The following is a 62,978-nucleotide window of genomic DNA, read 5'->3' as shown; positions in this document are numbered from 1 at the left end:
ACTGTTTCTGCTGGGTCTGGCAGCCAAAAGACATAACATTCCTGGGGGACACTGTCAGGGGAATGCTGCAGTCTTCTTCCCACACCGGGAAATGTCAAACAAATGTCGTGGGGGCCCTGTAAAAGAGCCCAAAAGTCCGTTCCAAGCGGGAGCTGCCGAATATGCGACCTAGCTCTGCATAGCCGCACCCGGAAATTCCCTATAGCACCTTTCATGACCACAGGATCTCCTCACACATTTTACATCCAGCGAAGTGCTTTGAAGTGTAGCCACTGTTGTCATGTGGGGAACGATGGGTATGCCTTAGTAACAAAATTTAATTAAAAAATCATCTTCATCCATCTTCACTGTTATAAGTAACAAGGTCAAGGAAGCCATGTTAAACTCTAGCACGTGAGTGGACTGCTAATTAAAAAATGAATACTGTATAAACCAAAATGTTTCCAGAAACTGCTGAAGGAGTCAAAATTGTTTAAACTACAAAATCGTTCCAAAATTTTGAAAAGCTACTGGTCATCATATACTGCCAACATATGGCTCCAGAATAAGATTCATCGTTCCATCCGATCAAAATTAGTAAGAAAGAAAGCTATTGTATTCTACAAAACTGTCTTTGAACTACTGTATCCTGTATTAACCAAATGTATTAATTGAAGATTACTGTATTAATTAGCTGCCTGTCAGACAGATGATTGAATAAGTAATGAGACTTAATTGAGTTACAGTTAATGAATCAATTGTTATGTTAAAAGACAGTTTTACTTGCTGTAAAAAATGTAATGCTTACTTTCTGTGTCTGTAAAGAATGTGCAAGAGGATAAATGTACTGGCAAGAGAGACCTTCAAGCTCTGATTAGCCTCAACATTTGAAACCATGAATAAGGGATTGTATAGAATCAGATAAGGGGATAGTAAGAAACAGTTTTGTTGTATTCATGTCTAAAGTAATGAGAGATGTGTGGAGTTTGTATGTTCTCCCTGTGTCTGCTTGCGTTTCCTCCAGGTGCTCCGGTTTCTTCCCACAGTCCAACGATGTGCAAAGGTTAGGTGGATTGGCTGCGCTAAATTGCTCCTTAGTGTCCAAAAATCCCACAAACAGCAATGTGATAATGAGCAGATGATCTGTTTTTAGTGATGTTAATCGAGGGATAAATATTGACCAGGACATTGGGGATAACTCACCTGCTCTTCTTCAAAATAGTGGCTGTGGGAACTTTTACACTCAACTGAGAGGGGCAGACAGGGCCTCAGTTTAACATCTTGTTTGAAAGAAGGCTGTTCTGACCGTGCAGCACTCACTCAGTGCTGAGATGAGGAATGTTGGATGTGATTTTTGCCCTCAGGTCCCTGGACTGGGATTTGATCCCACAACCTTCTGACTTAGAGGTGAGAGAACTGCCCACTGAGCCACGACTGACACTACAGACGATGGGCACGATTCTCTGGCCTCGTTGCGCTCTCGATCAAAAGTAACGAGGCCGCTGAATAGCGGGAAATGCCAAAAACGAGATCTGCGCCAGACGCCAAACAGTTTGCGATGCAACTGGCCCGTTCCCCTTGGTGAAATCAGGATCTCGCCGTAGCGAGGTGAGAAACCAATTATCACCACTTCAGCCCCATTTCCATACAATTAATGAGAGCCAGCCCATATCCACTGGCACTGATTAGTATTTCTTTTGAAAAGCTTGAACCAGGCAGAAGGACTCCTGAGGTGAGCCGAGGAGGTGTGTAGACATCTTTGCTCACAGGCAAAGAGTCCGGGGGCGCTGGGCATGCTGTCCCAGTACTTGTCGGGGGGTGGGGGACCTTCCGCAGGGGTGGGTCGCCATGGGCCGGGATGGGGGGAGGCTCTGGGGGTGGTAACCACTCGGGCACCACCATGCCAACCCCTGGATCATGTGTTCCCGGTCCGGCCGGGGGCAACCCTTGTCCCTGCCCATCTGCCCCAACGACCACCCATAACCCCCACCGGCTGCTGAGGCCTCTGGCTGTGTGGCTGAAGGCTGTTGCTGATAGGGAATTGGCAATTGTAAGCCCTTAAAGTGAGCCCTTCATAGATGCCAAGTGGATTCCCGTGGGTGGGCAGGCCTTGTCGCATGTGGGAGTCATTGCCTAGCATTGCAATCAAACTTTGATGCCTGAACACTTCGGGAGACAAGAGCCTACACGCAGCATCTGCACACCCAGGGCATGGGACAGAGCCTCAGGGACGTCCACGGCCAGAGGGTGGGTGGGTGCCACGTCAGGTGGTGGGGGGAGGGAGGGGGGAATGCCTGGAGAGATGGGCAAAGGGACCGGGGGTCAGCCCGCATTGCAGAAGAAAGTGACAGAGGCATCATAATGTCTGTGCAAAGAGGTATTTATTGTGCTGTACATTATCCCACTCCTGGTGGCGTGGTGCCCCCCCACCCCCGCGCCCAGTACCCTCGGTAATCCTCGACGTGCCTGGCCCTCCTAGCTCGAACACTATGTCTGGCTGTGACCAACGTTGACGAAGCTGCACAGGCGTGACTGACACTCATTCACGTGTCTATCTGAAACCGCGCACCAGGGAATGAACGCAGGCGGACCATTCTGGTTGAAGCCACGCTAACGTGACTGCCGGATTTGAAGCCGCGGAGATGGGCCAACGCTCACTCGAGCGTCTGGTTGAAGCTGCACAGGTTGTTGAAGCCATGCAAGTGGGCCAATGCTCACTCGAGTGTCTAGTTGAAGCCGCATAGTTCACTGAATTTTCTTTCCCTTTGTCTATTTGTTAGATTTCTTTCTCCATCGCATCAGAAAATAAATAAATAAATATTGCCGAATACAAAAAGAAAGAATGTTCCCGGTTCTGATTGAGGAGCCGTGAGCTCCATCACAGGGTTCATAGCGGAACATCAATCTCAGTTAATGCAGAAAGATGGTTGGGACCCACACCTTACGGCTGGGGGACAGGAAAGCTGGCGGATGGGTCAGAAGAAGGATAGAGAACAAAAGGGGTAATAATTCTGAGCAGCCTATATTTAGTGAATAATTAGACAAAGGAATGAGACAATCCAGTCCAGCCGGTGGCTGCAGTTTGCAGCAACACAGTTGGGCAGATAGGGTGGGGCCGCCCCAGTGGATAAAACACAATCACCAACCGCCCTTGGGCCGAGGATACTGAGCCTCATCTCCCTGTGGCCAGAACCAATAGATACTGAGAATTGAAGGAAAAGGAGAGACATTTAGTAAACCCACAGGGTAAGACTAATCCTGAAGGAACACAAATTTGCTGAGGAATAGCAATGGTGTCACTTTACCTGCCTGAAGACACAGGAAACTGAGCGATAAAATGAAACAATTCAGCTGGACAGCTGGAAATGAAATACAGGCTTGTGTCTCAAAGGAAAACTCCGTCTGTGAAAAAGCATTTTTGCAAACTTTAAACCAAGGCCTTTCAGAGCAAGTTGATAAGGACAAGTACAGCTCCTCCTGCGATTACCAAGGGGGAGGCTGCCCTAAACATTACAGTCATATATTCTCCCCTCCCTTGTTCTGGCGAGTTAGCAACAGTTATAGTTAAAAATGTAACATTTGAATTTACTGTTCCATTTGAGATGCTAATAAGAGGTTTTTTATTGTGTTTAGGTCTAAAAAAATGTTTATAATTAGTTTGGATAGGAAACGAAACTTCATCTAATGTGAAACTCTGATTTAAATAAAATTCCAACCGCTTGGATTTAAGAGATAGGTTCGAAAGTAAGTAACCCATGTTTAGGTCAGTCTGTTCCAAAACAAAGATAAGACGAGTTTGGCAGCAATCCAATTTTAACTCCCCAGTACATTTGGGTGATAAAAAATGTTGAGAGTGAGTTTTAAAAAAAATATTTTTTTATTCTCCTCTTTTCTCACATTTTCCCCCAAATTTACACCCAACAATAATCAGTAACAAATATGTCAATCCCCATATCAATAACAACGATCCCATCCTTCCACCAAACCCCAAACATCAGCCCGCATGTTCACATAAACAAATGACAAAAAGGAATCAGTAATCACCCATAGTCGCCATTAATACACACAGCCCCCCCTCCCCCTCTCCAACCCTCCCACCCACCACCCCAACTAATGTTCGATGTTATCCAGTTCTTGAAAGTGCATAATGAATAATGCTCATGAATTGTAGAACCCCTCCATCCTTCCCCTCAGTTCAAACTTAATCTTCTCAAGAGTCAAGAATTCCAACAGGTCCCCCCGCCACACCAGGGCACAGGGTGGAGAGGTTGCTCTTCAACCCATCAGGATCTGTCTTCGGGCGATCAACGAGGCGAAGGCTACAACATCTGCCTCCGCACCCATTTCCAACCCTGGCTGGTCGGACACCCGAATATGGTTGGAGTTCTGTAAACATCTTCCATGACCAAAAGGGGGAAGTGTTGGAGGGCATTTTGTGATACTGGACTATGATATAAATTATAGGTGGCCCTGCAACTACATCTGTGCTCCCGTATTACTTTTGAATAGTTCTGATGAAACAAAAGGTACTCATTGGCTTAGATGCCTGTTTAGAAGAGGCAATTTGTAGAAATAGATAGTGTATACACAAAAAAGATACAAAATGGCTGTTAGCTATTTTGTGATATAAAATGGCTGAACAAGCCACATTCCCTGTAAACTGTCTCATGAGACCCAAGCGTGGGTATGTATAGAGAGTGTCCCAACAGCCGCTGATGACAGCTTCACAGATCAAGACTTGCAATGTATCCTTGATAAGCTCAAGGTCTAAGGCTGTAGACAGGGCACATTAGTTAGTTTTGAATGACTTCTGTATGAAGTTAGGGGCGGGTAAGACAACACCCACTTTAACCATATATGTGATAATTGGGTATGCCAGGAAAATTGATTGACTGCATGTAAAAAGTGTGACGTGAATACAGTTGATTGATTGTATGTAAATGAGAAAACAACTAATTCCACCCCTTGAATCTGTATATTATCCCATGTGAGCTTTAGCTCAAGTGAGAGAAGGTGCTGTCACAGTCTGTGGAGTCTAAGACCTTCCCTCCCAGAATTCTGACATAAACTGCTTTTTTTTACTTATACTCAGGTCATCGTGTGAATATTTTCACCCCTAACATTGTAATTCTTTTATTTAATGATGTGATATTCCCAATGAGAGAGTGACCTCGAGGAATTGAGCTGAGTTCTAACTGTACCATCAAGCAACATTGCATAATATTATGTATTAAAACCCCATTCCTGTTTGTTTCAGTCTGGTCAATGAACTTAAACTATGTGACGATGGAGCAATATAGGAAATGATAGAGGCAATGATTCAATAACAGTCCTGCTGATATTGTCTCTTTAAACATTTCAAGTTCTTTTTTAAATAAATTTAGAGTTTCCAATTATTTTTTCCACCTCCCCAGCGCGCTGGCTTCATCCGTCACAGCTGGAGGTCTGAGTCAGGCCGCCATCGGCGGCGAGACCTTCCCCCCTCACCGCTCCCGCTGTCCGATCTCCCGCGTCTCACGTTCAGGGAGCGAGCAGCCAGCTTCCGTCCTCCTCCACCTCCCTCGGCACCACCAGCAGCAGCTCACAGGGATCCTGGGTGATCTGGTCCTGCAGGAACTTCCTCAGTTCCTCCTCATTCCCGATTGGAACCGGGGCCTTTAGTTTGGAGTCCAGGTTGTAGTAGGCCCCGTTGATTTGCCTGACTGCCACCCAGTGCTTGCGCTGGATGGGGAGCGACACAAAGCCCAGCGTCATGTTGGAGGGAATGTTGAGGATGAAGCCATGGACCCGGCTCAGCACCAAACTGCTGAGCGACTTGCGTTTATCCCACCAAATCGCAGCGAGACCTTGAGTTAGCAAGGCAGCCATGAGGACGTTGACATCATAGTTCCCGGTTCCTAACAAACTGCGATGTGGATTCACCAGAGAGTCGGGAGCCAGCTGGCCGCTCAGCCCGTCCAGCTGCTGCTGGGTGAAGAGCGGCTGCTGCAGGAGGTTGTTGAGGGCGTGGAGGGCGCAGAGCTCCAGGCGCTGCCGCTCGTGGTACAGTGGAGGGGGGGGCTCCGACAACCCCACACCCAGGGGGGGCTCCGACATCCCCACACCCAGAGAGAGAGGGCAGGCCGCTGGGTGAGTCACCGCCAACCCCGAGGATGCGGCATTCCCGCCCAGGCCCGGACACCGGACAGAGAGCCCTTTTTGCATCTTTTAACGACTTATTATTTTTGTTTTTCTTTCTTCAATCTAAAAACAAAAAATTTCTTCAAAAAAAAAGTTTTTTTGAATATTCCTCAAAACGTCCCCCGGGGCCGGACTTCCGACTTCTTTAAAAAAACACACTCTTGGCGGGAGCCACCCGGTGTGGAACATCTCCACTACATTGCGCCCTGGCTTCGGGCCTGCCACCTCATCCTCAGTTTGGCTCCGCCCCCGTTGCTCCAAATGCGTGCGTCCCGGGCCCGACACCTCAGCTCCGGCCGCCAGACACTCGCGTGGGGTTCCTCGCCGGTTCTGAAACCGGCCCGGCTGGATGCCCGGGACAGCCCCAAAGGCCGCCGAAAATCGGGGGGGGGGGGGAGCAAAAATCGCGGAAACCCACAAAAGCGGCGTAGACAGTGGCCACCGGCGGGAGCTCCTCGAGGACAGAGACTTGGACTCTTTCCACAGTCAGTCCCCTGGAACACTCTCACTCGGGTGTGTGTGTCTCGGTGCTTTTCCAGTCACACTGATGGTTAAAATCTTTTGATGCCGACAGATCGGGCAAACATTTCTCCTTCTAGATTCAAAGGCCGATGATACTCAGATCCCAAGGTATCGAGTGACTCTGTAAGACCGAGACGTGACAATTGAGATTTCTGTCTGCAATTCCTCCTCTTGTAATATCTGTAAAAGGAGTTTACAAAAGTCAACACTCAGTACAGGATAGAAATTCAGATCAGAGAATTCTAGTTTCTATGGAACATTCCTTCCTCTCATTCCCCAATACATCGTCTCCAATACCTATTCCCCATACCTAGTCTCCAGGGAGCGGACTCGGAGGGACGGAGTTTCGGAGCTGTGAGGACAAAAACCTTATCTCGGGGATTCGCAGCCGAGTATCCAGGGATTGAACTCGGAGGGGCAGGGTATCGGAGCAGTGACTGTAGGAAGGATGAGCTAGCTGACTACTGCACCCTGGTACAGGAGGCCATTCAAGTGGGGGGAGGAAGTGGTAGTTGTCAGGGATTCTATAATTAAGGGAACTGATGACATCCTTTGGAAGCAGGACCGAGAGTCCCACATGGTATGTTGCCTGCCTGGTGCCAGGGTGAGGGGCATCTCTAACCGGCTTGAAAGGATATTGGAGAGGGAGGGGGAGGATCCAGTTGTTGTGATCCACGTTGGGACAAACAACATCGGCAAGACTCGGAAAGAGGACCTGTTTGGGGAAAATCAGGAACGAGGAACAAAATTAAAGAACAGGTCCTCAAAGGATATAATCTCTGGATTATTACACGAGCCACGTGCAAATTTGACACAGGGATGAGAAAGTTACAGAAGTAAGCACGTGGCTAAAGGAGTGGTACGGGAAAGAGGGGTTCCATTTCACGGGGCACTGGCATCAGTATTGGGATAGGAAGAATCTGTACCCATCTGGGACCAGTGTCCTTGTGGAAAGGATAAATAGGGAGGTAAGAAGGACTTTAAACTAATAAATGGAGGGGGAGGGGAAGGCCTCAGGGGAACTCAATACAGTTCCAAAAACAAGTAGCAGGATGGTCTGGACTGGACAAATATACCGGTTATAAAGTTTACAGGAGGCACAGAGAATATGGCAGAGGGGGTGGAGTAGCCTTACTGATTGGAAATACTATCACCTCAATGGTGAGGATTGGATTTGTTAATTGTCATGTGTACCGAGATACAGTGAAAAGTATTGTTCTGTGTACAGTTCAGACTGATCATTCCATACATGAGAACAATACATAGGGCAAACATAAATACACAGGGCGCCTTCTCCTCCTCCAAAATAGCCCCGTAAACCACCACTACTACCCCTTCCCCAGTCGCCCTGTCGTCAGCACCTCCTCCAGCAATGTGGAAGCTGGCTCTACTGGGAAACTCTGTATCTCCTTTCTGGCAAACTCTTGAACCTGCATATATCTAAATATTTTCCCTTGCCCCAGCCCATACTTCGTTCCCAGCTCCTTCAATCCCGCAAAACGACCCCCAAGAAATAAATCTTTTAGTGTCCAAATTCCTTTCCAATCTCATTTCCGAAAATTTCCAATCTCACTTCCCTGGCTCAAATCTATGGTTATCCTCTCCTTTAAGGAGAAAGTCGACATAGCTTTATTACAGGAAACTCATCTGGATGATAAGGAACACTTTAAATTGAGGCGGGATTGGGTGGGGCAGGTTTTTTCTACTCCTTTTCATCAAGTAGCAGGGGTGTGGCAATCCTTATTAATAAAAATATCCCTTTTAAGGTTGAAACCTGCACCAAGGACAAAGGAGATGGATATGCGATCATTAGAGGTTCGGTGCATGGAGATGTTGCTTCAATAATGAATGTTTATGGACATTCCCCGAATTACTCCCGGAGTTCTTTGTGGATTTTGCAGAGCTAGCTTCAACTAACTCTTGTGTGTTTGGCGACTTCAACTGCCACTTAAATCGTCTGGTAGATAAGCTCCCGGTTACCAGGAACACCCCCATCCACCGACCCCCACCCCGCAAGCTAGGGCGTCGGCCTTTACTTGTGAGGAGGTGGGTTATGTGGATGTTTGGAGAACTTTGCACCAGAGGGGCGGAGATTTTACCTTCTTTCCAGCCCGAATCAATGTCATACTGGAATCAACAAAATTTTTATGTCAAGGACGATCCTACACTTGGTGTCCTCTTGCACCGTAGTGAACATCGATTGTGGACCATCCCGTTTCTCTGGAATTCTACTCGAGGGTTCACCCCCAGGTCGAGAATGTGGAGGTTTGCTGCCTCTCTGATAAGAGATACTTAATTTACTAAGCATTGTAAGAACGAGTTGGAGTTCTCTTTTGGGTTAACCCAACCCCTGGTATTTCCCCCCCTCCATTTTATGGGAGACATGTAAAGTTTATGCTCGGATGCTGAAGAACCAGCAATGTCTGGGGGTTTGTTTCACGAAGGCCGAGCAGAATTATAAGGAGATCTCTAATAAGCTATTGCTGAAGGAGCTTAATGAGACAAGAGTGGTTTTGGATTCCCTATTGATGCAGCAGGTCGAGAAAGGTTTGCGAGGCAGACGGTGTACGAGTTTGGGAATAAGCCGAGCAAATACATGACCTGTTTGACAAAGAAAAAGGCTGACATTGGAACAGTTCCATCTGTGCGGCTTGGGGGAGGGAAAAGGGTTGTGAGGACAGAGGAGATAAACAGGGATTCGGGGAATTCTATGCAGGATTATAAAGTCTGTGAAGTCTGGTGAAGGGTTGCTGGATATGGAGCATTTATTCTCTTCCCTGAAGCTTACGGAAGCCTCAGAAAGCCACTGTGAGCCTCTTAATGCTCCCCTTTCTAGGGAAGAGGTCTCAAAGGCCATGAAGGAGCTCAGCTGGGTAAAGCACCAGGAGCGGATGGCTGTGGGTGTGAGTTTTATAGGGGGCTTGAGGATTTGTTGTTGAACCCATTGATGGCGAGAAGGCTGGAGGACATCCTTCCAACAATCGTGGTGGGGGGGTTCCAACAATCGTGTGGGGGGGGGGGGCGTGGCGGGTGGTAACCAGACTGGGTTTATAAGGGTTTTCCAGTAACAATGTTGGACGGTTGCTGAATGTGATTCAGGCTTTTCAGAAATACACAGTGGATGGGCTGGTGATCTCCTTCGATGCAGAGAAAGCTTTCGCTCAAGTCGAATTATCTGGTGCATACCGTTCGAGGCTTCGGAATCGGTGAGGATTATGTCGAGTGGATTAAATTGTTAGATTATAGGTAAAGTCGCCAAGATCCCAGATGACCATAGGCTGCTTTCCCCATTGAGAGGTAGAGCTGACTGGTGGTGATTCAACCTGAGGATCAACACACCTCAGGCAAGACACAAGATTGAGACAAGGTTGAATAACCTCAGCCAGGAATTGAACCCTCGCTCTGCATCACAAACCAGCTGTCCAAACAACTGAGGTTAACCGGCCCCTGTTATATTACAGGCTGGTCAGGGGCAGGGCTCATGGATGGTTTATAATTGTCGTATTTGAGCTTCAGAGAGAGTCTCGACAAATAAATGTGTCAAGCTGAGGGAGCAAAGGATGTCAATGTCTTTAAGAGAGAGAGAGACCTGGGCCAAGCTTTCCAGAGTCTGCACCCTCCCTGGATTCACTTCCTTTCCCTTCAGTTGCTGCAAGTGACCAATTGAAGGTGGGAATGAGAAAAGAAATGGAAAGGGGGAGAAAAGAAAGTGTTTTACTCACAGATGTTGGAGACATGAAGAAGTTTTCAGTCTGTGTGATGTTCAAGCTCCATTCACACAAAGCCCGCGCTGATTGCCTGGAGGACCAGAGTCCTTCCGGTCATCCAACCCTTCCCATTGGTCAACGCCTCAGCAGAAAGGTCAGTGGTGAGCTTTCCCTCGCACATGCGCAATCTCTCATCTCCCTCAGACATGCGCAATCTCGCATCTCCCTCAGACATGCGCAATCTCGCATCTCCCTCAGACATGCGCAGTCCCGGGCCGGGGGGAGAGAAAATCACCGAGAGGCTTCTCGCTCTGGCCGGAGCCGTCAGCCGGTTGCCTGGAAACCTTGTCTCGAGGAGGGGGGACAATGAATGGGGCGGTGGAAGGTTGTTGACCAATGGGAAGAGTTGGTGAACCGGAAGGACTTCTTCCACCATCCAATCAGCTCCCCCGTTCGAACGTGGAAGCTGGACACTGAGGAAACCTGCGGCCGCGCACGGACTGAAAACTTCTTCATGTCTCCAACATCTGTGAGTAAAACACTTTTCTTCCCCTTTCCATTTATTTTCTCATTCTCACCTTCAATTGGTCACTTGCAGCAACTGTAGAGAAAGGAAGTGAATCCAGGGAGGGTGCAGACTCTGCAAAGCTTGGCCCAGGTCTCTCTCTCTCTCTCTTCAAGACATTGACATCCTTTGCTCCCTCAGCTTGACACATTTATTTGTCTGACTAAAAGGATGGTCTCTTTCCCAATGTTCACAATTAAAGGGCTGGTTTCCCCAGGAGATGGCTGACATTTGAGGGGACAGTAAATGAATACCAGAGACATGTCTCGTGCTGTTATATGGTACACATTAGATATATTACTTATGGTTCTGTAATAAAGTACAATCCAGTCATCTCTTCCCTTGGAGGGTTATTAGTCTCTGGATTTCTCTTCCCAGGGGCCAGTGGCGTGTGGGGGTCTTTGAATATATTCACGGATGAGTTGGACTGATTTTTAATAAATTGTTTTGTTTTAAATCATTTTTAATCAACGAATGCAACAGAGTAACAGAAACAAATCGTGGCAAATGGACACAGAGCGGAACAAGAGATATTGCCAACATCAATCCAAGCAACACATTGCAGAATTAATTTGGAACAGGATATTTGAGGGACCAGAGCCTCGAGATGAAATGCCAGATCAATTGAAGAACCAGTTAACAGGTTAAAGTAGTGAGTGGGGAAAGAGGGTAAGGGTATATAACAGTTCAGTTTGTAAACCCAAAAATATCACAAACGGGACGGGCTAACAGCATAATGAAATTAAAATGAATTACACAACATAGATGACATAGAACTCCTGTAGTGCTGAAGGGTATTCGCCCCTTCACATCTGCACTGAGCCTCAGAAAGAGCATTTCACACAGGCCCACTCCCCATCCAATCTTCGTAAGCCTGTCCATTGATCATGGTCAACCCACCTAACCTACACATCTTGGACACTAAGGGGCAAAATAGTGTGACCAATCCACTTTCGCTGCACTTCTTTGGATAGTGGGAGGAAACCGGAGCACCCGGAGAAAACACTCAAAGCCACAAGGTGAATACACAAACTCCACACAGACAGCCACCCAAGGCTGGAATTGAACCTGGGTCCCTGACGCTGAGGGAGCAGTACTAACCACTGTGCCCTAAGTTAAATTGAATTCACTCATGGAAAGTCCAGGAGGAGCAAGTCAGTGAATTTGGAGCCTATCTGTTTGAGATAGGAGTCCCATACTTTACCCAATGCATCAGACTCCGAATGAATTACAGACATAAAAATTGCATGGAGATGCTTTCCATAATCAGCCTATGCCAGTTTTGGATCGAGGGAGAACTGACTGGTCTGCTTCTGTATTGAGCCAGATGAATGTGGGCTCCATCCTAACCCAATCCCTTATGAACCTAAGACGAGAGGCCAATTGACGAAGCCTGATTTTTCAGGAGACCATACCCTCCCTTAGCTCCTGGTGATTGGAGCTTAACAAACTTGAGGCAAGGTTTATTTGTGTTCCAGGTAGAGTCATAGATGTTTACAGCTTGGAAACAGGCCCTTCGGCCCAGCTTGTCCATGCCGCCCAGCTTCTATCACTAAGCTAGTCCCACTTGCCAGCATTTGGCCCATTTCCCTCTATACCCACCCTGCCCATGTAACTTCTAACTGCTTGTTAAAGGACAAAATTGTACCCGCCTCTACCACTGCCTCCGGCAGCCATTCCAGATGCTCACCACCCTCTACCAGCCTCCCCGAACAGGCGCCGGAATGTGGCGACTAGGGGCTTTTCACAGTAACTTCATTTGAAGCCTACTTGTGACAATAAGCAATTTTCTTTTCATTTCATTTCTATGTAAAGAAACTTCTCCTCTGGTCTTTTTGTATCTCTCTTCTCTCACCTTAAACCTATGCCCTCTAGTTCTAGACTCCTCTACCTGAGGGAAAATATGTTGACCATATACCTTTTCTATGTTCCTCATTATTTTGAAGACTTCTATAAGGTCACACCTAAGCCTCCTACGCTCCAGGGAAAAAAAGTCCCAGCCTATCCATCTGCGGTCTTACCAATGTCTTGTCCAACTTCAATAAGACATCCCAACTCCTGTGTTCAATATTCTAACCAATAAAACTGAGCATACTGAATGCCTTCTTCACCACCCTGTCCACCTGCGACTCCACCTACAAGGAGCTGTGAACCTGTACTCCTAGATCTCTTTGTTCTGTAACTGTCCCCAACTCCCTACCATTAACTGAGTAGGTCCTGCCCTGATTTGATTAATTCCCCTAACAACTCTGGTTGACAGCAGGTTAGGCAGCATCTGCAGAGGGTACAACAGTCTGGGCAACACATTCACTTTAATGAAGGCAATCCTCGCCATGAAATCGGAAGAGCCGACCACCGGGCAAGGTCCCACCTAATAGTCACCATCAGCTGTGAAAAGTTGGCCCCATACAGCTGCCTGAAAGAGGGGCCATTGACATTCACCGGTTTTTAAATGGCATGGTGGGGGTGGGGGGGCATCTGAAGGGGAAGTTAGCAAGAGGAGGGGGCTTACACCTCAACCCCTCCCCACCGGCATGGCCTTGGACTCAGTAAAATTGATCTCGTAACCGGAGAAGGCACTAAATCTACCCACTACTCCAATAATGACCAGGACTGAAACACTGGGGATCGACATCATCAGCAGCCCGTCATCTGCACACAGAGTGATCGTGTGCTGCCTCACGCCACTCCCCAGTCCCGATATCAGAGGATCTGATCTGATATCCTCCAGCAAGGGCTCAATGGCCAATGCAAACAGCAAGGGGGACAGAGGGCAGTCCAGTCTTGTCCCTCTCTGAAGCTCAAGGTTTGATGCCCTTAAACCATTGGTGAGCACCGCCGCTGCCGGTTTGTGATGTATCAATTGAATCCACTCAATATAAACCTCACCCAACCCGAAGCGTCGCAGCGGATACACCAGATAATTCCACTCAACTCGAGCAAAAGCTTTCTCTGCATCGAAGGAGATCAGCAGCCCATCCAGTGCATATTTCTGAAAAGCCTGAATCACATTCAGCAACCTTCCAACATTGTTACTGGAAAACCTTCTCCGTATAAACCCAGTCTGGTCCTCCCGCACGATTGTCAGAAGGATGTCCTCCAGCCTTATCGCCAAAACATAAGATCGCAGTTTCAAGTCAACATTCAAAAGAGAGATTGGGCGATAAGAGGCCCACTCCTCTGGGTCCTTGCCCACCTTCAGGATCAAAGAGATATTAACCTCACCAAGAGTCGGTGGCAGCATCCCTGAGTCAAAAGAGTGACAATACATATCTATCAACGGGTCCAACAACAAATCTTCAATCCCCCGATAAAACTCACCCACAGCCATCCGGTCCCGGGCTTTACCCGGCTGCAGCTCCTTCATGGCCTTTAATACTCTTCCCTCGAAAGGGGAGCGTTAAGAGCCTCACAATGGCTTTCTGAGGCCTCCAGAAGCTTCAGGGAAGAGAAAACATGTTCCACACCCACCAACACATCACCAGACTGCTCAGACTTGTATAATCCTGCATTGAATTCCTGAAATACAAGTTTGTCTTCATGACCCTTTTCCCTCTCCGAAGCCGAACAGAGGGAATTGCTCTAAAGTCGACCTTTTCTTTGTCAAACAGGCTAAGTATTTGCTCAGCTTATTCCCCAAACTCGTACAACATCTGCCTCGCAAACGTCCAACTTTTCTGTTGGGACAATAGGGAGCCCAAAGCTGCTCCGCCGTGTTAACCCAAAGCACTCTTGCCGTGTTATCCTCCTTCAACAGTAGCCGACTCGGGCCCTCCATATGATTCTCCTCCACCTTCACCAAACAAACCTCCAGATGCCACTGGTTCTCCAACATCCTGCACCTTTTACTAGCAGTGTAAGACATGATCAGCCCCGAGCATAAACTTTACACGTCTCCCACAAAATGGAGGGGGAAATACCAGGAGTCGAGTTAACCGAAAGGAAGAACTCAAACTATTCCGTAAAGTGTGCCGTAAATGAAGTGTCTCTTATCAGGGAGGCATCAAACTTCCACGTTCTCGACCTGGGGGTGAGCCCTCGAGCAGAAACTCCAGACAAACGGGGGAAGGTCTGTGATTACGATGCTCCCTGTGGTGCAAGTGGACACCAGGTGTAGGATCGTCCTCGGCACAAACAAATTGCTGATTCGAGTATGACAATGATGTGGGGCTGGAAAGAAGGTAAAATCTCTGCTCCTCGGGTACAAAGTTCTCTCAACATCCACATAACCCACCTCCTCACAAGCCGAGGCCAACACCCTAGCTTGCAGCGTGAGTGGGGGGGGGGGGGGGTTCCTGGTAACCGGGAGCTTATCTACCAGAGAATTTAAGTGGCAATTGAAGTCACCAACCACAAAGAGTTAGTTGAAGCTAACTGTACAAAATTCACAAAAACCTTCGTAATGAACTCCGGGAGTAATCGGGGATCCATAAAGATTCATTATTGAAACAACATCTCCATTCACCAAACCTCTAATGATCACATATCTCCCTCCTTTGTCCTTGGTGCAGGTTTCAACCTTAAAAGGGATATTTTTATTCATAAGGATTGCCACACCCCTCCTATTTGAGGAAAAGGAGGTGAAAAAACCTGCCCCACCCAATCCTTCCTCAATTTAAAGTATTCCTCATCATCCAGATGGGCTTCCAGTAATAAAGCTATGTCGACTTTCTCCTTACGAAAGGAGAGGATCTTTTTCCTTCTGATAGGGTGATGGATGCCCCGGACATTCCCTGAAAAAATTTGCAGATTAACTGCTGCCATTAGTTAGGCGACAGAGAGACAGGAACAGATTTTCACACCACAATCGGGCGTGCGCCATTACCCCCTCCTCCAACTCACTTCACACCAGAGGCACCAACGTTTCCCCAAACTGCTCCTTTCACGGATAAAAGCCCCGTCTGTACCAGAGTAGGATAAAGTCAACAACACATAAACCCTCCCATAATAACAAAAATACAAAAGAATCACCAACACAATAGATCCAAGGGGACATTCCTCAATAAGACTGAGGACCCGGAGGATTAACCCCACGGCCAGACTGTCGTTACCCTCAGGATACCTTCTCCAAAATGAGAAGAAAAGAAGGGCCAACAAGGGAATTGGGAATGAATGCCCCTCCCGCATTTTAGACTCACCCGTGAAGACCTACATCCACCACCACCCACCCTTCGGCAATGGCACCACTCGGTTCTGCCATGATTAACGCTCGGATAATAGAAGACAACGGATAATAAGCACACGGCACATCTGCCATAACTGAGATAAGATAATCCGAGTCCCCGGAACACTCGAGGAGAAGAAGAAGACATTCAATTGGCGCTCACAGAATAACAACTCCCTTCAACAGGATAAAAGATAACAATTTCAGACAACAACACCAAGATAGGGAAAGAGTTTAGATTAGAGCCTGAGTTAGTCTGAGCTGCAAATCATCGCTCCAATCGTAGCCCTTCGAGGATTTAGCGAAGACCAAGGCAGTAGTCAGATTATTGAAAGACTTGACGGAGTTGTCAATATAATTTTCAGGGTCACAGGATGACGCAACATAATTTACTGTAAGGTGAGGTGGGAGCCAGGTCTCACCTCACCTTGCCCGTCTCCAGGACCCTCTGGTGATCTTTCAAGTTGTGGAAGGGAATGATTACAGGCCTGGGATGAAAACTATCCCTTGGCCTCAAAGACAGGATCCGATGCCCTTTCTAATTTCTAATTCTAATACCCAGGCTTCAGATCCAGCTTGAGAAAACGTGGCAGCCGGTCCTCGAAGAACCTAACGCGAGCCTTCCCCTCCACACCTTCTGGCAGGCCGACGACTCAGATGTTCTTTCTCTGACCTTCGGTTCTCCAAGTTCTCCAGGAGTCCACCACACCACTCGGCCAGTTTTCCAAGGATTAAATTTGTGCCTCCGCCGAGGACGCATCTTGCTCAACGTTCAGGATTCTATCCTCTGGATCATCGAGCCTCTTAATGGTGTTTTACAGCTCGACCTCATGAGCTCACAGATATTGAATCAGCACACTCTGGTCAATAACACTGAGAATGTCGCTGACATAGATCGGCCAATGATCCCACAGAATAGACGAGCAGGCTCAATGAGCCAAATGGCCAACTGCAGCTCGTATTTGTTATGATCTCTGTGCCTAGGACAGGAAGCAGTGAGCATGCGTCTGTCAATCAACCTGAATCAGCACCTTCAGGAGAATTGGGAGGGTGAATATTAGATACAGCAGTGAGAATGGAGGGAGAGTGTGTGGGATGGAGATTTGCAGCTTTTGGGGAATGAGCGAGGAAAGAATGTTCTCTAGGAACGAGAATTGTCTGTTCTGAATTTCTGTCCTTTACTGACAGTGATGTCTTTTGTAAATTGTTTTTACAGGATATTAGAAGAGGAGGAATTACAGACTGAAATCTCAAACTTCACGTCTCAATCTGACTGAGTCTCTCAATTCCTTGGAACTGAATATCACCCGACTTCGTATCTAGAAGGAGAAATGTTTGTCTTTTCTGTCAGCCTCAAAAGATTTTAACCATCAGTGTGACTGGAAAAGCACCGAGACACACACACCCGAGTGAGAGTGTTCCAGAGCACTGACTGCGGAAAGAGCTTTAACCTGTTACACAGCCTGAAAAAACATCACACCATTCACAGTCGGGAGAGACTGTACACGTGTTCTGTGTGTGGATGAGGCTTAAACTGATTGTCCAACATGGAGAGACACGAGGACACCCAAAACATAGGGAAACCGTGGAAATGTGGGGACTGTGGGAAGGGATTCAGGGTCCCATCTCAGCTGGAAGTTCATCGACGCAGCCACACTGGGGAGAGGCCGTTCACCTGCTCTGTGTGTAGGAAGGGATTCACTGAGTTATCCACCCTGCGGAAACACCAGCGAGTTCACACTGGGGAGAGGCCGTTCACCTGCTCTCAATGTGGGAAGGGATTCATTCGGTTATCCAACCTGCAGAGACACCAGCGAGTTCACACTGGGGAGAGGCCATTCACCTGCTCTCAGTGTGAGAAGGGATTCACTCACTTATCCAGCCTGCAGACACACCAGCGAGTTCACACTGGGGAGAGGCCATTCATCTGCTCTGTGTGTGAGAAGGGATTCACTCACTTATCCAGCCTGCAGACACACCAGCGAGTTCACACTGGGGAGAGGCCATTCACCTGCTCTGTGTGTGAGAAGGGATTCACTCACTTATCCAGCCTGCAGACACACCAGCGAGTTCACACTGGGGAGAGGCCGTTCACCTGCTCTCAGTGTGAGAAGGGATTCACTACTTCAACGAGCCTGCGGAAACACCAGCGAGTTCACACTGGGGAGAGGCCGTTCACCTGCTCTCAGTGTGAGAAGGGATTCACTCAGTTATCCAACCTGCAGACACACCAGAGAGTTCACAGTGGGGAGAGGCCGTTCACCTGCTCTCAGTGTGAGAAGGGATTCACTCAATCATCCGTCCTGCGGAAACACCAGCGAGTTCACACTGGGGAGAGGCCGTTCACCTGCTCTCAGTGTGAGAAGGGATTCACTACTTCATCGAGCCTGCTGACACACCAGCGAGTTCACACTGGGGAGAGGCCGTTCACCTGTTCTCAGTGTGAGAAGGGATTCACTCAATCATCCGTCCTGCGGAAACACCAGCGAGTTCACACCGGGGAGAGGCCGTTCACCTGCTCTCAGTGTGATAAGGGATTCACTCAGTCATCCCACCTGCAGAGACACCAGCGAGTTCACACCGGGGAGAAGCCATTAACCTGCTTTTAGTGCGAGAAGTGTGAGCAAGCGGGTGACTTTTGAGGCGGAGTATTGTGGCGGATAAAGGGGGCCGATCTATGATGGTGAGTGGTAGGCTGCAGGGGGCCCGGGTGGTGCTGGTGAATGTATATGCCCCGAATTGGGACGATAGAGGGTCCATGAAGCGAATGCTGAGCCGGCTCCCGGATCTGGAGGTTGGGGGGGACTTTAATCCGGTACTGGACCCGGCACTGGATCGATCCAGGTCAAGGTCGGGCAAGAGGCCAGCTGCAGCCAAGGTTCTGAGGGGGTTTATGGATCATATGGGGAATGGACCCGTGGAGGTTTGCCAGGCCAGCGGCTAGAGAGTTCTCCTTTTCCCATGTGCACAAGGCCTATTCACGGATAGACTTCTTCGTGGTGAGTAGGGAGTTGATCCCAAGAGTGGAGGGGACGGAGTACTCGGCAATAGCGATTTTGGACTATGCCCCGCACTGGGTGGAGCTGGAGTTGGGGAGGAGAGGGGCCAGCGCCCGCTGTGGCGCATGAATGTGCCACTGCTGGCAGATGAGGTCTGTGGGCGGGGCCGAGGGTGCATTCAAAGGTACACGGAGGCCAATAATAATGGGGAGGTATTGGTGAGTGTGGTCTTGGAGGCGGTGGTCAGGGGAGAGCTAATCTCAATCAGGGCTCACAGGGATAAGAGGGAGAGATTGGTGGGGGAGTTACTGAGGGTGGATAGGAGATACGCGGAATCCCCTGAAGAGGGGCTGCTGAAGGAGCACCGGAGCCTCCAAACGGAGTTTGATTTGCTGACTATGGGGAAAGCTGAAGCCCAGTGGAGGAGGGTACAGGGTGCAGCGTACGAGTATGGGGAGAAGGCCAGTCGGATGCTGGCGCATCAGCTACGTAGGAAGGAGGCGGCAAGGGAGATTGGAGGAATCAGGGACAGAGGGGGGAACACGGTGAGGAGTAGAAGGTTTGGGGGCCCCGATCGGGATGGAGGAGCTGGTTAAGGGGTTGGGGAGTATGCAGGCGGGCAAGGCCCCGGGGCAGATGCGTTCCCGGTTGAGTTCTACAGGAAGTTTGTGGAACTGCTGGGCCCGTTGCTGGTGAGAACCTTCATCGAGGCGAAGGAAGAAGGGATTCTTCCCCCGACGATGTCGCGGGCTCTGATCTCGCTTATCCTCAAGCAGGACAAGGACCCGCTGCAGTGTGGCTCGTATAGGCTGATTTCGCTCCTCAATGTGGATGCCAAGTTGCTGGCGAAGGTCCTGGCGACTAGGATTGAGGATTGTGTCCCGGGAGTGATACACGAGGACCAGACGGGGTTTGTGAAGGGCAGGCAATTGAATGCAAATGTGCGGAGGCTCCTGAATGTGATCATGGTGCCCTCGGAGGATGGGGGAGGCGGAAGTGGTGGCGGCAATGGAAGTGGAGAAGGCCTTTGATCGGGTGGAGTGGGAGTACCCGTGAGAAGTGCTGGGCAGGTTTGGGTTCGGTGAGGGGTTGATAGGGTGGGTCAAATTGTTGTACCAGGCCCCGGTGACGAGCGTATCGATAAATCGGCTGAGGTCAGAGTACTTTAGACTGTACTGTGGGACAAGACCGGGGTGCCCCCCTGTCCCCCCTGATGTTTGTCCTGGCAAATGAGCCGCTGGCCATGGTGCTGAGGGAGTCTATAAACTGGAGGGGGTTGGTCCGGGGAGGGGAGGAGCATCGGATCTCATTATATGCAGATGACCTGCTTTTGTATATCGCAGATCCAGTGGAGGGGATTGCAGAGGTCATGTAGACCCTTAGGGAGTTTGGAGACTTCTCAGGATACAAGCTCAACGTTGGGAAGAACAAGCTCTTTGTGGTGCATGCGAGGGGTCAGGAGAAGAGGTTGGAGGAGCTGCCGCTCAAGAGGGTGGAGAGGAGTTTCCAGTATTTGGGTATCCAGGTGTCCAAGAGTTGGGGGTCCTGCATAAGCTCAACTTGGTGTGGTTGGTGGTCCAGATGGAGGAGGACTTTAAGAGATGGGACGTGTTGCCACTCTCCCTGGCGGGCAGGGTGCAGTTCATTAAGATGACGGCCCTCCCTAGGTTCTTGTTCGTGTTCCAGTGCCTATTCTCATCCCTAAGGCCTTTTTCAAGCGAGTGAGCAAGAGCATTATGAGGTATGTGTGGGCAAGTAAGACACCGAGGGTTAAGAGACTGTTCTTGGAGCCCAGTCGGGAGGGGGGTGGGCTGGCACTGCCGAATCTGTGTAGTTACTACTGGGCAGCTAATGTGGCAATGATTCGGTAATGAAGGGGGAGGGGCGGAGTGGAAAAGACTAGAGGCGGCGTCATGTGTAGGTACTAGCCTGGAGGCACTGGCGATGGCACCGTTGCCGCTACCGCCGACGCGGTACACCACGAGCCCGGTGGTGGCGGCGACATTGAGGATCTGGGGGCAGTGGAGATGGTACAGGGGGGAGGTGGGGGCCTCAATCTGGTTCCCGATACGGAACAACCATAGGTTTGCACCGGGCAGGATGGATGGCAGATTCCTAAGTTGGCATCGGGCGGGAATCAAAAGGATGGGGGACCTATTCATTGATGGGACTTTTGCCAGTCTGAGGACGCTGGAAGAGAAATTTGGGTTACCCCTGGGAAATGCCTTCAGGTATGTGCAGGTTGGGGTCTGTGAGGAGGCAGGTAGGGGAATTCCCGCTGCTGCCTGCCCGGAGGTTACACGACAGGGTGATTTCGGGCGTGTGGGTCAGAGAGGGTAAGGTCTGGGCAATATACCAGGAGCTGCAGGAGGCGGAGGGAGCCTCGGTGGAGGGGCTGAAGGGCAAGTGGGAGGAGGAGCATGGCGAGGAGCTCGATGAGGGCCTGTGGGCTGACGCCCTGGGCAGGGTTAATTCCTCCTTGTCTTGCGCCAGACTCAGCCTGATCTAGTTTAAAGTGTTACGCAGGGCGCATATGATAGGGGCCGAGGATGTGTAAGTTTTTTTGGGTAGAGGACAGGTGTGTGAGGTGCTCGGGGAGCCCAGCAAACCACGCCCATATGTTCTGGGCGTGCCCGGCGCTGGCGGGGTTTTGGAGGGGCTTCATAAAGGCTATGTCCAAGGTCTTGGACACTCGGGTAAAACTGAGCTGGGGATAGCAATATTTGGGGTGTCAGACGAGCCGGGAGTACAGGAGCCGAAAGAGGCCGGAGTTCTGGCCTTTGCCTCTTTGGTAGCCCGGAGAAGGATCTTACTAATGTGGAGGGACGCGAAGCCCCCAAGCTTGGAGGCTTGAATCAATGACATGGCGGGATTTCTCAGGTTGGAAAGATAAAGTTTGCCTTGCGAGGGTCTGTGCAAGATTCTCCAGACGGTGGCAACCGTTCCTAGACTTTCTCACGGAACGTTAGGTGGAGGTCAATAGCAGCAGCAACACTGGGTGGGGGGGGGGGGTTCTTGTTTTGGTTTATGTAAGGGGCATTTGTCCCATTTTTATTCTTAATTTGTTAAATCGTTTAAGGGTTAGAGGATTAAGATGCTTTGTTTGTTAGCGTATTGCCCTGTTTATTTCTCTATTGTATATTTTCTTTCCTTTTTGTAGTGTTTTGTAAAAATTATTGAAAAACATTGAATAATCATAATTTTAAAAAATAAATAAATAACAGATTAATTTGCATTTATACAGCACATTTAATGTAATTAAATTTCCCAAGGTGTTCCACAAGGACATTGTAAATCCAGGTTTCACAAATGATTTGATAAAATTGTCCAAGCTCATGATCATAACAGAAAATACTGCTTCTCCCTGTCTCTGCCTCCACACACTCCTCCCTATTGATTGTAACACTAATTCATCCCATTTATCCTCCTCCTGCTTTTCCCCCAATTCGCCTCCCCTGAAGATGCTGACTCTCGGGTTCAGTTTCACACTCCCCAATATGTCTAAATCGTTACAGCTGAAGTTAACAAAAAATTGTGCTAAGGGGAGTCACAAAATCCAGTGACTACCCACATGTACTCTGTGTCTGGAATGGGGGCACTGCTCGCCACTCCCTCTTTTCATCCCAGTCCCAGACGTTTGTAGACTGGGCTCCGGATGGGTAATGGCGGCTTAATCTCCCATAGTCCCCAGCGCCGGGGAAACCGCTCCATCCACCGCGGGGGGCGGGGCCATAACGAGAGGAGAAGAGGCGCATGCGCGGTGGTGATTATTCCCTCGGGTCAAAGGAGCATCGATGACCACGTGACACCCGTTGCCCATTGTCTTCAGGCAGGCGGCCAGCAACCAATGGAAAGATTGGAGGACCGGAAGGACTCTAGTCCTCCAGCTATTGAGAGCGGGGGATTTGTCTGGATGACATTTGAGCTTCACAAAGACTGAAGCTCCGTCCTGTGCCCAACATCTGTGCGTATAACACTTTATTTTCTCCACTTTTCCATTTCTTTTCTCATTCTGGCCTTCAATTGGTCCCTTGCAGCAACGTTATATTCCAGAAGAGAAAATGCTGGAAAATCACAGCAGGTGTGGCAGCAACTGAAAGGAGAGAAAAGAGCTGACATTTAGAGTCCAGATGACTCTTTGTCAAAGCTAAAAGGCGTTGATATTTATACTGTAGTGTGAGGGAATGAAAGATGAGTCATAGCCGCAGAAACAAAGCAAAAAGAGTGCTAATAGCTACAGAAACCAAGGGGAAAGAGTGCTAATGATAGTCCCCAGAGAGAATAAAAGATGTGAAAGGTCAAACAGCCGAGAAACTAAAATCAGAGGGTAAGGTGTGACAGATACAGATGTGGGGAGAAGGGGGACATGGGTGGGAGAGAGGTAAAATGAGAGAAAGGGGGAAGCAAAGGGGAGAAAAGGTAAGAAAAGAGAATAAGATTGGGGGGAAAATATATATGAAGAAAGAAATAAAAGGTAAAAGACAGTTAAAATGAGATGGAATGAAAACGAAAAGGGTCGAGGTGGGTAGAGCTAATCATCTGAAGTTGTTGAATTTGATGTTCAGACCGGAAGGCATGTCTAACCGGAAGGTGAGATGCTGCTCCTCCAATATGCGTTGAGCTTCTCTGGAACATTGTAGCAGGCCAAGGACAGGGCATGGGAGCAGGGTCTTGTGTTAAAATGGCGAGCAATGGGAAGGTCAGGGTCCTGAATGCACACAGACTGAAGGTGCTCAGCAAAGCGATCACCCACTCTACGTTTGGTCTCTCCGACATAGAGGAGACGACATTGGGAGCAGTGAATGCAATCAACCAAATTGAAAGGGGTGCAAGTGAAACACTGCTTAACTTGGAATGAGTGTTTTGGGCCTGGGATGTTAAGCATGAAAGAGGTAAAGGGGCAGATGTTACACCTGTGATTGCATGAGAGGGTGCCATGGGTGATGGGAGAGGTGTTAGATATGATGGAGGAGTGGACTAGACTATCCTGAAGGGAACGGTCTCTGCGGAATGCTGACAGCGGGCGGAAGGAAAGATGTGTTTGGTGGTGGCATCACGCTGGAGTTGGCGAAAATGGTGGAGGATTATGCTTTGCATATGGAGGCTGGTGGGATGAAATGTGAGAACGAGGGGGACTCTATCCTTGTTCTGGGAGGGAGGGGGCGAGGGTAGTGGCGCGGGAGATGGACCGCATGTTGCTGAGGGCCCTGTCCACAATTGTCGGTGGGAAATCATGTTTGAGGAAGAAGGAACACATTTTCGAAGCACCTTTGGAAAGTGCCATCATCGGAACAAATGCGATGGCGAAGGACCTGCGAGAAAGGGATGGAGCCTTTACAGAATTTAGGGTGCGAAGAGCTGTAGTCCAGATAGCTGTGGGAGTCCGTGGGCTTGTAATTGACATTAGTGGATAGACTATTGCCGGAAATGGAGACAGAAAGGTCAAGGAAGGGAAGAGAAGTGTCTGAGATGGAACAGGTGAAAATGATGGAGGGGTGGAAACTGGAAGCGAAGTTGATGAATTTTTCAGATCTGGACGAGAGCTTGAAATAGCACCAAAATAGTCATCAATGTATTGGTAAAGGAGTTGTGGGAGGGGACCTGGGTCAGCCTGGAACAAGGAATGTTCCACATACCCCATAAAAAGGCAAGCGTAGCTAGGATCCATGCAGCTACTCATTGCTTCACCTTTGATTTGGAGAAAGTGGGATGAGTTGAAGGAGAAGTTGTTGAGAGATAGAACGAATTCAGCCAGGCGGAGGAGAGTAGATGGGAATTGTTAAGGCCTCTTTTCAAGAAAGAAGCGCAGAGCTCTCTACACCATCACCCCATACCAGGATGGCCTTTGGGAATGACTCTAAAGTCGGCCTTTTTCTTTGTCCAACAGGCCAAGTATTTGCTCGGCTTATTCCCAAACTCGTACAACTTCTGCCTCACAAACTCTCAACTTTTCTCGACCTGCTGAGTCGATAGGAGTCCAAAGCCACTCTTGCTGCGTTAACCTCCTTCAGTAATAGCTTACTCGGGCCCTCCATATGATTCTCCTCCACCTTCGCCAAACAAACCTCCAGACGCCGCTGGTTCTCCAGCATCCTGCACCCTTCATTAGCAGTGTGAGAAATGATCAGCCCCGAGCATAAACGTCACACGTCCTCCACAAAATGGAGGGGGAAATCCCAGGGTTTGAGTTAACCAAAAGGGAGACCTCGTATCTCGTTTTTGTGGCTGCCAAAAAATCCTGGAAGAACTAAATCCTCAGTCCCTCATGGAGCCGGGTCCCAAATGACCTTACCCGTCTCCAGGACCCTCTGGTGATCTTTCAAGTTGTGGAAGGGAATGATTACAGGCCTGGGATGAAAACTATCCCTCGGCCTCAAAGACAGGATCCGATGCCCTTTCTAATTTGAAACACCCAGGCTTCACATCTATCTTGAGAAAATGTGGCAGCCAGTCCTCGGAGAACCTAACAGGAACCTTATCCTCCACACCTTCTGGCAGGCCGACGACTTGGATGTTCTTTCTCTCACCCTCGGTTCTCCAAGTCCTCCAGGAGTCCACCACACCACTCAGCCGGTTTTCCAAGGATTGAATTCTTGCCTCTGCCGAGGAGGCATCTTGCTCAACGTTCAGGATTCTCGCCTCCGGATCATCGAGCCTCTTCATGGTGTTTTGCAGCTCGGCCTCATGAGCTCACAGATATTGAGCCAGCTCACTCAGCCTCTGGTCAATAACACGGAGAATGTCGGCAGTCATCATTTTCACCGCCTCCGAGAGAGTCCCGGAGAGCGCGGGGTCGAGGGACCTCCTGAGGGTCAGGGTGCCATGTTCAAAATGCGGCTCCACCCCCACTGAATCCGCCTGCACTCTTTTATCGATAGATTTCTTTTTTTAAATAAAATTTAGAGTACCCAATTATCTCTTTATTCCAATTAAGGGGCAATTTTGCATGGCCAATCCACCTACCCTACACATCTTTGGGTTGTGGGGGTGAAACCCACACAGACATGGGGAGAATGTGCAAACTACACACGGACAGTGACCCAGGGTCGGGATTCGGACCCGGGTTCTCAGCGCTGCAGTCCCGGTGCTAACCACTGTGCCACGTGCACCCCAATCAATAGATTTCTTGACATATTTCGGCATAATCTCACCAAAACCAATCCTGAAGTCTTCCAGGGACATGAGAACAAATATTAATTCTGGCATTAATTAGATGAATGCCGGGAAATCAGGATAAATGACGGATTATAGGCGAGTGACACCAGAACCTGCGGAAAAGCCGCTTCACGTGGTCCCCCCCAGACAGATTTCTGATTGGCGAGGGAGTCAAGGGTCATGGGAAACCGGCAGGAAAATGGAGAGAAAGCTGAGATGAGGAGGGATTTCCTCACTCGAGGATGTAACACAAGTGCAAGGCAATGGCCATCTCCTGCAAGATGAGAATAATAATCTTTATTGTCACAAGTAGGATCACATTAACACTGCCATGAAGTTACTGTGAAAAGCCCCGAGTCGCCACATTCCGGCGCCTGTTCGGGTACACAGAGGGAGAATTCAGAATGTCCAAATTACCTGACAATACGTCTTTCAGGATTTGTGGGAGGAAACCGGAGCACCCGGAGGAAACCCACGCAGACACGGAGAACATGCAGACTCCACGCAGACGGTGGCCCAAGCCTTGAATCAAAGCTAGGACCCTGGAGCTGAGAAGCAACAGTGCTAACCACTGTGCTACCCTTACATCTAACCACCACTCCTTGACATGCAATGGCATTACCATCGCTGAATCCCCCACAAACAACATCCTGGGGGTTACTATTGATCAGAATCTGAAGTGGACTAGCCATATTAGTACTGTGGTTACCAGGGCAGGTTAAAGGCTGGGAATTATTTTTCTTACTAAATATTTTTATTCTCCTTTTTCACATTTTCATCCAAATTTACACCCACCGACAAACAATCAACAGTAACAAATATAATGTCAATCCCCTGGCCAACAATTCCTCCCTCCCACCAACCCCCAAACAACCCTCAACATTTTAAATACAAACATCAAAGAAAAGGATTCAGGAATTCACCATACAACCCCATACATAGTCACCAACAACATACACAGTCCAACCCCACCCCAACACCCCCACTCCACTCTTTTGTTCAATGTCATCCAATTTTTGAAAGTGCATAATAAACACATGAATTGTACAATCCTTCCACCCTTCCCTTCAACTCAAACTTCACTTTTTCGAGTGTTAAAAACTCCAACAGATCCCCCCGCCACGCCAGGGCACAGGGTGGAGAAACTGACCTCCACCCCACCAGGATCCGCCTTTGGGCGATGAGCGAGGCGAAGGGTAAAACATCTGCCTCCGCACCTGCTTCCAACCCTGGCCGATCCGATACCCCGAATATGGCCTCCAGAGGACCCGGCTCATGCCTCACATGTACCACCTTCAAAATTACCTTGAACACCTCCCACCAATACCCCTCCAGCTTTGGACAGGATCAAAACATATGAACGTGGTTTGCGGGTCCCCCCCCCCCCAACGTTCACAAACATCCTCTACCTCCTCAAAGAGTCGGCTCATCATCACCTTTGTGAGGTGCGCCCGATACACCACGTACAGCTCTATCAGCCTCAACCTCGCGCACAAAGTTGAGGCATTTACCCTCCAGAGCACCTCACACCACAACCCCTCCTCCATGCTCTCTCCCAGCTCTTCCTCCCACTTTGCCTTAATCCCCTCCAGTGGGCCTTCTGTTCTCCTCAAATCGCCCCATAAATTGCCAACACCACCCCCTTCTCCATTCCCGGAAAGCTCTGTATCTCCTTCTTAGCGAAATAAAGGCTGGAAATCCTACAGCGAGTAACTCACAACCTGACCTCCCAGATCTTGTCCAAACATCTACAAGGCACTAGTCAGGAGTATAATGGAATACTCTCCACTTGCCTGGATGAGTGCAGCTCCAACAACACTCGAGCAGCTCGACACCATCCAGGACAAAGCAGCCAGGTTGATTGCTCCTCTGTCCACAAACATTCAAACCCTCCACCACTGACGAACAGTGGCAGCCGTGTGTACCATTTACAAGATACACTGCAGTAAGTCGCCAAGGTTCCTCAGACAGCACCTTCCAAAGCCACGACCACTACTATCTAGAAGGACAAGAGCAGCAGATACCTGGGAACCTCACCCCCTGGAGGTTCCCCTCCAAGTCACTCACCAGACCGACTTGGAAATATATCGCCGTTCCTTCACTGTCGCTGGGGCAAAATCCTGGAACTCCTCCCTACCAGCACAGTGGGTGTACCTACACCTGAGGGACTGCAGACGTTCAAGAAGGCAGCTCACCACCACCTTCTGAAGGGCAACTAGGGATGACAAAGAATACTGGCCTAACCAGCGGCCCCCAAATCCCCGTCAATGAATTGATTAATTTTTTTAAATACCCAATTTTCTTTTCCAATTCAGGAGAAAGTTAGCATGGCCAATCCACCCACCCTGCACATGGGTTGTGGGGGTGAGACCATGCAGACACTGGGAGAATGTGCAGACTCCACATGGACAGTGACCTGGGGCCGGGATCGAACCCGGGTCCTCGGCACCGAGAGGCAGCAGGGCTAACCGTTGTGCCACTGTGCTGCCCCCATCAATACATTTAAAGGAAATGTGGTGAAGCTTTGGAATTCTCTACCCCAGAGGACTGTGGAACCTCAGTCATCAAATATTTTCAGGGCAGTTTGATAGGTTTCTAGGTAGTGAAGTTATCGAGGGATATGGGGGATGGCGTGGAAAAATGGTGCTGGGCGGCACGGTACCAGAGTGGTTAGCACTGTTGCTTCGACTGTACCTCCTGTTTGTTATGGTCTCTGTGCCTAGGACAGGAAGCAGTGAGCATGGATCTGTCAATCAGCCTGAATCAGCACCTTCAGGAGAATTGGGAGGGTGAATATTAGATACAGCAGAGTGAGAATGGAGGGAGAGTGAGTGGGATGGAGATTTATAGCTTTTGGGGAATGAGAGGAAAGAATGTTTCATAGAAATTAAAATAATCTGTTCTGAATTTCTATCCTGTACTGACTGTGATGTATTTTGTAAACTCATTTTACAGGATGTTAAAAGGAGAGGATTTACAGACGGAAATCTCAAACATCATGTTTAGATCTGACAGAGTCACTCGGTTCATTGGCCATTAAATCGGGAAGGAGGAATGTTCGCCCGACCTGTTGGCTTCAAAAGATTTTAAATATCAGTGTGACTGGAAAATCACCGAGACACACACACATCCGAGTGAGAGTGTTCCAGAGCACTGACTGTGGAAAGAGCTTTAACCAGTTACACAGCCTGAAAACACATCACACCATTCACAGCGGGGAGAGACCGTACACGTGTTCTGTGTGTGGACGAGGCTTCAACTGATTGTCCGACTGGAGAGACAAGAGGAGACCCAAAACATGGGGAAACGGTGGAAATGTGGGGACTGTGGGAAGGGATTCAGGGTTCCATCTGCGCTGGAGGCTCATCGACACATTCACACTGGGGAGAGGCTCTTCACCTGCTCTGTGTGTGGGAAGGGAGTCACTCAGTTATCCCATCTGAAGTCACACCAGCGGGTTCACACCAGGGAGAGGCCGTTCACCTGCTCAGACTGTGAGAAGACATTCAGTCACTCATCCACCCTGCAGACGCACTAGCGAGCACACACTGGGGAGAGACCGTACACCTGCTCTCAGTGTGAGAAGGGATTCCCTCAGTTATCCAGCCTGAACTCACATCAGCGAGTTCACACTGGGGAGAGGCCATTCACCTGCCCTCAGTGTGGGAAGGGATTCACTCAGTCATCCAACCTCAAGTTACATCAGCGAATTCACACTGGGGAGAGACCGTTCACCTGCTCTCAGTGTGGGAAGGGATTCTGTGTTTCCTCGAACTTGCTCAGATACCAACAACTTCACAATTGATTACAGGGGTAGGATTCTGTTGTTATTGTTTCTGCTTCAATTACACCCAGAACAGCATTTTGTTCATTCTGACAGTTGGTCGATGGGGAGGGTCGGAGGGTTTCTTTCTGCTGGACTTGCCGGTCTCACGACTTTGCCTCCAATGGGCTGATGCTCTCTGAACTTTCTTGCGAATACCTGGTTTGAAGTTTCACAAGAATCAGAAGAGTGAAAGGGAGTTTTGAAGTTTAAGACTATTTGTTTCGATTTCTGTTTGGAAGCCCCAGAACCATGCCACGTTGCCATGAAGAGGGACTATGGTGGTTACATGGTTCTTTTGTTTAGTTTATTTGGGTGTTTCTCACTGTGAAAAACTGAGTATGCGGGGCTCAGGGTATGAGGGAATAAGGTGTCTGAGGTGGGCTGGGAAAATACATTAAAAGGTATGATGGGAGATAGCTATTATTTAAGGAATTATTACATATTTACAAGGGGATTGGTTAGTTCAGTTGGCTGGATGGCTGGTTTGTGATACTGAGCGACACCAACAGCTTGGGTTAAACTGCCGTACCGGCTGAGGTTATCCATGAAGGCCCCGTCTTCTCAACATTGCCCCTCGCCTGAGGTGTGGTGATCCTCGGATCAAATCACCACCAAGCAGCTCTCTCGCTCTCTCTTTCTCAGGAGAGAGAAGCCTGTGGTCCTCTGGGACTTTGGCGACTTTCACATAATGTATGACAAATATAAATTAATTTAAGGAATAAATATCCAACAGTAATAGTGATGCAATGGTGCCGAGGGGATTTTCACAGTAGTTTCTTTTGACAATAATAAAGATTATTATTATAACAGGAAACATTAAAGATTCCATTACATGAAAAGAAGGGGCTCATAAAATGGCCAAAATAGGTAATAAGCCTGAGGATTGGGAACTTGTTTTAGAATTCAGCAAAGGAGGATCAAGAAACTGATAAAAAGAAAATAGAATATGAGAACAAACTGGCGAGAAACATTAACAAAAGGACTGGAACAGCTCCTATAGGAATGTGAAAAGGAAAAGATTAGCAAAGACCAATGTGGTCCATTCCAGACAGAGACAGGAGAGTTTATGATGGGGAATAAGGAAATGGCAGAGAAACTAAACAATGTGTGTCTGTCTTCACGGAGCAAGATACAGAAATTGTTCTAAAAACACCAGAGAACCAAGGGACCAGTGAGCATGAGGAACTGAAAGAGATTAGTATTAGTGAAAAAGTAGTACTGGAGAAATTAATGTGGTTGAAAGTTAATAAATCCCCAAAAGCTGCTGCTCTACATCCCAGAGTGTTGAAAGAGGCGGCTGTAGAGATAGAGGATACATTGGTGATCATCTTTCACAATTCTGTAGATTCTGGAATGGTTCCTGCAGATTGGAAGGTGGTAAATGTAACCCCACAATTTAAGGAGAGAGAGAGAAAACAGGGAACTACAGACCCATTAACCTGACATCATTGGAGGAAAAATGCTACAATCTATTATAAAGGATGTGATAACATATGAATTAGGAGCAGGAGTAGGCCACTCGGCCCCTCGAGCCTGCTCCACCATTCATTACATCCTGGCTGATCTGATTGTAACCTCAACTCCACACAGGCCCCTTAGAAATTAAATCTGCGGAGATAGTTATGGGGAATAAGGAAATGGCAGAGGAGTTAAACAGATATTTTGCATTAGTCTTTATGGTTGAAGAGACTTCAAATATTCCATTAATACTAAAGAATATGGAGGAGGAATTAAATACCAATACTAGAGATGCAGTATTCAACAAACTAATGCGGCTAAAGACAGATAAGTACCCTATCCCTGATGACTTACACCTTAGGATCCTAAAGAAATGCCTACAGAGATAGTGTCAGTAGTTTTGGCCCCCTTATTTAAGGAGAGATATTATTTTATTGGAGGAGGGTTAGAGAAGATTCACTATGATGATCCCCGGTATGAAGGGATTGTTTTAGGAGCAAAGGTTAAACAGGTTTGGACTCTACTCATTGGAATTTAGAAGATTGAGAGATGATCTCATTGAAACATACAGGATTCTTCAGGGGCTTGACAGGGTAAATGCTGAGAGGACGTTTCCCCTCGTGGGAGAGTCTAGGCCCAGAATAAAGAGATGTAAATTTGAGACTGAGATGAAGAGGAATTTTTTCTCTGAGGGTTGTGAATCTTTGGAACTGAAAGCTGTGGGGACAGAGTCCCTGTGTATATTTAAAGCTGAGATAGATTCTTGATCAGTGAGGGAATCAAGGATTCCAGGGAAAGGGCAGGAAAGTGGACGAGAGAAATGTTGAATCAGCCATGATCCTATTTAAAGGCTGAACAGCCTCCTCTTCTTCCTATTTCATATCGTTATATGATGGTCGTCACCCCACCTATTGTCCCGATAACCTTTCACCCCCTTGCTTAACACGAATCTATCCAGCTCTGCCTTCTAAATATTCAAAGACTCTGCTTCCACTGCCCTTAGGAAGAGAGTTCCAAAGACTCAGCACCCATTGCGAGAAAAAAAGTTCTTCTCTGCCTTAAAGGGGCAAGTTGCTACTTTTTTAAAATTCCAATTAAGGGGCAATTTAGCCTGGCCAATCCACCTACCCTGCAAATCTTTGGGTTGGGGTAATGAGACCCACGCAGACACGGGGAGAATGTGCAAACTTTACACAGACAGTGACTTGGGGCTGGGATCAAACCCGGGTCCTCAATGCCGTGAGGCAACAGTGCTAACCACTGTTGTTACTTTAAGAAGACTTCAATTTCTAGATTCTCTCATAAGAGGAAACATCCTTTCCACATCCAACATCAAGGTTCAATCAAGTCACCTAAACTCCATCGGACACCAGCCCAGCCTGTCCATTCATTCCTCATAAGATAACCTCCCTACTTTTGTATTCCATTCCCCTCACAATAAACAATGACATTCTATTAGCTTTCCTAATTACTTGCTGTACCTGTATACTCACCTTTTGTGATTCATGCTCTTGGACACCCAGATCCCTCCGAATCTCCGAGCTCTGCAATGAATACAAATCTTCAAGTAATAACTTTTCCTACATTGCACTCCATTTGGGAAATTTTATACCACTCATTTAATATATATTTTTGTAACCTCCTTATGTCCTCTTCACAATTTAATTTCCTCCCTATCTTTGTATCATTGGAACATAGGAGCAGGAGTTGGCCATTCAGCCCATTGAGCCTGCTCCACCATTCAATACGATCATGGCTGATCATCCACTTCATTGCCTTTCCCCCCACACTATTCCCATATCCCTTTGTGTTATTGACATTCAGAAATCTGTCAGTTGGGCGGCACGGCGGCGCAGTGGTTAGCACTGCTGCCTCACAGCACCAAGGACACGGATTTGATCTTGGCCCTGGGTCACTGTCCATGCGGAGTTTGCACATTCTCCCCATGTCTATGTGGGTCTCACCCCCAGAACCCAAAGATGTGCAGGGTAGGTGGATTGATACTGGTTCTTGCAAATCAGTCCATAATTTTCCATGTTTTAAAATTCTATTTGGAATAATTGATTCTATAAGCTTGCCCACCAATGATGTTAAACTAACTGATCTGCAATTGCTGGGGCTATCCTTATTGAACAAATGCATAAGATTTGTAATTCTCCAGTCCTCTGGCACCTCCAGCAAAGACTGGGAAATTATTGCCAGCTCCACTGTAATTTACATTCTCACTTTAACACTTCCTCCTGATCAATTAAAAATAATAATTTTTATTATTGTCACAAGTAGGCTTATATTAACATTGCATTGAAGTTACTGTGAAAATCCCCTCGTCGCCACACTTCGCGCCTGTTCAGGTACACGGAGGGAGAATTCAGAATGTCCAATTAACCTAGCAAGCATGTCCTCCGGGACTTGTGGAAGGAAACCGGAGCACCTGGAGGAAACCCACGGAGACACAGGGAGAACATGCAGACCCTGCACAGGCAGGGACCCAAGCCGAGAATCAAACCCGGGACCCTGGCGCTATGGAGTAACAGTGCTAATCACTGTGCTACCGTGCCGCTCTGGCAACAAAGTTTCTTAATCTGCCTCCATGGCCAGGGTAGCCTCTATATCCTTGGTAAAGACAGACAGTGACTTTAGTTTCATTTTGAACAGGGTGTCAGTTACTGTGTCTCATTCTTGAAAAGCTCTTTCTTCACATTTAAACAGGGAATGGTAAGTGGGGGGAAAATGATACGCAGTGACCCCAAAACAAGGTACTGTCGACATTCAGATAAAAGCAAATTACGACAGATGCTGGAATCTGAAACAAAAGCAGTAAAAACTCAAGTATTTCAGCAGGTCTGACAGCATCTGGGGAGAGAAAGGGAGCTAATGTTTCGAGTATGGATGGCTTTGACAAAGAGTCATCCAGACACAAAACATTTGCTCCCTTTACTCTCCACAGATGCTGTCGGACCTGCTGAGATTGTCCAGCATATTCTGTTACTGTAGACATTCCCTGTGTGCCCAGTTCTATTTTGAAGTCAGCCCCTGAATTGCGTGGACATAGTTTCAACTTTCTACATTTGATGAACAAACGTTGAAATATTTGCTCCACACCCACAGGGTCTCATCTGTTTAAAGCCACAAACAGAAAGGTGCAGTTTTCTCCTGGAGTTTGAGACAAATTAGCTTTCAAAATGATGCAGAGTTTCAACCAATGAGGAAGATCCAGGCTCAGGCCCGCCCCTCATTCACTCTGATTGGTTGGTGGATCAGCCGCTCCCGTTCAGGCAGCCAGGTCCGTCCCCTCTTCGTATTGGTCTAGAGCTGCTGTCAATCAACCTGGCATTGTGATGCAGAGCATGCGCAATGCGGCTGCTATAGTTGGACACCAGTGCACAGGCGCGGGAACGGAGTTTGGAGCATGCGCAATTCTAGTGTTGGCCTCGGGATCCGCAAACCCTTCAGAATCATTGTCAGCTCCCTGGTTTGCAGCTGCCGGGACCAGGCCCAGGTTTACCCTCCTACTTCAGCGACTGGAGGATGGTTCATACCAGAGGAGGGGGGACAGTAAATAAGAGCTGACACTTTGGACTCAAATCAATGAGGATTCTGATCTCTGGAAAGGAAGGAAACCCTGGGAGGTGGGCGGGGAGGATTCACAAACACCCGCTGGAGGCCCCAAACCCCCAATAGGAACCTGCAGGTCCCGAGTTTGCAGCTCCTGGGGCTTGTTTACTTCTTGTCTGCCCAAGTGGACGGGGCATCAGGGTCCCAGTGACCAGGACAGAAAATGAGTGATTAATTGATTTTATTCTCACTTTGCAAAGAGGCTTGAGAACTGAACCCAGCCAGAGTGGAGGCAGGAGGTAAACTGTAAGGAAAATAATTGTGAAGGTGCTGTGCTGGGTTTGACGGGCTGACCAACTCTCATGGTGAAAATTAAGGGTGGTGTTTGCCAGAGCTGTTGGAACATAGAAGCGGTAAGGAACATGGTTTTGTGCAGTGACAAAGATCCAATTTGTAGGACAGCCAGCATCCAGGCAGCATGCAGACTGGGGCAGTGAACTCAAATACATTTCTGTAAAATATGGGACTATTAGTCACCCTGGGATTTGCATTCAGCGCGGGGAGCAAGAGAGTGTATGGGAGTAGGATTTACTGTTTTGCAGGTACAAATGAGGAAAATATGTTGTATAGAAAATAGAATTGTATGTTCAGGATTTCTCTCTGTATAACGTTTTGTAAACTTATTTTCCAGGGCACTAGAATGGGTGGATTTACAGACAGGAAGCTCAAACTGAACATCACAGCATGATCTGACAGAGTCACTGAGTCGCCACAGCCAGAATATCATTAGTCATTGAATTTGGAAGGAGAAATGTTTGTGTGTTCTACCTGTGTGACACCATTTCAGACATCATTGTGACTGGAAAAGCATCAGGACACACACTGGAATGAGAGTGTTCCAGTACATTGACTGTACAAAGAGCTTTAACCAGTGAAACATCCTGTAAAAAAAATCACACGATTCGCAGCAGGGAGAAACCGTACAGGTGTTCTGTGTGTGTGGACAAAGCTTCAACTGACTGTCCAAACTGGAGGGATATGAGGAAACTGGCACCATGGAGAAACCGTGGAAATGTGAGGAGTGTGGTGAAGGATTCAATTCTTCCCCCCGGCTGGAATTCCATCGACGCGTTCACACTGGGGAAAGGCCGTTCAGCTGTTCTGTGTGTGAGAGGAGGTTCACTCAGTCATCTGCCCTTCGCTTACACCAGCGAGTTCACGCTGAGAAGAAACCATTCAGCTGCACAACCTGTGAAGAGAAATTCAAGTCTTTATCCATCCTCACTGAACACCAGCGAATTCACACGGGTCAGAAACCATTCATTTGCTTTGTGTGTGGGAAGGGATTCACTCAGGTATTCACCCTCCAGACACACCACCAAATGCACACAAACGAGGAACCATTCAGGTGCATCACCTGTGGAGAGAGTTTCAATCAGTCAACTGACCTCAGTGAGCACCAACACACTCACACTGGGGAGAAGCCGTTCACCTGCTCCGTGTGTGGGATGGGATTTCCTTGGGCATCCCAATTGCTGACACATCAGTGGGATCACACCGGGGGCAGACGGTTCTCCTGCTCCTTGTGTGGAGCGGGATTCACTCAGTCACAACACCTGCTGAGACACCAGCGAGTTCACAAATGACCAGGGATTGGAATCTGCTGTTTTGCTGCTGCTAATCACATCCAGGATTGATAGTCTGACAATATCTGGTTTGATTCTGCTGATGTTAACAATCTCTATAACTGGCTGCAGTTTAATATTCTGAAAATGTCACTGATTTTTGGGGCTGCAATGTTCCTTTTTAAAATCCCCCCTGTGATATTTCTCCTTAATTCAAGAACTCTCAACAGAAACACATTTAGGGTAAAATCATGAACTTGTACTTCAATCCTAACTTGATCTTTGATGCAAATCAGTGCCTAAAAGGTTCCACTGATTAACATCTCCAATTAGAAAGTGCAGATTAATCCTTGCTGACAATGCTTACTGACTCCTTCAGTGTTCTGTCCATTATGATATTAAATTGTGAAGGAAGCGAAACAAACAGTGAAATATTATACAGGTACTGTAAAAACGTACATAAAAACCTGAACATCAACATTGATACTGATGAAGTTTGGAAGTCGCTGAGTTGAATCATTTCTGACACAGCAGCAGCAACATTTGGTAAAGGTGGAACCCACAACAAAGACCGGTTCAGACTCACTCAGCCGAGATGATGTCTTGTCATTGAAGCAAAAAGCAAAGTCGACCTGATGTCCAACATAAACCCAACAGCTAGAACACTGCATTACTTGAAAGTAGCCAAGACAGTTGTGTAAATATCAGGGAGATCCTATGCAAATAAACATTGGATCAGCCTCTGTCAATAATTCCAAGCTGCCTGTGACAATGGAAATCTATGTCTGATGGGATCAAGAGGGATCTTTGTCCGACCATCACCAAAGTTGCCCGGCTGAACTTGGCAGCTGGTGAAGTTCTTACCAACAGAAGTAAACAGATGTCCTGCTGGGTTGATCACGACTGTGAGCTGGACATCTCCCAGACTCTGATTGTCTCTATTGCAGCTTCCATGGTTGAGTTGGACAAGGAACCCTCACCAGTTGAGCTGGAAAAGGCCATTGATTGCTGAGCAAGCAGAAAGGCACCCGGCAAGGATGGAATTCCAACTGACCTGCTTACACACGGAAATTCCATTGGCTGTCACACCTTCATGACCTCCTACGTCTCTGATGGGTGACAGGAACCATTCCATACGTGTGATGCAAAATCATCACAATATATAAAATCAGCAAAGACAGAGGAGATTCCAACTACTACAGGGACATCTCACTCCTTAGCATCACTGGGAGGACCTTCACTAGGGTCATGTCTAAAAGATCCATCTACTTGCAGATTGAATGTATCCAGAAGCACAGTGTGGTTTCTCTGCTGACAGGTCTGCAGTGAACATGATCTTCTCCACACACCAGCTACAAGAGAAGTGAACAATTGGTATTTAATCTAAAATGTCTATGCTGAGAAAAGTGAAACGTTATCATTACTGAGTGAAAGTGAACCTTTCAGTGTGAATCACAATTTAATTGTACAATTGGAAAAGGCACCAAAATGTTTGATTCCCTCAAGACAAACTTCAGCCTCACATAGAAACATAGAAAATAGAAGCAGGAGGAGGCCATTCGGCCCTTCGAGCTTGCTCCGTCATTCATTATGATCATGGCTGATCATCCAACTCAGTAACCTGTTCCCCGCTTTCCCTCCACATCCTTTGATCCCTTTTGCCCGAAGAGCTGTATCTAACTGCTTCTTGAAAGCAGACAATGTTTTGTCCTCAACTCTTTCTGTGGTAGTGAATTCCCCAGGCTGACCACTCTCTGGGTGAAGAAATTTCTCCTCGTCTCTGTCCTAAGTGGTCTACCCATATCCTTCGACTATCACGCATGGTGCTGGACTCCCTCACCATCGGGAATCCTTCCCGCATTTACCCTGTCTAGTCCTGTTAGAAGTTTATAGGTTTCCATAAGATCCCTCTCATTCTTCTGAACTCCAGCGAACATAATCCTAACTGGCTGAATTTCTCCTCATACGTCAGTCTCGCCATCCGAGGCATCAGCCTGGTAAACCGTCACTGCACTCCCTCTATAGCAAGAACACCCTTCCTCAGTTAAGGAGACCAAAACTGCAGCCAATATCCCAGGTGTGGCCTCACCAAGGCCCTGTATAATTGCAACAAGACATCCCTGCTCCTGTACTCAAATCCTCCTGCTAATAAGGCCAGCATACCATTTTTCTTCTTCACCACCTGCTGTACCTGCATGCTTACCTTCAGTGACTGGTGTGCGAAGACACCCAAGTCTCATTGCACATTCCCCTCTCTTAATTTATAGTTATTCAGATAATCTGCCGTCCTGTTTTTGCTACCAGACTGGATAACCTTGTATTTATCCACATTATACTCCATCTGCCAGGCATTTTTCCACTCAGCTTGTCCAAATAACACTGAAGCATCTCTGCATCCTCCTCACAGCTCACTCTACCACATAGTTTTGTGTCATCTGCAAATTTTGAGGTATTACATTTATTCCCTCATCTAAATCATGGATATAGTGAATAGCTGAGGTGCTGTTACCGATCCTAGCGGTACCCCACTGGTCACTGCCATTCAGAAAAACACTTGTTTATTCCTACTCTTTATTTCCTGCCTGCCAACCAGTTTTCTATCTATCTCAATACACTATCCCCAAACCCATGCGGATTAACTTTACACACTAATCTTTGATGTGGAACTTTGTTGAAAGCCTTCTGAAAGTCCAAATAAACCACATTCACTGGCTTCCCCTAATCAACTCTACTAGTTACATCCTTGAAGAATTCCAATCGATTTATCAAGCATGATTTCCCTTTCCCAGGATGGTATGTTGCCTCCATGATACCAGGGTCAAGGATGTCTCTGAACGAACACAGGACGTCCTGAAGGGGGAGGGTGAACAGCCAGAGGTTGTAGTACACATCGGCATAATGACATAGGCAGGAAAAGGGATGAGGTCCTGCAGAAGGAGTTCAGGGAGTTAGGCAGTAAGCTAAGATGCAGGACCTCTAGAGTTGTAATCTCAGGATTACTCCCTGTGCCACGTGCCAGTGAGGCTAGAAATAGGAGGATAGTGCAGCTAAACACATGGCTGAACCAGTGGTGTCGGAGGGAGGGTTTCAGATTTCTGGACCACTGGGATCTCTTCCGAGGCAGGTGCGACCTGTACAAGAAGGACGGGTTGCATCTAAACTCGAGGGGCACCAATATCCTGGCTGGGAGGTTTGCTTGTGTCACTCGGGAGGATTTAAACTAATATGGCAGGGGGGTGGGAACCAGAGCGTTTGCCTAGAAGGTGCCATAACTGAAGGGGAAATGGAGAACAAAAATAATAGAACATCATCCTCAGGCAGAACAAAAATGTGACAAGTGTGAGAAGGGAGGTGGTCAATGCAGGACTGAGGGTATTGTACTTTGATGATCGCAGGATACGGAACAAGGTAAATGAGCTTGTTGCGCATAATGAAATTGGCCGGTACGATGTGGACATCACAGAGACGTGGCTACAAGGGGATCAGGGCTGGGATCTAAATATACAAAGTGCTGGTGGACAAGGATAAGAGTGGACCTCGGTTGAATGTGCTAAATTGGGGGAAGGCTAATTACAACAATATGAGGCGGGAACTGAAGAACATAGATTGGGAGCGGATGTTTGAGGGTAAATCAACATCTGACATGTGGGAGGCTTTCAAATGTCAGTTGAAAGGGGCAGCGCGTTAGTATTGCGGATAGCACAATTGCTTCACAGCTCCAGGGTCCCAGGTTCAATTCAGGCTTGGGTCACTGTCTGTGCGCAGTCTGCGCATCCTCCCCGTGTGTGCGTGGGATTCCTCCGGGTGCTCCGGTTTCAGCCCACAGTCCAAAGATGTGCAGGTTAGATGAATTGGCCATGATATATTGCCCTTAGTGCCCAAAATTGCCCTTAGTGTTGGATGGGGTTACTGGGTTATGGGGATAGGGTGGAGAAGTTGACCTTGGGTAGGGTGCTCTTTCCAAGAGCCGGTGCTGACTCGATGGGCCGAATGGCATCCTTCTGCACTGTAAATTCTATAAAAGGAATTCAGGACCGGCATGATCCTGTGCGGAAGAAGGAAAATTTCGGGAACCTTGGATAACAAAAGATATCGTAGGTCTCATCAAAAAGAAAAAGGAGGCATTTGTCAGGACTAGAAGGCTGGGAACAGACGAAGCCTGTGTGGAATATAAGGAAAGTAGGAAGGTACTTAAGCAAGGAGTCAGGAGGGCAAAAAGGGGTCACGAAACGTCATTGGCAAATAGGGTTAAGGAAAATCCCAATACTTTTTACATGCACATAAAAAGCAAGAGGGTAGCCAGGGAAAGGGTTGGCCCACTGAAAGACTGGCAAGGGAATCTATGTGTGGAGCCAGAGGAAATGGGCAAGGTACTAAATGAATACTTTGCATCAGTATTCACCAAAGAGAAGGAATTGGTGGATGTTGAGTCTGGAGAAGGGTGTATAGATAACCTGGGTCACATTGAGATCCAAAAAGACGAGGAGTTGGGCGTCTTGAAAAATATAGAGGTGGATAAGTCCCCAGGACCTGATGGGATCTATCCCAGAATACTGAAGGAGGCAAGGGAGGAAATTGCTGAGGCCTTAACAGAAATCTTTGGATCCTCACTGTCTTCAGGTGATGTCCCGGAGGACTGGAGAATAGCCAATGTTGTTCCTTTGTTTAAGAAGGATAGCAAGGATAATCCAGGGGACTACAGGCCAGTGGGCCTTGCGTCAGTGGTAGGGAAATTACTGGAGAGAATTCTTTGAGACAGGATCTACTCCCATTTGGAAGCAAGTGGATGTATTAGCGAGAGGCAGCACGGCTTTGTGAAGGGAGGTCGTGTCTCACTAACGATAGAGTTTTTCGAGGTCACAAAGCTGGTTGATGCAGGTAGGGCAGTAGATGTTGTCTATATGGACTTCAGTAAGGCCTTTGACAAGGTCCCTCATGGTAGACTGGTACAAGCGATAAGTCACACGGGATCAGATGTGAGCTGGCAAGATGGATACAGAACTGGCTAGGTCATAGAAGGCAGAGAGGAGCAATGGAAGGGTGCTTTTCTGATTGGAGGGCTGTGGACTCGTGGTGTTCCGCAGGGACCAGTGCTGGGACCTTTGCTGTTTGTAGTATATATAAATGATTTGGAGGAAAATGTAACTGGTCTGATTAGTAAGTTTGCAGATGGCACAAAGGTTGGTGGAATTGCGGATAGCGATGAGGACTGTCAGAGGAGACAACAGGATTTAGATCGTTTGGAGACTTGGGCGGCGAGATGGCAGATGGAGTTTAATCCGGACAAATATGAGGTAATGCATTTTGGAAGGTCTAATACAGGTAGGGAATATACAGTGAATGGTAGAACCCTCGAGAGTATTGACAATCAGAGAGATCTAGGTGTACAGGTCCACAGGTCACTGAAAGGGGCAACACAGGTGGAGAAGGTAGTTAAGAAGGCATACGGCATGCTTGCCTTCATTGGCCGGGGCATTGAGTAAAAATTGGCAAGTCATGTTGCAGCTGTATAGAACCTTAGTTAGGCCACACTTGGAGTGTAGTGTTCAATTCTGGTCGCCACACTACCAGAAGGATGTGGAGGCTTTAGAGAGGGTGAAGAAGAGATTTACCAGGATGTTGCCTGATATGGACGGCGTAAGCTATGAGGAGAGGTTGAAAACACTTGGTTTGTTCTCACTGGAAGGACGGAGGTTCAGGGGCGACCTGATAGAGATCTGCATAGACAGAGTGGATGGTCAGAGTGAAGGGGCCAATTACTAGGGGGCATAGGTTTAAGGTGCGAGGGGCAAGGTTTAGAGGAGATTTACGAGGCAAGTTTTTTTCACAGAGAGTAGTGGGTGCCTGGACCTCGCTACCGGAGGAGGTGATCGAAGCAGGGACGATAGTGATGTTTAAGGGGCATCTTGACAAATACATGAATAGGATGGGAATAGAGGGATACGGACCAGGGAAGTGTGGAAGATTTTAGTTTAGACAGGCAGCATGGTCGGCGCAGGCTTGGAGGGCCGAAGGGCCTGTTCTTGTGCTGTACTTGTCTTTGTTCTTTCATAAATCCATGTTGACTCTGTCCAATTCTGCCACTGTTTTCTAAGTACTCCACTATAAAACCTTTGATTATGGACTTTAGAATTTTCCCCACTGCCGTTATCCCGTTGATTGGTCGATATTTGTCTTTGCTTTGATCTTTAAGTCATCTTTGTCTACAGGAATAGTGCCAGAAGACTGGAGGACAGCAAATGTTGTCCCCTTGTTCAAGAAAGGGAGTAGATTCAACCCCGGTAACTATAGACCAATGAGCCTTACTTCTGTTGTGGGCAAAATCTTGGAAACGATTATAAGAGATAGGATGTATAATCATTTGGAAAGGAATAATTTGATGAGAGATAGTCAACACGGTTTTGTGAAGGGTAGGTCGTGCCTCACAAACCTTATTGAGTTCTTTTAGAAGGTGACCAAACAGGTGGATGAGGGTAAAGCAGTTGATGTGGTGTATATGGATTTCAGTAAAGCGTTTGATAAGGTTCCCAACGGTAAGCTACTGCAGAAAATACGGAGGCATGGGATTCAGGGTGATTTAGCAGTTTGGATCAGAAATTGGCTAGCTGGAAGAAGACAAAGGGTGGTGGTTGATGGGAAATGTTCAGACTGGAGTCCAGTTACTAGTGGTGTACCACAAGGATCTGTTTTGGGGCCACTGCTGTTTGTCATTTTTATAAATGACCTGGAGGAGGGCGTAGAAGGATGGGTGAGTAAATTTGCAGATGACACTAAAGTCGGTGGAGTTGTGGACAGTGCGGATGGATGTTACAAGTTACAGAGGGACATAGATGAGCTGCAGCGCTGGGCTGAGAGGTGGCAAATGGAGTTTAATGCAGAAAAGTGTGAGGTGATTCATTTTGGAAGGAATAACAGGAAGACAGAGTACTGGGCTAATGGTAAGATTCTTGGCAGTGTAAATGAGCAGAGAGATCTCGGTATCCATGTACATAGATCCCTGAAAGTTGCCACCCAGGTTGATAGGGTTGTTAAGAAGGCGTACGGTGTGTCAGCTTTTATTGGTAGAGGCATTGAGCTTCGGAGCCATGAGGTCATGTTGCAGCTGTACAAAACTCTGGTGCGGCCGCATTTGGAGTATTGCGTGCAATTCTGGTCGCCGCATTATAGGAAGGATGTGGAAGCATTGGAAAGGGTGCAGAGGAGATTTACCAGGATGTTGCCTGGTATGGAGGGGAGATCTTATGAGGAAAGGCTGAGGGACTTGAGGCTGTTTTCATTGAGAGAAGAAGGTTAAGAGGTGACTTAATTGAGGCATACAAGATGATCAGAGGATTGGATAGGGTGGACAGTGAGAGCCTTCTTCCTCGGATGGTGATGTCCAGCACGAGGGGACATAGCTTTAAATTGAGGGGAGATAGATATAAGACAGATGTCAGAGGTAGGTTCTTTACTCAGGGAGTAGTAAGGGCGTGGAATGCCCTGCCTGCAACAGTAGTGGACTCGCCAACACTAAGGGCATTCAAATGGTCATTGGATAGACATATGGACGATAAGGGAATAGTGTAGATGGGCTTTAGAGTGGTTGCACAGGTCGGCGCAACATCGAGGGCCGAAGGGTCTGTACTGCGTTGTAATGTTCTATGTTCTATAATTGCGTTTACTTTCTACCTCCCTTTTTAAATAGTGGGGTTACATTAGCCACCCTCTAATCTGTAGGAATTGTTCCAGAGTCTATACAATCTTGGAAGATCGCAACCAATATATCCACTTTTCCTTGAGTCACTTCCTTAAGTAGTCTGGTATATAGATTATCAGGCCCTGGAGATTTATCGACCTTCAATCTCATCAATTTCCCCAACACCATTTCTCTACTCTGATTTCCTTCAGTTCCTCCCCTCTCATTCCCCAACATTTCTGGTATGTTATTTGTGTCGTCCTTTGAGAAAACAGAAGCAAAGTATGTATTGAGTTACTCAGCCATTTGTCTTCACCAATCTCTTTCTCTTCACGTATCTATAGAAACTTTTGCAGACAGTTTTTTATGTTCCACACAAGCTTACCCTCGTACGCTATTTCCCCTTCTTAATCAATCTCTTGGTCCTCCTTTGCTGAATTCTAACCTGCTCCCAATCCTCAGGTTTGTTGTTTCTCCTGGCCAATTTGTAGGCTTATTCCTTGGATCTTGAAGTAATGTTTCAGAACTCACAAACTGTGGGAGGCTCCACCCTCTTTAAGAAGGTTGAAGAGTACCTGTGAAAGCTAATGTTCTTGCTTTATTTTTCTTCAGGTTTATTCCTGTGATTTGGAAAGGTGCCTCAAGGAGAATGGGGGAAAAAAGTTACAATTGGGCAAAGCTGAAACCCCCTTCCCAAAAGAATTGGAAAACAAAGTTTAAAATGGTGTTTGGTTCATCTTTGATCTGAAAAGAAAAGTCACCTAAAGTCAGCACAATTGGGCAGAATTAGAAATGTTTGCTCCAATCCCTTTGCAAACAAACAGCGAAGTTAACCCTTTCCACTGACAGCACGGTGACAATTTGCCTTTTGGCTTTATCCCATTTCTTAACTTTCAAAACAGGGTGTTTGAGAACGGGAGATATGGGAGTTACCTCCTAACTGATTTCAAATACTTGTGTCTCTGATATACAAAGACAGGAAGATTTGTAAGAAATAAATGATAAAATATGAAGCATTTATTGAATATTATAGGAATAGCTCACTGCCTTTCTCGCCTGTGACGAAATCTTCCACAGCAGCTTGCTGGGTGACAAACACAGGACAGACCTGTTCTTTCTGCCCAGGACTGGTCTCCAACACAGGCTCTTAAATTGACATTTCTAATCCTGATATGATTGGATCTCAGGATCCATCCGCAAACCATTTGTCTGTGTAAAGGCTAAAACAGGAAGAGATTTCTAAAAAGATCCATACTGGCTTCACCAACACCCACACTGGCTCACAGCAGTGAACCATCCAGAGGAGACTGCAGCCACTAGTAATGGAGACCAGTACTCATTCTGCATCATCCGTCTGTCCTCTGGGACTGGGAAATCATTCTCAGGCTGTATGATGTTTTGTGTGTCCATTATGCATCATTTTTAAACTGTTGTTTCTTAATAAACCAGCGTAAAATCGCACATTAGCTTGGTCCCATTTTTGGGGTTATCTGTGACTCTTGGATCAAGTATCTCACCGATCACTGCATGCTGTTCTGGTCACCATATTATAAAATGATACCGAGGCACTGGAGAGGGTGCAAAGAAGATTTATAATGGTGAAACCAGAAATGTGTAGGTACATATAAAATATCAGGAAGGGATTGACAGGCTGGGTCTCCTCTCTCCTTCGAAATGAAGGCGGAGGGGATAACCTAATAGAAACCTTTAAAATAATGGAAGGTTTTGTGAGAGAGGATATGGAGAGAATGTGGGGAAGAGCATAACTAGAGAACATCAATACTTTATACACATGATATGGAGACACCAATCCATATCTACACGTGTTCCAGATTTTAATGTAATTGTCCAATACAGAAAACACAGTATTTTGTGTCTGCGTGGATCTCACCCCCAAACCCAAGGAAGTAATAAGGTATGAGAATAGAAATAATCTAGAGTTAGAAAGGAGAAAAGTTCCAAAAATGGAGCAATCTGTAACAGGACACAAATTAGTTGCCTCTTATCCTGGAGAAATTAAGGACCCAACAAAGTGTGTGTCTGAAACATTCATTCATTTGACAAATATCAAAATATTAAACTCCAACCGGTAACAGGAATTATTATCAGCAGCAACAAACTCCAGCTGTCAGATGAACATGGTTCAGTCCTGGATGTGATTAACAGCAGCAATAACAGCAGAATCCAACCCCTGCAGTCACTCGTGAAGTCTCTGGTGTCTCAGCATGTGGGATGACCAAGTGAATCTCTCCCCACACACACAGCAGATGAACGGCCTCTCCCCAGTGTGAATGTGTTGGTGTTTCAGCAGATCAGATGTAGTTTACAGCTCTTCTCACAGTCAGAACATTTAAAAGGCTTCTGATCACTGTGAACAAGTTGATGTGCAGCAAGGTTCCATAAGTGAAGGAATCTCTTCCCACACTCGGAGCAGGTGAACGACCTCTCTCCAGTGTGAACTCTCTGGTGTCTCTGCAGGTTAGATAAATGATTAAATCTTTCCCCACACACAGAGGAAGGGAACAGCCTCTACCCAGTGTGAACCTGCTGGTGTGTGAGCAGGTTGGCTGACTGAGTGAATCCCTTCCCACACTTGGAGCAGGTGAATGGCCTCTTTCCGGTGTGAACTCGCTGGTGTCTCAGCAGATCCATTTCACTTTTGAAGCTCTTCTCACAGTCAGAACATTTAAAAGATATCTTATTACTGTGCACAAGTTGATGTTTCATAAGGTGTGCTGACTGAGTAAATCCCTTTCCACACAGGCAGCAGGTGAATGGTCTCTCCCCAGTGTGACTGCGTTGATGAGCTTCCGGCAGGGATGGAGATTTGAACCCCTTCCCACAACCTCCACATTTCCACCGTTTCTCCATGGTGCCGATGACCTTGTGTCTCTCCAGATTGGAGCCTCATTCACACACAGAACATTGTGTACAGTTTCTCTCTGCTGTGAATGATGTGTTGTTTTTTCAGGCTGTGTAACTGGTTAAGGCTCTTTTCACAGTCAGCTCACTGCATATGTATGTGCTTTTTCCAGTCACACTGACCTTCCCATAGATAGAAGACAAACATTTCTCCTTCCACATTCAGGGGCCGATGATATTCATATCCTGACAAATCAAAAGACTCTCAAAAACCTTGAGTTTGCTGCCTGTAAGTCTTTCCATTCCATACCCTGTAAAAAGAATCAAAGTAGAATGAAACTCAATAGACAGCACAAAAACAGGTCATTGTATCCAGTGTCAGTGTATATATTCCCCATGAGCCTATCACTTCTCCCTGTCAGCAGGTATTTCTATTCCTTTCTCTCGTGTCTGCAACTTGCTAAGTGCATTCATGCTGTTTTCCTCAACCAGTCCCTGTGGCAGCAAGTTCCACACCCTCTGGATAAAGACATTGAATCTAACCAGTACTATCCTGTGTGGCCAAAGAGCAGTGCTGCCTCTTTTCTCAATTACCTGCAGAGGCCGAATCATTGTTGATGAAAAAGCGTTGAGCCCAGCAGCATTACTCTTGTCTGATCATCTCTGGAAAGCAGGCGTACCAGCAAAGTCAGCTCAGCCTTCACAACACTCAGAATAAAGCCGATACCTTGTCAAGGAACTGGAATGAACCACAAACAACTATTTGTAGGAATCCCTGTCTGCCTATCCTCCGGTAAAACAGCTTGAGATGTTAATGGCGATATGTGAATAAGATAAGGTGTTTCTTCATTCAAGTTTGCCAATTGGAATTCTACACCCTTGAAGGCTGTGGATGCTCAGTCGCTGAGTATATTCAAGACTGAATTCAACAGATTATTGGATACAGAGGGAAAGAAGGACTTCCGGGTGCGGCGATGACCAGCTAAGTCACACGTTTCGGCAGCTCCCGTTGGAACGGACTTTTGGGCTCTTAATAGGAGCCCCAACGGCAATTTAAATGGCCAAAAACACTGTGCGGTAAACCAGAAGGGAATCCCCCCCGAACACGCATGGATAAGGGAGAGGATAGCGGCCGGATTGCGGAGGATCCTCTGGAGCAGCGGCAAGGAAGAGAAGCTCAAAGCAAGATGGCGTCGGAAGGTGGCCGCTTGTTATGGGGCTCGGACCAACAAGAGTTCTTGCGGCGCTGTGTGGAAGAGCTGAAAAAGGAGTTGAAGAAGGAGCTGTTGGCCCCGATATTACAGGCGATTGAAGGGCTAAAGGAGGAGCAGAGGACCCAAGAGCTGGAGCTTCGGGTCGTGAAGGCAAAGGCTGCTGAAAACGAAGACGAAATACAGGGCCTGGTGGTGAAGGCAGAGACGCACGAGGCACAGCACAAAACGTGTGTGGAAAGGTTGGAAGTACTGGAGAATAACTCGAGGAGGAAGAATCTAAGGGTTCTGGGTCTTCCCGAAGGCGCAGAAGGGGCAGACGTCGGGACATATGTGAGCACGATGCTTCATTCGCTAATGGGATCGGAGGCCCCGACGGGCCCTTTGGAGGTGGAGGGAGCTTATCGAGTTCTGGCACGAAGACCGAAGGCTGGAGAAACACCCCGAGCTATAGTGGTGAGGTTTCTCCGCTATAATGACAGAGAGACGGTCCTCAGATGGGCGAAGAAAACTCGGAGCTGTAGGTGGGAGAACGCGGTGATCCGCGTATACCAGGATTGGAGTGCGGAGGTGGCGAGAAGGAGGGCAAGTTTTAATCGGGCTAAGGCGGTGCTTCACAAAAAGAAGGTCCAGTTTGGAATGTTGCAACCGGCGAGATTGTGGGTCACACACCAAGGGAAGCACCACTACTTTGAGACGGCAGAAGAGGCGTGGACAGTCATTGTGGACGAGAAGCTGGAATAGTCTGGCGAGAGAAAGAACTTTTGGGACAAAGTGGTGGGGTGATTATGTGGGGCGAGAAAAAGGTGGGGAGGATGGTTTTTTCAATTTGTTAGTTTTGCGATCCTGTAACTTTTCTCTCTTCCCCATGTTGGGGGTGGGGGGGAGTATGAGGAACTGTGGGTGCCGGCCATTAGGGGCGGGGCCGAGTGGGAAACCCAGGCTTTGTTCCCGCGCTGTGGTAATTATGGTGGGAACAGGGACACAGGAAGGAGGGGGCCTCGCACAGTGGGGGTCGAGGACAAGGGGGGAAGCCGAGGTCAGCTAGAGTTCGCTGACTTCTGGGAGCAACATGGGGGGTGCAACTACGCTAGAGGGGGATCTAGCGGAGGGGGGTGGTTAACTGGGTTGCAGCTGCTAAGGAGAAGGGGGAGCTGTTATGGGATGGGGTGGTCGAGGTGGGAGGGCGCCGTCGGGGGGATATACGGGTATGTGGGAACCGGGTGAGGAGCTGGGTTAAAAAAGGGGATGGCTAGTCGACAAGGGGGGGGGGGGGTAAAGAGCCCCCCAACCCGGCTGATCACGTGGAACGTGAGAGGGCTGAACGGGCCGATTAAAAGGGCACGGGTACTCGCACACCTAAAGAAATTAAAGGCAGATGTGGTTATGTTGCAGGAGACGCATTTGAAACTGATAGACCAGGTCAGACTACGCAAAGGATGGGTGGGGCAGGTGTTTCATTCGGGTTTAGATGCGAAGAACAGGTGGGTGGCGATTTTAGTGGGGAAACGGGTACTGTTTGAGGCAAAGACCATAGTGGCGGATAGTGGGGGTAGATATGTGATGGTGAGTGGCAGATTGCAAGGGGAGGCGGTGGTTCTGGTGAACGTATATGCCCTGAACTGGGATGATGCAAATTTTATGAGGCGTATGTTGGGACGTATCCCGGACCTGGAGGCGGGAAAGTTGGTAATGGGGGAGACTTCAATACGGTGCTTGATCCAGGGCTGAACCGGGAGGAGGCCGGCAGCGGCCAGGGTACTCAAGGACTTCATGGAGCAGATGAGAGTAGACCCCTGGAGATTTATTAGGCCTAGGAGTAAGGAGTTCTCATTTTGCTCCCATGTTCACAAAGTATACTCACGGATAGACTTTTTTGTCTTGGGAAGGGCACTGATTCCGAAGGTGACAGGGACGGAATATACGGCCATAGCCATTTCGGACCACGCTCCACATTGGGTAGACCTGGAGTTAGGAGAGGAAAAAGAACAGCACCCACTCTGGAGAATGGATATGGGCTTATTGGCGGATGAGGGGGTATGTTTAAGGGTGAGGGGGTGCATCGAAAGGTACTTGGAGCTTAATGACAATGGAGAGGTTCAGGTGGGAGTGGTCTGGAAGGCGTTGAAGGCAGTGGTTAGAGGGGAACTGATATACATAAGGGCACATAAAGGGAAGCAAGAGGGTAAAGAAAGGGAGCGATTGCTGAAAGGACTTTTGAGGGTGGACAGGCAATATGCGGAGGCACCGGAGGAGGGACTGTACAGGGAAAGACAAAGGCTACATGTGGAATTTGACCTGCTGACCACGGGTAAGGCAGAGGCACAGTGGAGGAGGGCACAGGGTGTACAGTATGAGTATGGAGAGAAGGCGAGTCGGCTACTGGCCCACCAATTGAGGAAGAGGGGAGCAGCGAGGGAGATAGGTGGGGTGAGAGATGAGGAGAGTGAGATGGAACGGGGAGCGGAGAGAGTGAACGGGGTGTTCAAGGCATTTTATGAGAGGTTATATAAGGCTCAGCCCCCGGAAGGGAAGGAGGGAATGATGCATTTCCTGGATCAGCTGGAATTCCCTAAGGTGGAGGAGCAGGAGAGGGCGGGACTGAGAGCACAGATTGAGATGGAGGAGGTGGTAAAAGGGATTGGGAGCATGCAGGCGTGGAAGGCCCCGGGACCGGACGGATTCCCAGTGGAATTTTATAGGAAATATATGGACCTACTGGCCCTGCTTTTGACGAGAACCTTTAATGAGGCCAGGGAAAGGGGGCAGCTGCCCCAGACTATGTTGGAGGCAACGATATCGCTCCTTTTGAAGAAGGAAAAAGACCCGCTGCAGTGTGGGTCCTACAGGCCCATTTCCCTTTTAAATGTAGATGCTAAGCTCCTGACTAAGGTGATGGCGACAAGGATAGAGGACTGTGTCCCGGGGGTGGTCCACGAGGATCAAACTGGGTTTGTTAAGGGGAGACAGCTGAACACGAACATACGGAGGTTGCTAGGGGTAATGATGATGCCCCCACCAGAGGGGGAGGCGGAGATAGTGGTGGCGATGGACGCCGAGAAAGCATTCGACAGAGTGGAGTGGGATTATCTGTGGGAGGTGCTGAGGAGATTTGGTTTTGGAGAAGGGTATATCGGATGGGTACAGCTGCTGTATAGGGCCCCGGTGGCGAGCGTGGTCACGAACAGATAGAGGTCTGACTACTTCCGTCTTCATAGAGGGACAAGGCAGGGGTGTCCCCTGTCTCCGTTACTGTTTGCATTGGCGATTGAGCCCCTGGCCATAGCACTGAGGGGCTCCAGGAAGTGGAGGGGAGTACTCAGGGGAGGAGAAGAACACCGGGTATCATTGTATGCAGATGATTTATTGCTGTATGTTGCGGACCCAGTGGAGGGGATGCCTGAGATAATGCAGACACTCAGGGAGTTTGGGGAATTTTCGGGGGAAAAATTGAATATGGGGAAGAGTGAGTTGTTTGTGGTGCATCCGGGGGAGCCGAGCAGGGGAATAGATGACTTACCGCTGAGGAAGGTAACAAGAGATTTCCGGTACTTAGGGATTCAGATAGCCAGGAGTTGGGGAACATTACATAGGCTTAATTTAACAAGATTGGTGGAACAGATGGAGGAGGATTTCAAGAGATGGGACATGGTGCCCCTGTCACTGGTGGGTAGGGTGCAGGCAGTCAAAATGGTAGTCCTCCCGAGATTCCTTTTTGTGTTTCAGTGCCTTCCGGTGATGGTCACGAAGGCTTTTTTCAAGAGAATTGAGAAAAGTGTCATGAGTTTTGTGTGGGCCGGGAAGACCCCGAGAGTAAGGAGGGGGTTCTTGCAGCGTAGCAGGGATGGGGGGGGGGCTGGCACTACCGAGCCTAAGTGAATACTACTGGGCCGCCAATATCTCAATGGTGTGTAAGTGGATGGGAGAAGGGAAGGGAGCGGCGTGGAAGAGATTGGAGATGGCGTCCTGCAAAGGAACCAGCCTACAAGCAATGGTGACGGCGCCGTTGCCGTTCTCCCCGAGGAAATACACCACAAGTCCAGTGGTGGTGGCAACACTAAAAATTTGGGGGCAGTGGAGACGACATAGGGGAAGGACGGGAGCCTCGGTGCGGTCCCCGATAAGAAATAACCATAGGTTTGTCCCGGGGAGAATGGATGGGGGATTTGGAGCATGGCAGAGAGCTGGGGTTGTGCAACTGAGAGATCTGTTCGTAGACGGGACGTTTGCGAGTCTGGGAGCGCTGACGGAAAAATATGGGTTGCCCCAAGGGAATGAATTTCGATACATGCAACTAAGGGCTTTTGCGAGGCAGCAGGTGAGGGAATTCCCGCAGCTCCCGATGCAGGAGATTCAAGGTAGAGTGATCTCAGGGACATGGGTGGGGGATGGTAGGGTGTCAGATATATACAGGGAAATGAGGGACGAGGGGGAGATCATGGTGGATGAGTTGAAGGGGAAATGGGAAGAAGAGCTGGGGGAAGAGATTGAGGAGGGGCTGTGGGCTGATGCCCTACGTAGGGTAAACTCGTCGTTCTCGTGCGCCAGGCTAAGCCTGATACAATTCAAGGTTTTACACAGGGCGCATATGACCGGAGCAAGGCTCAGTAAATTTTTCGGGGTAGAGGATAGGTGTGGGAGATGCTTGAGAAGCCCAGCAAACCACACCCACATGTTTTGGTCATGTCCGGCACTACAGGGGTTCTGGGTGGGGGTGGCAAAGGTGCTTTCGAAGGTGGTGGGGGTCCGGGTCGAGCCAGGCTGGGGGTTGGCTATATTCGGGGTTGCAGAAGAGCCGGGAGTGCAGGAGGCGAAAGAGGCTGATGTCTTGGCCTTTGTGTCCCTAGTAGCCCGGCGAAGGATATTGCTTATGTGGAAGGAAGCCAAACCCCCGGGCGTGGAGACCTGGATAAATGACATGGCAGGGTTTCTAAAACTAGAACGGATAAAGTTCGCACTAAGGGGTTCGGCTCAAGGGTTCACCAGGCGGTGGCAACCGTTCATTGACTACCTCGCAGAACGATAAAGGAAATGGGAAGGTAACAGCAGCAACCCAGGGGGGAGGGGGGTTGCGGGGGAGGGAGGGCCCGTGCGGGTCCTCAGGGGTGTTTTTCTATAGATATTTGTATTAGGCTATGTATGTTGGATTGTTTGATTTTATTCTTGGAGAGTTATTATTTTTGATATGGCAGTTGCCATTTAGTTTATATATTATTTATTGATTTGTTAAAAATGGCCACTGTTATTTATACTGTTTTATTGTTGTAAAAAGGAAAACCTTTGTATTGTTTTGTTGGGCCAAAAAATTTGAATAAAATATTTTTCAAAAACAGAGGGAAAGAAGGAAAATGGTGACATGGAGAAAAAGTGGAGCAGGCTCGATGTCCTACAACTGCTCCTGTTTATTCTGCTCTTAAGTGGCTCTTGATGGACAGTGTCCTCTTTACATTTAGTAAAATGACCAATAACGATTTCAGATTTTATTTTGGTTCCATTCAGGTTCCGAGAATCGTAGAGGTGCATTGCACAAGAGGGGGCGATGGGGGTTGTTCAGCCCATCTTTCCTGTGCTGACTTTTAGAAAGAACGGACTTGTTCAGTCCCTCAGTCCAGTTTCATGTCCCTCACCTTGCACCTTCTCATCCTCACCTCTCTTTTAAAATTAATTAGTGAATCGTATCGCTGCCTTTTCAGGCAGATCCTGGAACTCACTGAGTTTTGCTCAACTGCCATTGTGATACAGGTAGTTCAATGAAAGTTTTGCAGTGGGCAGTACGAGAGTATTTCAAAAATATCAACTGAAAAATATGTTTGAATATTAAAATTATTGGATGGGAGGGTAGAGCTGGCCCAGGGTTCAGAATGATTTTTCTTCTGGTCACTGGGACCCTGAAGCCGCCACTTCCTGTTCCTTCACCAAAATGGCCACACGTGCGCCACTTCTACCAAGTTTCTACTTTGTTTCTACCAAGATGGCAGCCGGTCACCTGGGTCAGTGGGCCGACACTAGACTCTGGACACTTTGGGAGCAGAAGGGGACAAATAGAAGTGGAGAGACGAGAGGTGAAAGAGACAGATTTTATACAACTACAACTTCATCCATGATTGAATGGTGGAGTGGACTCGATGGGCTGAATGGCCTTTCTTCCGCTCCTATGTCTTATGGTCTAACTTATAGAACATAGAACATAGAACAATACAGCGCAGTACAGGCCCTTCGGCCCACGATGTTGCACCGAAACAAAAGCCATCTAACCTACACTATGCCATTATCATCCATATGTTTATCCAATAAACTTTTAAATGCCCTCAATGTTGGCGAGTTCACTACTGTAGCAGGTAGGGCATTCCACGGCCTCACTACTCTTTGCATAAAGAACCTACCTCTGACCTCTGTCCTATATCTATTACCCCTCAGTTTAAAGTTATGTCCCCTCGTGCCAGCCATATCCATCCGCGGGAGAAGGCTCTCACTGTCCACCCTATCCAACCCCCTGATCATTTTGTATGCCTCTATTAAGTCTCCTCTTAACCTTCTTCTCTCCAGCGAAAACAACCTCAAGTCCATCAGCCTTTCCTCATAAGATTTTCCCTCCATACCAGGCAACATCCTGGTAAATCTCCTCTGCACCCGCTCCAAAGCCTCCACGTCCTTCCTATAATGCGGTGACCAGAACTGTACGCAATACTCCAAATGCGGCCGTACCAGAGTTCTGTACAGCTGCAACATGACCTCCCGACTCCGGAACTCAGTCCCTCTACCAATAAAGGCCAACACTCCATAGGCCTTCTTCACAACCCTATCAACCTGGGTGGCAACTTTCAGGGATCTATGTACATGGACACCTAGATCCCTCTGCTCATCCACACTTTCAAGAACTTTACCATTAGCCAAATATTCCGCATTCCTGTTATTCCTTCCAAAGTGAATCACCTCACACTTCTCTACATTAAACTCCATTTGCCACCTCTCAGCCCAGCTCTGCAGCTTATCTATTTCCCTCTGTAACCTGCTACATCCTTCCACACTATCGACAACACCACCGACTTTAGTATCGTCTGCAAATTTACTCACCCACCCTTCTGCGCCTTCCTCTAGGTCATTGATAAAAATGACAAACAGCAACGGCCCCAGAACAGATCCTTGTGGTACTCCACTTGTGACTGTACTCCATTCTGAACATTTCCCATCAACCACCACCCTCTGTCTTCTTTCAGCTAGCCAATTTCTGATCCACATCTCTAAATCACCCTCAATCCCCAGCATCCGTATTTTCTGCAATAGCCTACCGTGGGGAACCTTATCAAACGCTTTGCTGAAATCCATATACACCACATCAACTGCTCTACCCTCATCTACCTGTTCAGTCACCTTCTCAAAGAACTCAAAAAGGTTTGTGAGGCACGACCTACCCTTCACAAAGCCATGCTGACTATCCCTGATCATATTATTCCTATCTAGATGATTAGTCTCTTATAATCCCCTCCAAGACTTTACCCACTGCAGACGTGAGGCTCACCGGTCTATAGTTGCCGGGGTTGTCTCTGCTCCCCTTTTTGAACAAAGGGACCGCATTTGCTGTCCTCCAGTCCTCTGGCACTATTCCTGTAGCCAATGATGACATAAAAATCAAAGCCAAAGGTCCAGCAATCTCTTGCCTGGCCTCCCAGAGAATCCTAGGATAAATCCCATCAGGTCCCGGGGACTTATCTATTTTAAGCCTGTCCAGAATTGCCAACACCTCTTCCCTACAAGTTATTGAACAATAAATTTGACAGAATCTCAAACCCCCAACTTCCCCAAAGTAAGAGGTGTATATGAAAACCACCACCTCCAATTCACACATTGTCCTGACTTGTCTGACATCCAGAATTGGGTGAACAGACATTTCCTCCAATTAAACATTGGAAATAGCGAAGTCATTGAGTTTGCACATTCTCCCAGTGTCTGCGTGGGTGTCATCCCCACAACCCAAAGATGTTCAGCGTGGGTGGATTGGCCACGCTAAATTGGAAAATAATAATTGGGAACTCGAAATTTATTTTTAAAAATTAATAGTGAAGCCATTGTCTTATGGCCCTGCTACAAACTCCATTCTCTAGTCACCATCCACCTCCCTGGCAACTGTGTTTATTTTATCCTTTCACAGGGAGTGGATATTGCTGGGAGAAATCATTGCCCACTCCAAATTGCCCTCGAGAAGATGGTAGTGAGTTGTCTTCTCAAACAGCTGTAATACATGATGTGTAGGTTGAGTCACAGCATAGCCAGGGTGGGAGTTCCAGGATTTTCACCCAACAACAGTGAAGGAACAGTGACATAGTTCCAAGTCAGGATGTTGTGTGGCTTGGAGGGGAACCTGCAGGTGATGATGTTCTCATGTGTCTGCTGTTCTTGTCGTATGAGGTGGTCAAGGGTTGAAAAGTACTGTCTAAAGAGCCTGATGAGTTGCTGCAGTGCATCTTGTAGGTGATACACGCACTGTGTGCGACTAATGCAGATTTCAATGTCATATTTGACCAGATGAGCTTTTGACTACATATTTGCACCATCACTAAGACTGTTTATATCCAGCTCAATAATATTGCCCGCCCTAGCCCTCACCTCAGTGTGTCTGCTCTGAAACCAACATCTATGCAACTGTTATCTTTAAACTTGATGATTCCAACACACTCCTGACCAGCATCCCAACTTTTATCATCTGTAAACTTGAGATCATTTGCTACCCATTTTCTCACTCTTACCAATTCCCTTTTCACTTGGCGCAGTCTTATCAACTGGTTGAACTGTTGATTACCAGAGGCAGCATCAACACATCCAGCTCTACCTGGCCCTGCTCTCCTCTGCCTAAACTGGTCACTATTTCTGGATTGTTCCTGGAAGTAAGGACAACCCAGATTCTGTTCTTCATGATCATCTTCTTAAATCTCTCTCCTGACTTCGAACAAGTGCAAGAAGCTCATTGATTTCTTTGTCACTGACACTGAGATCACCCGTTCAGCTGAATCTACTTCCAAAAGTTATTTGTGAACTCGCCTGTGTCTCATTAGGTTTTGTGACTGCATGAATCTCTTCCCACACATGGAGCAGTTGAAAGGCCTCTCCCCGGTGTGAACGCGCTGGTGTGTTAGAAGGTCAGGTGAATTAGTAAATCTCTTCCCACACTTGAAGCAGATGAACGGACTTTCCTCAGTGTGACCACGTTTGTGTTTCAGCAGGTGTGATGAACTGCTGAATCCCTTCATACACACAGAGCAGATGAATGGCCGCTCTCCAGTGCGAATTCACTGGTGAGTGCGAAGGTTGAACAATCGATGAAATTGTTTCCCACACATGGAGCAGGTGAAAGGTCTCTCCCCTGAGTGACTACACAGATGAGTTTCCAGTTGGGATGGAGATATGAATGCCTTCCCACAGGCCCCACATTTCCATGGTTTGTCTATGGTGTGGATGTCCTTGTGTTTCTCCAGGTTCGACGATTTCACACCTGTAAATTTCAAATTTCCCATAAAAAGAGTTTATAAACATCATCATTGTCAATACCGAATAAAAATGAAGGAAAGACAATTCTCGTTTGTATGGAACAGGTTTTCTGCACTTCTTTCTGCGAAACAGTAAATCCTCATCACATACGTTCTCCCTCCTCCCTATGCTGGAATCCAAACCCCAGGGTGACAAACCAGCCCACATTTTATGGGCCATATTTGAATCCACTGAGATTTGCTGCTTGGGTGTCTGACTCGTCAACTGGACCTATGTAGAACTCTGTTCCAACCGTTCTGGCAGCCAACCACCCCCTCCCTGGCCTCACATTTCTGTCAGCAGCCCACCCAACACCGCCCACCTCTTCACACAGACCCATGCAAGCTTACCTTTAATTTTCACCATGAGAGTTTGTCAGTCTGCCAAACCTTTCAAACCACCTTCAAAATTCCTTTCCTTACAGTTTACCCGCTCCCTCCACTCTGGCTGGGTTCAGTTCTCAAGTCCCTCTGTGTAGAGTGAGAATAAATCGGTAATTTTCTCTCCTGGTCACTGGAATCCTGATGCCCCGCCCACTCTGTTGTTTCACCAAGACGGCCGCAGCTGAAGCAAACAAGCCCCGGGAGCTCAAAATCAGGATCTGTGGGTTCTTCTTGGCAGTTTGGGGCCTCCAGCGGGTGTTTGTGAATCCTCCCGCCCATCTCCCAGGGCTTCCTTCCTTTCCAGAGATCAGAGTCCTCATTGATTTGAGTGCAAAGTGTCAGCTCTTATTTATTGTTCCCCTCCCCCATCCTCTGATGTGAACCATCCTCCAGTCGCTGAAGCAGGGTGGTGACCTTTAACCTGGGCCTGTTCCTAGGAGGGAGAAGCCCCGCAGCTGCAAATCAGGGAGCTGACAATGATTGTGAAGGGTTTGCGGATCCTCCCTCCCACCGCCTGATGCTAACGTTGCTTCCGCGGGACAAAGGACTCTCCTCCAGAAGAACAACAGCATTGCGCCTGCGCGCTACTGTCTCACCTCATCAACCGCACTGCACATGCTCCAGATCATAATGGGATGATTGATGGCGGCTCCGGACCACTAGTAATAGGGGGCAGGACTGGAGGACCGAATGGGAGCAGCTGGTCCTCCAACCAATCGGAGCGAATGAGGGGCAGTGAATGAAGCATGCACAATGCGGGAAATGGTGAGGGGTGGATGCTTTTTTTCTTGGATCTGTAATTTGTAAGCGGCAAATTGCAGATCGGAGCGTATGATGGAGCCGGCGTGTGGACGGGACGATTTCTATAAAGGTTCTGTCATCTACAAACTCCCTCAAAAACTCAGCAATCCCATTTGTACTGAGCGGGGCCAAAGATCCCTAAAGTCGTCCCGGTTAATGATCACCATCTTTATTGGGGGCAATGTGCAGCACTGAGCATGTGCGGCCGCCATCACGTTGGGGGCAATATTTTCATAGCTGGGTGGAGCTTGTCCCCCATTGTTTCGAATAGAGACAAACTGTCCATCAAACTGGGTCACCCTTTGTGTCCCAGTGTCTTAATGAGGAGGCAGGGTGGAAGCAGGGAAGGAAAGAAAAGGATGTAACTCCTGCTCTCTGGATCCTACTACCTCAAGGGACGTCCTGCCTTATGTGCCCAGAAATCTGTGGCAAACGTACCCTAAAACATATGGAATTATCTTCACTACTCCCAAAATGTTCCCTTACTGGAACCTCAACCACCTGTCCAGGCTCATTCCCCAATACCAGATCCAGTACTGCCCCTTCCCTCGTTGGACTATCTACATATTGCACCAAGAAGGGACTGCTGACAATGACAAGGGGTAAAGTTAAGTTCAGTAGGGCACACGAGTGGTCATCCTAAGTTAGAATTATATTCACACCCAAAGATGTGCTGGTTGGGTGGATTGGCCACGCTAAATTGCCCCTTAATTGGAAAAGAAATATAATTGGCTTCTCTAAAATATTTTTTAAAAGTTAGAATTATAGAATCCCTGTTTCTGGAAGGGCCGTTTACGAGCTTTGACGGGCTGACTGAGGTGTTTGGGTTGGCGTGGGGAGAATGTTTTAGGTATATGCGGGTGCTGGACTTTGCAAGGAAGGTCTTCCCGACCTTCCCAATAGTGCCTGTCTCCTCGCTGTTGGAGGTGGTGTTGTCAGCGGACGGGGTGAGGGGGTCGGGGGGGGGGGGGGGGGGTGGTGGCGACAGGGGATCGTCTTGGTGATTTACAGGAGGGTTTTGGAGGAGGATGGGGTGTCCATGGAGGGGTTAATGCGAAGTGGGAGGAAAAGCTGGCTGTGGCGCTGGAGGAGGGGTGTGTGCTGCGGAGGCTAAACGCCTCGATTTTGTGTGTGAGGCTGGGACTGATACCGCTGAAGGTGGTGTACAAGGTGCACCTTACAAAGTCTTGAGGTCTTGGCACCTTCAGGTGATGCCACCTAAGACAGAGTAAATAAAATCAGGAATACTCAGGAAGTATCAATTTGAGGATCATAGATGTCTCAGAGATAACAAAGGAATAGATCAGAGTTTTAGCAACAGATGCTCTGAGCCTTGGGTGGAGTCAGGCAATGTTACTGAGGTGGAATCCAGTCTTCAAGATGATGTAAATATGTGGTTGGGAGCAAGTCACGGGGTCAAATATCACACCAACCATTTGGACAATGTCTTTCAATCTCAATCTCAAAACAATGACCAGGGTGAGGGATGGAGTCAGTGGCTAATAAATGGAGTTTGTTACAGGGGCTGAACGCAATGTCTTCCCAATACTGAAGTGGAGAAAGTTTCTGCTCACCCATTACTTACTGTCAGAAAGAACTGTGTGTGCCTTGGAGGGTACCTGGATGTGATGGTGTTCACAGACCCGATATCTTGGTCCTTCAAGGAGGCAGAGGTTGAGGGTTTGGGAGATTCTGTCAATGTTCTGGTTGAATTTTGGAAATATAAATTCCCTCTCCTTCTCCGCCTCTGCTCTCAATCTTTTCTCACTCTCCTCCCACCACAGAGGCCCGAAACGTTTCTGGCCCAGACCTGCGGAAGGTTCCCTTCCCTGAACGACATCAGTGAATCAGTTGTTCTTTTGTGAAAATCTGGCAGTTTTCAAGGTCACCTTTTCCTAGTGCCGGCCTCACAGGTTTTGAACATAATATAAGAACATAAGAACTGGAAGCAGGAGTAGGCCACCTGGACCTTCGAGCCTGCTCCGCCATTCAATGAGATCATGGCTGATCTTTTGTCGACTCAGCTCCACTTTCCCGCCAGAACACCATAACCCTTTATTCCTTTATTCTTCAAAATACTATCTATCTTTATCTTGAAAACATTGAATGAAGGAGCCTCAACTGCTTCACTGGGCAGGGAATTCCATCAATTCACATGGAAGGAAAAAACACCGTTCACAGTGGAGAGAAACCATACATGTGTTGTGTGTGTGGACGAGGTTTCAGCCAATCTTCTGGCCTGTCAAGACACAAGCGCATTCACACTGGCGCGAAACCGTTGAAATGTGGGGATTGTGAGGCGGCATTTGGTTTCCCGTCTGAGCTGGAAACTCATCGACGCACTCACACTGGGGAGAGACCATTCATCTGCTCCGTGAGTGGGAAGAGATCTACTTGGTCATCAAACTTGCTGACACAACAGCGGGTTCACACTGGAGAGAAGCTGTTCACCTGCTGTGTGTGTGGAAAAGGATTCACTGATTCATCCAAGCGACTGAAACAGCAGCGAGTTCACACCGGGGAGAGACCATTTGTCTGCACTGAGTGTGGGAAGGGATTCACTCATATATCCACCCTGCTGAGACACCAGCGAGTTCACACTGACAAAATGCCTTTTAAATGTCTGCACTGTGGGAAGTTCTTTAAAAGCTCTGGAAAACGGATGTACCATCAACATGTTCACACTGATGGGAGACATTTTAAATGCCCAGACTATGTGAAATGTTATAAAGTCTCCTGGGAGCTGATGGCCCATCAACATATTCACACTGATGAGAGACCGTTCAGGTGCTCTCGCTGTGTGACTGGGTTCAGGCGATCATCTCAACTCACTGTCCACCAGCGAATTCACACTGGGGAGAGGCCATTCATCTGATTGTGGGAAGGGATTCATGCAGTCATCCGCCTTGCTGAAATACTAGTGGGATCATATTGGGGTGGTACAGTAGCACTGTGGGTAGCACTGTTGCTTCATAGCGCCAGGGTCTCAGGTTTGATTCCCGGCTTGGGTCACTGTCTATGTGGAGTCTGCACGTTCTCCCCGTGTCTGCGTGGGTTTCCTCCTGGTGCTCCAGTTTCCTCCCATGAGTCCCGAAAGAGATGAACATAGAATAATACAAGAGCAGCACGATGGCGCAGTGGTAGCATTGCAGTCTCACGGCACCGAGGTCCCAGGTTCAATCCCAGCTCTGGGTCACTGTCCGTGTGGAGTTTCCACATTCTTCCCGTGTTTGCGTGGGTGTCACCCCCACAACTCAAAAGATGTGCATGGTAGGTGGATTGAACATGCTAAATTGCCCCTTAATTGGAAAAGGTGAATTGGGTACTCTAAATTTAAAAAAAAACAGAACAATACAGCACAGGAACAGGCCCTTCGGCCCTCCAAGCCTGCGCCGACCCTGGTACCTGCCTAAACTAAAACTGTCTGCACTTATGGAGTCCATATCCTTCCATTCCCACCCTATTCATATATTTATCTAGATGTCCCTTAAATGCCGCGAAGGTACCGGCTCCCACCACCTCCCCAGGCAGCACGTTCCATATATTTCCCACCCTGTGTAAAAAACCTGCTCCGCACATCTGTTCTGAACATTTCCCCGTGCACTTTAAACCTATGTCCCCGAGTACTTGACTCTCCTACCCTAGGAAAGAGCATCTGACTATCCACTCTGTCCATACCACTCATAATCTTGTAAACCTCTATCAGCTCGCCTCTCAACCTCCGTCGTTCCAGTGAGAACTGACCGAGTTTATCTAACGTGCTGTTGGGTAATTTGGACATTCTGAATT

At 47.9% G+C, this 62,978-nt stretch overlaps 1 protein-coding gene, 1 long non-coding RNA gene and 1 pseudogene across 2 annotated transcripts; 2 read left to right on the top strand and 1 right to left on the bottom strand.

Moving 5' to 3' along the window:
- Positions 1–2,368: 2,368 nt before the first annotated feature.
- On the bottom strand, positions 2,369–10,573 carry LOC140422396 (josephin-2 pseudogene; annotated as a pseudogene).
- A 161-nt stretch (positions 10,574–10,734) lies between these two features.
- On the top strand, positions 10,735–22,208 carry LOC140422382 (uncharacterized). The gene is made up of 2 exons (XM_072507400.1): positions 10,735–10,917; positions 17,334–22,208. Exon 2 carries the CDS (start codon positions 17,665–17,667, stop codon positions 18,724–18,726), a length of 1,062 nt encoding a protein of 353 aa, XP_072363501.1. The 5' UTR covers positions 10,735–10,917; positions 17,334–17,664; the 3' UTR covers positions 18,727–22,208.
- A 12,797-nt stretch (positions 22,209–35,005) lies between these two features.
- Positions 35,006–45,871, top strand: LOC140422404 (uncharacterized). The gene is made up of 2 exons (XR_011947431.1): positions 35,006–35,523; positions 35,802–45,871. It is a non-coding gene; the product is annotated as an uncharacterized lncRNA (long non-coding RNA).
- Positions 45,872–62,978: the final 17,107 nt, after the last annotated feature.

The sequence above is a fragment of the Scyliorhinus torazame genome, chromosome 5 (genome assembly GCF_047496885.1).
Source record: "Scyliorhinus torazame isolate Kashiwa2021f chromosome 5, sScyTor2.1, whole genome shotgun sequence".
Classification (NCBI taxonomy): Eukaryota; Metazoa; Chordata; class Chondrichthyes; order Carcharhiniformes; family Scyliorhinidae; genus Scyliorhinus; species Scyliorhinus torazame.
The sequence above is the reverse complement of the archived record's forward strand: the minus strand, read 5'-3'. Positions and strand labels throughout refer to the sequence as shown.

Excerpts from the sequence above, each read along its gene's own strand:
- LOC140422382 (XM_072507400.1), top strand. The coding sequence starts at position 17,665 with ATGGAGAGACACGAGGACACCCAAAACATAGGGAAACCGTGGAAATGT.